Raw genomic sequence first — 72,089 nt, 5'->3', positions numbered from 1 at the left:
CTCTACGCAAGAAGCCATCGGAGGACCCCACCGACCTCAAAAACTACCGCCCCATCTCGCTGCTCCCATTTCCTGCAAAAGTCATCGAGAAGACCGTCAACAAGCAGCTGGCCGCCTTCCTCGAGACGAACGGATCCCTCGACCCCTCGCAGTCTGGCTTCCGGGCCAACCACAGCACCGAGACCGCCCTGATCGCAGTCACCGATGACATCCGAGCGCTGCTCGACAACGGAGAAACAGCGGCCCTCATCCTCCTCGACCTCTCCGCGGCCTTCGACACTGTCTGCCATCGTACCCTAGTACAACGCCTCAGAAACGTCGGAGTCCAGGAGAAGGCACTGGAGTGGATCATCTCCTTCCTTGCCGGAAGGACACAGAGAGTCCGCCTCCCTCCGTTCAGATCTGAAGCCACCGAAGTCATCTGCGGCGTCCCTCAAGGCTCCTCGCTCAGTCCAACCCTCTTCAACATCTACATGAGCCCCCTCGCAGACATCGCACGCCAGCACAACCTCAACATCATCTCCTACGCCGACGACACCCAGCTGATCCTCTCCCTTACCAACGACCCCGCCACCGCCAGAGCCAACCTTCACGATGGGATGAAATAGGTAGCCGAATGGATGAAGAACAGCCGCCTGAAATTGAACTCAGATAAGACGGAAGTCCTCATCCTGGGATCCTCACCCTCCACCTGGGACGACTCCTGGTGGCCCCCCGCCCTAGGCAGCGCACCCAAACCAACAGACCACGCACGCAACCTGGGCTTCATCCTGGACTCCTCCCTCTCCATGACCAGACAAGTCAACGCCGTCTCCTCGTCGTGCTTCAACATGCTGCGCATGCTACGTAAGATCTTACGGTGGATCCCCACCGAGACCAGGAAGACGGTCACCCAGGCCCTCGTCAACAGCCGTCTGGACTACGGCAACACCCTCTATGCCGGAACCACCGCCAAACTCCAGAAGAGACTCCAGCGGATCCAGAACGCCTCAGCACGACTCATCCTGGACATCCCCCGTCGCAGCCACACCTCCGGACACCTGAGAGATCTGCATTGGCTCCGGGTCAACAAAAGAATCACCTTCCGTCTCCTCACCCACGCACACAAAGCCCTACACGGCCAAGGCCCAGGATACCTCAACAGCCGCCTCAACTTCTACGCTTCCAAACGCCAGCTCCGATCGACCAGCCACGCCCTCGCCGCCGTCCCCCGCATCCGTAGAGCCACCACAGGGGGACGGTCCTTCTCCTACCTTGCCGCCCAGACATGGAACTCCCTCCCCACCCACCTCCGCCTGACCCAGGACCACCTCGCCTTCAGGAAGCAACTCAAGACCTGGCTGTTCGAGCAGTAGCATATCCCCCTCCCCCAGCGCCTTGAGACCCTCTGGGTAAGTAGTGCGCTATATAAATGCGATGATTGATTGATTGATTGATTAAATAGTTTTGTGGCAGAGTAGAAGTGGGAGTGAATTCCATAGTGAAGGAGCCAAGTAAGCAAAGGACCGTCTGCTCGTTTGATCCTGGGGACTTAAAACTTTACCCGATTAGAGGATCGTAGAAGACGCATAGGAAGGTACGGTTTTACAAATGCCTTGAGATAGTGTGGTGCTGTACCTGCTTTAATCCTATGCATGTAGCAAAGGGCTTTAAATTTGGAGTGATTTTCCATGGACTACTTGCAGATTCCGAAGCACCTCCTTTTTTTCACCTAAGTACATGACGTTGCCGTAGTCCAGTCTGGATACGATCTAGGACTGGACAACAGTTTTTTGTTTAGAAGGTGGCAGCATCCAGAGTATTTCTTTGAACATTTCAGAATTGTAAAACAGGTTGAGGTGACCTTAACCGCTTGCTGTCTCATAGATAGTTGATCATCTATGATTATACCAAGGTCGCAGACAGATTGTGACGGTTTGGGGAGATCACCCAATTGAGGTGGCCAATGTTGGGGGTCACAGAGAGCTTTATTATCACAGAGGATTAGGAGTTCAGTTTTTTCTCTGTTTAGTTTCAGCCTATTAGTAAGCATCCAGCCAGCTATCTTTTGTAGCCCTACCTGGAGAGAGGACACTTTGGAAGTCTCCTTGGTAGACAAGGAAAATATAAGCTGGGTGTCATCCGCATATGAATATATAGTTAGCCCAGCCTCTTCAGCTATATTAGCCTGGGGGCTAACATAGATGTTGAAAAGTAATGGGCTAAGTATAGAGTCCGGTGGCACTCCATATGGGGAATCAAGGGCATTAGAGCTTGCCTACGTAGAAAAGACCTGAAAAGTCCTGCTTGACAAAAAGCTCGACAGCCACTTGAGAGCTGATCAGACCATGCCCCTAGAATGTAAGACTTGTGAAAGGGTCGTGTGGGACACAGTGTCGAAAGCAGCACTCAAGTCAAGTAGTATGAGTGCCACAGTATCTCCCATATCAAGACGTTGGCGAATGGTTTCAGTGACTCCCAAGAGAGTGTATTCAGTAGAGAAGCACGCTCTAAATTCTGATTGAGATGAGTGTAGGATACTTTGGCAGTCAACAAACTGCGTCAGCTGAAGGTTGATATGTTTTTCCAAAATTTTGGAGAAAGCTGGGAGTAATGAGATCGGGCGAAAGTTAGATAGAACTTAGTATTTACTTTTTTTAGCAGGGGGAGGACCATGGCATGTTTCCAAGCTGCTGATACTGATGCTACACGTAGTGAAGCATTGAGGAGTTCCATAATGACATTAAGTATTGGTAATTTCAATTTTAGAAGAATGGGGATGGGAAGAGGATCCTTAGGGGATTCAGATTTGATGCTCGTTAGAATGCGGCAAAAGGAAGGAATGTCAAGAGGTAGCCAATTTTCAAGCGTATTGCCTGGTCTAGCATTTTCGTCCTGTATCAAGGGCAGGGGAGTACAATCTGATGATGAGGTGATGGTCTTAGGTAGCAAATCCCATTAATTGTCTTCATGTTGAATTCCAAATAGATTTTAGCGATTTTATCTATAAAGAACTCTGCCAGATCTTCGCATTGCACTTCATTTAACCCCGGTGGCTCTGGTTGGCAAGTTGCGTCTGACAGTGCTTTCACCACTTTAAACAGGATTTTAGGTCTGTTTTGTTACAGTAAAATGATGTTATTAGCATGCTCAGCGTGAGCGGAGTTACATTGAGGAACAACAGTTGCTCCAGATGAAAAAGGCAGGTTTCAGGGCTCACCACAGCACAGAGCTGGTAATGCTGGCAGTGATGGACGAACTCAGACTTACGGCCGATAGCAGGAAGCCATGCGCCCTGGTCCTACTAGACCTATCCATGGCATTCGATACTGTCAATCATGACCAACTACTGTTGCTGGTTTTAGAGCTGGGCATCCAGGGGCTGGCACATCAATGGATTTCGTCCTTCCTGTCAGGTCCCAAAGGATCCAGTTGGCTAATCGGGTGTCGAACATTGGCGCACTAACGTGCGGAGTCCCTCAGGGATCAGCACTGTCCCCCCCTCCTTTTCAACATCTACCTACAGCCTCTGGTGGCTGCTTTGGCCCGCATGGAGTGCCAAGTTTTCAATTATGCCGATGACACGCAAATTATCATCCGGATTGACAACTCCCCCTTGGCCCACGCACGTATGCAAAACCTACTTAGGTACACAGTTAATTTGATGGCAGCCAACTCACTCAAAATGAATCCCGACAAAACTGAGGTACTGACCATTAGCACTTGAAACAACCTATAGAGCAACCTTTTTTGGCCATGAGAGTTAGGTACCACCCCCACGCCAGCCCCGGTCATAAAAAAATCTCAGCAGAAAAATAGATACCAAGCTCTCCATGTCGAAAAACGTATCCACTGTGGCAGGGACATGTGTGGGATTACTGAGACAGCGGCAGAGACTTGCCCCCCTTCTCTAATTTACTGCACTACGGAAGGCCGTGTCGGCAATGATTATGTCAAGGTTGGATTATGGCAACACTCTGTACATTGGCCTCCCTGAGAAGTTGCTAACAAAACTCCAAGTGGCCATGAACGACGCTGCTAGACTAATCTTCAGGCTCCCTAGACGAGCACATGCCACCCCCCTACTGCAGCACCTGCACTGGCTCCCGATCAAACAGAGAGCCAGGTTTAAAGGTCTCTCCATAGCCCACAAAGCCATCCATGGCCGGGCCCCAGCCCCACATTAAGGAGCGCCTCACAAACTATGCTCCAGGTTTTACTCTTCGATCGCCCGAAGCAGGGTTCTTGGCCTGCCCCCGCTTCAATACATCCTCCAAAGTGGGCAGAGTCTTTTCTGTAGTGATCCCGCAACTCTGGAACAGACTGCCAGAAAGCCTTCGTAGGGAACCCACCCTCCTTCCATTTAAGCCAAAACTTAAGACGCTTTGTTTTACTGAAGCCTGGGGCACAACCTAGACCAAGTCCGGTACATGTACATGCTGACTTGGTGAGGTTTAGGCTCTCTCTCATAGCGCTAAGAGACCTGTCGGTGAATATGCACTCTATAGGTCCCAGTTAACATTAACATTAATATTAACTTACACTTCAATAGGCAGTGTCCTGTTCCCACACAAAGGGCAAATTACCCTCTACTAATAGTCGAGCCAGGATTGAGAAGAAAGGACCTATGTGCCCTTCAAAGACCCTTTTTCGAAGTTACCCCACTTCAAAGCCACATTTGGTTATAAGTACTGGGTCTCTGACCCTACCAAGTTGGTACACTTCTAGGCCTGTGACCACCCTGCCAGGAAGAAGAGGAAACGCTGTGCTGGTAATGAATTGCTACTCTACTGGATCTTCTGTTTGCTGAACTCTTGCTTTGCTGTGTTGTCCTTCCACTGCCGCTCACTCTCTGCCTGGGTGAGAAGGACTGGACCTGCATCACTTGAACCCAAGGGCAAGGGCTTCCTCGCTCGCCTCCTGTTGCCCAAGTCTCAGGGACACAAAAGGTTTAGGACTCTCCTTTTTCAACCCTTGAGTTCACCGGCTGTTGAGTTTCTCCTGCCAGGAGGTGCCAACTCAGTTCTAGACCCGTGGATGTGGCCCTAGGGGTCCGCTGCAGTGTTATCGATGTATTGTCTGATGTCACTGAAATCGGATCAGTGCATCGCACCAGAGCCGCCGCTTTGCTCTTGGACCCGCCACATTCCAGGACCGACTCTTATCTCATGGCCCTCATCGCATTGTTGCTTCTGAATTGGGGTTCACCGTAGCATCACTTATGCTAATGCATAAAATTAGGGTTCCTTGTTCCTTCCCTCTGCAATGGAAGTTTGTTGGTGCCTGAGAAATAAAAGGAGTTAGGATCCACAACAATTTTATAATTGCAATGAAACCCATTTGGCCACATAGTAAAACTCTGAGCCAGAAAATGAGATTAAGCATGGATTAATCACAAATTCATAGTCAAGCTCAGGAACAAAATGCTGGACAAAATTTATTCTCAATAACAGAAATCAAATGTGGAGTTTCGTAGCCGCAATACAGAGAATGATAAAAAAAAAGTCTGGCAATTAGATTGAAAGTTTCGATCCTCCTGCCTAAACATGAGGTTGTCTAAGAAATCTATTAAACTCTATTGTAAACTAACGATCAGTGAAGACCTATTTAAGTCAGGAAAGGAAGAAAGGTGTCAGCATAGCAGAACCTCTGTAGACGTTCTCTAAAAGGGAAAATATTGTACAGCATGAAGCCACACAACAAAGATATTGCAAAGAGGTCTATACCTCTTAAAGTGTAAAGGGATTCTGAATCTAGTTGAAGCATGTTAATCAATTATACCCACAAAAGAACCTTTGAGAATACCATGTCACATGTCTAATTATTTTCCATCTTCAAACAAAAAAATGTGGCTACTACACTCGATATTTCTTTCCTTCGGTCCACACATCAGAACGTTCTTGGATTCCTCCAGTCTCCCAACTCCAAACAAACAGTAGTCCTCCCTTCGTTTGTTCAAACTTCTCATCTTTGTCAAAAGTACTCCTCCCAATCCTCAATCCCCAACCTCTTTCACATTTTTAGGTGCTTTTTCTATTCATTAGAACACACGACTGCACCTGCAGAGGAGAGAAAAACATTGCATAAGCAAACGTTGACATTGAAGGTTAAACATTAAGAAATCAAAATGCTTAAGGCCTTTGGTCAACATAGTGAAACAAGCTTTTCAGTACACGTCTAAATACATGAATGCAGATACATAAGGGGTTACAGTTTAGAAGTAAGGTACTGTTCAACTGGGTACACTTTCAAATATAAAAATAAATGCAAAGTGTTATTCAAATGAGTACACAATCAAACCACACAAATGAAGATACATGTGAGAACGGCAAATTGTTGTTCCTGTAAAGAAATATGCTCACTCCTATAAATGTCCAGATAATACAGTGATTGCCCTTTCTGTACTGTTAGTGCACCACATCACATTAATAATGTTAAGTTACATGAATACATAAGGCCATATGTGCATGAGGCCCCACCCTCTTCAACATCTACATGAGCCCCCTCGCGACCATCGCACGCCAACACAACCTCAACATCATCTCCTACGCCGACGACACCCAGCTGATCCTCTCCCTCACCAACGACCCCGCCACTGCCAGAACCAACCTGCACGAAGGGATGAAAGACGTAGCCGAGTGGATGATCAAGAGCCGCCTGAAACTGAACTCAGACAAGACAGAAGTCCTCATCCTGGGATCATCACCCTCTGCCTGGAACGACTCCTGGTGGCCCCCTGCCCTGGGCAGCACACCCAAACCAACGGACCACACACGCAACCTGGGCTTCATCCTGGACTCCTCCGTCTCGATGACCAAACAAATTAACGCCGTCTCATTGTCATGTTTCAACATCCTACGCATGCTCCGAAAGATCTTCCGATGGATCCCCACCGAAACCAGGACGACGGTCACCCAGGCACTCGTCACCAGCCGACTGGACTACGGAAACACCCTCTACGCCGGAACCACAGCCAAACTACAGAAAAGACTCCAACGCATCAAGAACGCCTCCGCTCAACTCATCCTGGACATCCACCGACACAGCCACATCGCCGGACACCTGAGAGTCCTGCACTGGCTCCACGTCAGCAAGAGAATCACGTTCCGACTCCTCACCCACGCACACGAGGCCCTCCATGACCTGGGACCCAGATACCTCAACAACCGCCTGACCTTCTACACTCCCACCCGCCAGCTATGATCGACCAGCCACGCCCTCGCCGCCATTCCACGCATCCGAAGAGCCACCACGGGAGGAAGATCCTTCTCCCACCTGGCAGCCAAGACTTGGAACTCCCTCCCCATCCACCTCCGTCTTACCCAAGACCACCTCTCCTTCAGGAAGCAACTCAAGACCTGGCTGTTCGAGCAGCAGCGGACCCCCCCCAAGCGCCTTGAGACCCTCCGGGTGAGTAGCGCGCTATACAAATGTCTTGATTGATTGATTGATTGATAGGTAAACATATATGTGGCCTAATCAAAAAGGAAAGTGCGGAGCAAAAATTACGCTGCTCCTCTCTGCTGCACCCCACCTCTGTTGATGCAAACCGAGGATCAAGGAACTTTTGTTCAGCTGGCCTAAGTGAGTTCCTGTATCCGGCCCCCACTCTCTTGCAGTCAGCCTCAACTCTTGCCTTTGTCCAGGTCCACCCAACCAATTAACCCTTTAAGCGATATTTGCTTCAAAGCGCTACTGTGACATTTATCCCTTCAGAATTCATAGCTCAACTTCTACATATTAGATTTTCGTCACTTTTGTTTTGTTTTATTTATAAAGTCATACTTTAGTTTTCTAAACTGTTGTGGAGCCTTTTTGTGGTGTTTTCACTGTTTTACTTTTGAAGTGTTGCACAAATACTTTACACATTGGCTCTTCAGTTAAGCCTGATTGCACTGTGCCAAGCTACCAAAGGTGAGCACAGGATGATATAGGGTGAGTAGTGACTTACCCTGACTAGGGTTGTGGCTCCTGCTTGGACAGGGTTCATACTCTGCCAACCAGAAACCACATTTCTAACAATACATATAAATCACCCTTAGGTTGGGCCCTAAAAGCCTATATGGCAAAGTGCATTGTATTTAAAAAGTTGGACATGTATGTTTACGTTTTAAATGCCCTGATAGTGAAAAACTCCTAAATTAGTTTTTTACCACTGTGAGGACTACCTGTCTCGTAGAATAACATTAAGTTACCTTATTACATTTAATAAGTGATAACCTTTGATTGGGAGCAGGTTGGAAAGTCATGTTTGGTGTCTGATGAATTTTAATTTAAAACACTCTTTATTGGTATAGTTGGATTTGAATTCACAATTCTGAAAAATCCACTTTTAGCAGTTGGCCTTTGTCTATTTCTCCCAGACGACATCACAATATGGATACAGAATGGGGGGAGGGGTGGAGCGATCACCTACCACAGTTGGCCTTCAAAGTCACTGGCTCAGCTCCCAGGCAAAGGACTTCAAACAAGTCTGTTGTGCCCCAGACAGACTGGGACCAGGGCAGGAAGGCAGAAACCGCAACACATCTCAACGCTGACAACCAGCCCAGCTTGACACACCCCGGTTCAGCACCAGCATATCCCAACGCAAGTCCTTGCAGCACCATCGGTTTTATCAAACTTGGCGCAATGTATAACGGCGCCAAACTCCACATCTAAAGCTTCTGTCGACGGCTTCATCAACCTTGACAAAGAGTGACGCATCTTGATGCAGGACTTCGGATCGCAGCTCCCAATGACAGCTCTGCAGGCCAACACAAGGACTTCTCATCTCGACCCACCAAGACACATAGTACTTTTATTAGTGGGCTGAACTCAATCGTGTATTCGGCCTGCACTCCATCATGATCAGCCTGACTTTGGGACTGGGACCCAGTTCACCATGACCAATATTTGTCCTTTTGGTGTCAAATTATTTACTAAATCTATTTTTCTAAATTGTCGTGTGCTCTGTTTTTACTTTATAACTTTTTGGGTGCTGTATAAATACTTTACACATTGCCTCTAAGTTAAGCTTGACTGCTTTTGTGCCAATATACCAGAGGGTTAACACAGGTTAATTTAGTGACTTTTTGTAGTTCACCCTGACAAAGATTGTGGCTGGTGTTTCAGTAAGGTACCCCCGCCCCCCCCACACTCCCCCCCACCCCCGCTCTTCACCAACAGCCCAATTTCTCACAAGCATGCAGTGATTTCTCACTGCAGGAAGGTGGAATTGATCCTAACTACCCTGTATGGGTTCCTACTGCTAGGGTAAAAAATGAAGTAGGAGATTACTCCCTGGTTAGTTTACTTGTATTCAGCTCCACAATACACTGTTCAGAAAAGGGGGTGGTGATGAACAGAGTGTCTGAATTAAGCAGACCACTCTTACCCAGTCCAAAGATCAGGGCTTGATCCATCACCGTTATTTATCTCACTGCATCATCCCAGCTCAGAACCTGGCTATATGCAAATCAGTCTGTCCCTGGCCCAGTGCATCATGGGAACAGGGCAGACTAAACTACCAAGCCAATTCTTCACCAGAAAGGAGACAAGCTACCGGGGACCGGTTTCTGGCATTTCAGCCGTCTTCGGCCCGGCTTGCTTGAATCCTGATGATGCAGTGAGAAAGGGACTCATGTCTAAGTATACCCTGCCACACCTATAGTGGCCAAAAACGATTCAGAAAAGGGGGTGGTGATGAACAGAGTGTCTGAATTAAGCAGACCACTCTTACCCAGTCCAAAGATCAGGGCTTGATCCATCACCGTTATTTATCTCACTGCATCATCCCAGCTCAGAACCTGGCTATATGCAAATCAGTCTGTCCCTGGCCCAGTGCATCATGGGAACAGGGCAGACTAAACTACCAAGCCAATTCTTCACCAGAAAGGAGACAAGCTACCGGGGACCGGTTTCTGGCATTTCAGCCGTCTTCGGCCCGGCTTGCTTGAATCCTGATGATGCAGTGAGAAAGGGATTCATGTCTGAGTATACCCTGCCACACCTATAGTGGCCAAAAACAATTCAGAAAAGGGGGTGGTGATGAAAAGAGTGTCTGAATTAAGCAGACCACTCTTACCCAGTCCAAAGATCAGGGCTTGATCTATCACCGTTATTTATCTCACTGCATCATCCCAGCTCAGAACCTGGCTATATGCAAATCAGTCTGTCCCTGGCCCAGTGCATCATGGGAACAGGGCAGACTAAACTACCAAGCCAATTCACCACCCCTTGTTGTTAAATATTTTGTCCACCCTAAGAGTGGAAGGGTATACTCAGATGTGAGACCCTTGCTCATTGCACCATCAGGATTCAAGCAAGCCGGGCCGACGACGGCTGAAATGCCAGAAACCGGTCCCCGGAAGCTTGTTTCCTTCCCAGTGTAAGAATTGGCTTGGTAGTTTGGTTTGCCCTGTTCCCATCATGCACTGGGACAGGAACAGACTAATTTGCATATAGCCAGGTTCTGAGCTGGGATGGTGCAGTGAGCTAAAAAACGGTGTTGGATCTAGCCCTGATCTCTTGACTGGGTGAGAGTATTCTGCTTAATTCAGAAACTCTGTCCATCACCACCCCTTGTTGTTAAATATTTTGTCCACAATACACTGTATCGCCTTACTCTGCACCCGGGATGCAATCCATGGCAGTCACAGTGGGTTTTCCCCATGCAACACCAATGGAATCTGATGCTGCACCAGATTTACAAAAACATGTAAACCTTGGGAAGTATCAAATCTTAAGACGGAGGCAAGTAGGAATTTTTACTCACTCCCATCACACTGTAGGAGGTAATGGTAGCTATAGATAGTCTGACTGAACAAGTCCACCGGCTCAGATGGGTTTCACAATTAAATTCTTTAAGGAATTCGAAAACTGTCTAGCCCCACATCTGCCTAAACTGTATCAGGATGCTCTTGAAGAGTATAGGTTGCCATTATCTATGATGGAGGCCTTCATATCTGTTATTCTAAAGCCTGAAAAGGACCTGAAGGAAATGGCGTCATATAGACCCCTAGAACGACTATATCTAACAACCTGCAAATGCTACTTGCGCTGATTCACCTTATTAGACTGGAGATACATTTTATATTTTTAGACACGGGGAAAGAGTTTGACTCCTTTGAGTGGCTGTTCCTTTTTGCAGTCCTGAGGAGACTGGGTTTAGTTCATTACTTCCTGAATATGGCTAAACTGCTGTATGCAGACTGTTCAGCTAAGATCTGGGTAAATGGTTACATTCCAGTTCCCTTTCAGATACATTAGGAAGCACTCAAGGGCTGTTCATTGTCGCCATTATTATTTGTGCTTGCGTTGGAGCCTCTTGCCTCACTATTGTGAGACAAAAGGGGGTGGTGATGGACGGAGCATCTGAATCAATCAAACTACTCCCTCTGAGGCGGAAGCCGGAGGTTTGCTAATTGCTCACGCACTGTTTGTTTGTTTTAAAAAATTGTAACTTCTGATTTTAAATCACTTAACTTCTCGAGCTCACCTGTTGAAGCGCTGCCTCTAAGCGCCAGCCAGACCCACAGATCGACTTGAAAAACGCCCTCTCCGCCAGCGCGGCAAAGGTGTAGCCACGCCCACTGCGAGGCCACGCCCACCAAGGAACCAGTATATAAACGCTAGATAGCGCAACAAAATCACTTAACCTGAAACTCCCTCTGAGGCGGAAGCCGGAGGTTTGCTAATTGCTCACGCACTGTTTGTTTGTTTTAAAAAATTGTAACTTCTGATTTTAAATCACTTAACTTCTCGAGCTCACCTGTTGAAGCGCTGCCTCTAAGCGCCAGCCAGACCCCCAGATCGACTTGAAAAAACGCCCTCTCCGCCAGCGCGGCAAAGGTGTAGCAACGCCCACTGCGAGGCCACGCCCACCAAGGAACCAGTATATAAACGCTAGATAGCGCAACGAAATCACTTAACCTGAAACTCCCTCTGAGGCGGAAGCCGGAGGTTTGCTAATTGCTCACGCACTGTTTGTTTGTTTTAAAAAATTGTAACTTCTGATTTTAAATCACTTAACTTCTCGAGCTCCCCTGTTGAAGCGCTGCCTCTAAGCGCCAGCCAGACCCCCAGATCGACTTGAAAAACGCCCTCTCCGCCAGCGCGGCAAAGGTGTAGCCACGCCCACTGCGAGGCCACGCCCACCAAGGAACCAGTATATAAACGCTAGATAGCGCAACGAAATCACTTAACCTGAAACTCCCTCTGAGACGGAAGCCGGAGGTTTGCTAATTGCTCACGCACTGTTTGTTTGTTTTAAAAAATTGTAACTTCTGATTTTAAATCACTTAACTTCTCGAGCTTACCTGTTGAAGCGCTGCCTCTAAGCGCCAGCCAGACCCCCAGATCGACTTGAAAAACGCCCTCTCCGCCAGCGCGGCAAAGGTGTAGCCACGCCCACTGCGAGGCCACGCCCACCAAGGAACCAGTATATAAACGCTAGATAGCGCAACGAAATCACTTAACCTGAAACTCCCTCTGAGGCGGAAGCCGGAGGTTTGCTAATTGCTCACGCACTGTTTGTTTGTTTTAAAAAATTGTAACTTCTGATTTTAAATCACTTAACTTCTCGAGCTCACCTGTTGAAGCGCTGCCTCTAAGCGCCAGCCAGACCCCCAGATCGACTTGAAAAACGCCCTCTCCGCCAGCGCGGCAAAGGTGTAGCCACGCCCACTGCGAGGCCACGCCCACCAAGGAACCAGTATATAAACGCTAGATAGCGCAACGAAATCACTTAACCTGAAACTCCCTCTGAGGCGGAAGCCGGAGGTTTGCTAATTGCTCACGCACTGTTTGTTTGTTTTAAAAAATTGTAACTTCTGATTTTAAATCACTTAACTTCTCGAGCTCACCTGTTGAAGCGCTGCCTCTAAGCGCCAGCCAGACCCCCAGATCGACTTGAAAAACGCCCTCTCCGCCAGCGCGGCAAAGGTGTAGCCACGCCCACTGCGAGGCCACGCCCACCAAGGAACCAGTATATAAACGCTCGATAGCGCAACGAAATCACTTAACCTGAAACTCCCTCTGAGACGGAAGCCGGAGGTTTGCTAATTGCTCACGCACTGTTTGTTTGTTTTAAAAAATTGTAACTTCTGATTTTAAATCACTTAACTTCTCGAGCTCACCTGTTGAAGCGCTGCCTCTAAGCGCCAGCCAGACCCCCAGATCGACTTGAAAAACTCCCTCTCCGCCAGCGCGGCAAAGGTGTAGCCACGCCCACTGCGAGGCCACGCCCACCAAGGAACCAGTATATAAACGCTAGATAGCGCAACGAAATCACTTAACCTGAAACTCCCTTTGAGGCGGAAGCCGGAGGTTTGCTAATTGCTCACGCACTGTTTGTTTGTTTTAAAAAATTGTAACTTCTGATTTTAAATCACTTAACTTCTCGAGCTCACCTGTTGAAGCGCTGCCTCTAAGCGCCAGCCAGACCCCCAGATCGACTTGAAAAACGCCCTCTCCGCCAGCGCGGCAAAGGTGTAGCCACGCCCACTGCGAGTCCACGCCCTCTACAATTTACTACAAATGTGCCGCGCCCACCAGCGCAGCGGACGAGCGCAGCGGGAGCGCCTAAGGCAAGCCCATCTGCGCCCGTCCGCGCACGACCGGGCCTAGGGCCAGAACCCCTGCCTGAATCTTCTTACCCAAATATAAGTTATTCTCGTAGAGAACTACTAAGCCTCAGACCCCCCCCACCCTTCTGTGATTACACCCATGATCTCAATGGACCCTTCACTCGCTGCTCCTTATGCAAGCCAGTCCAGCTCACGCTCCCCACTAAACCTATCAAACCCGCCACCATTAACCTTGCCTCTCTAAACTGTCGCTCACTTCCAAAACATGCGACACAGATTACCCACATCATAGAAGATCATGAAATTGATATACTCTTCCTCACGGAAACGTGGCTCGGCCCTCACTCGCAATCAGACATGGTATTAGCAACACCACAGGGCTACTGTATTCAATCCCTACCCCGCCCTCTAGGTAGAGGAGGCGGTGTAGCTATCATCCATCGAGAACACCTCCACTGCAAAACCCACGACGCACAGATTACCGACGCAGAAAGTCTGCATTTTACCGTTACACTCAACCCAACCACTTCTCTAACAGGACTCCTTGTTTACCGCCCCCCTGGCCTCCCAGGCCCCTTCGCCTGCTCTCTTCTAGACCTAGTCACAACTCAGGCCCACTCCCTATCAAACTATATGATAGTTGGGGACCTGAACATCCACCTAGAAGATCCGGCCGACTCGGTAGCCAATGATCTGATTCAAGACCTAGCGGCTTTTGACATCCACCTATTAAACTCCGGAGCCACCCACATCAAGGGCCACCTATTAGACCCTGTGTTTACCAGCTCGCCCTCGATGCTAGCGAAGGAGGCCCTTCCCCTCCCTTGGACAGACCACTTCCTTGTCCCCTTCCAATTACCTGGAACCTTCAGGAAAAACCGAATACCCCCCACCTTCAGTAAGGACAGGACCTGGTCCAGACTCCCCACGGAAGAATGGGCTAAGACCCTTGAAAAAAACATCCCTGCTCACGCTGGAGATCCAACCACGGCAGACAGAAGATTCAGGGACTGGATTACCGCCTCCCTAGACTTAGTACTCCCACTCAGAAATAGGGAAGACAAAAACGGCAAACATGGTTTAGCACCATGGTATTCCGCAGATCTCAGAACACTTCGCAAAAACTGCAAAAAAGCCGAACGACTCTGGAGAAAAAATTGGCAACATGCCAACAAAGAAGCCTACCAGTCTACGGTCAAACTCTACAAAGAGGCCATTAAATCAGCCAAAGCTTCATACTATGATACGCGAATACAAGAAGCATCTAATTCAGCCCGAGAATCCTTTTTAATCGTTAAGGAGCTGATCAAGGTCCCCATCACTTCCCCCTCCAACACCCCTAAAGTTGACAGAAGTAATGAGCTAGCGAACTTCTTCAACGATAAAATCACCCGCATCCTGGCCTCCCTCCCACCCCCCAGCTCCCCCAGCCTCACGGAAAGCCTTACACCCCTCGACCAGACTGAAAGCATCCGTCGCCCCACGCTTCAGACATTCCGACCTGTCACCCCCCTAGAGGTCGAGCGAACCCTAACAAAAATGAAAAGTGGATCACCCTTGGACCCAGCACCAATCAGGTTCCTCAAGACCGTAGCCTCAGTAATCGTACCTACCATCACGGATCTCATCAACTGCTCGTTCGCTCACGGAACTGTTCCCGATAGCTGGAAGAGTGCTGTGGTTAAAGCACTCTTAAAAAAACCTCAGCTAGATCCATCGGACCTGTCCAACTACAGACCAATATCTCTACTCCCTGGCATCAGCAAAGTCACTGAGAAACAGGTAAACATCCAACTATCCCAGTTCCTTGAAACTAATAACCTGCTTCGACAATCCCAAACCGGATTTCGCCCGGGCCATGGAACGGACACCGCACTCCTCGCAGTCATTGAAGAGGCAAGGGGCTTACTGGATTCAGGAGGATCAGTGGCAGTGATCCTCCTGGATCTAAGTGCAGCCTTTGACACGGTCAACCACCGTGTCCTTCTGCATAGACTGGCGGATGCAGGACTTACTGGGACAGCAATCAATAATAATAATAATAATACAGAAGCTTATTAAGCGCGAACAGCTACCTCTGGGGAGGTGTCCCGGCGCTAGCGAGTCCTACAGCAAGAGTGAGTAGACAGGCGGGAGAAGGGTTATTGCATCAAATGGATCGAATCCTTTCTTACAGGACGCACTTTCCAAGTGTGGGACGATAATCATCACTCATCCACCCTCCCACTCACCAGCGGCGTCCCCCAGGGCTCTTCCCTGAGCCCGACGCTTTTTAATGTCTATATGGCCCCCCTCGAGGACGTGGTAACACCATTTAACATAAAAATGGTGAGTTACGCTGACGACACCCAACTAGTCGTCTCCTTGTCCCAGTTGATTGACCATCCTGAAAATCTGACTAACTGCCTCATAGGTATCCACAACTGGATGAATGACTCATCACTAAAATTGAATGGGACAAAGACAGAAGTGATGCTACTTGGCAAGCAATGGACGACTATCCCTCCTACACTATGGCCCGATGTGTTCGGAGAAATTCCCCCCCAAAACGCGAAATCAAGACACTCGGGGTGTGGCTTGAACCACAGCTCACAATGAAAACCCAAGCAACCAAAACCTCGGGCACATGCTTTGGGCTCATGCGCTCGACCCGTAAAATCCTGCCCTTACTTCCACCTATGTCCAGGGAGCTCCTCATCCAGGGACTAGTGCTGTCCCGCCTGGACTACAGCAACCTGGTCTACTTGGGAGCCCCCGAGTCTACTATCACGAAACTCCAGCGGACACAGAACGCGGCAGCACGCATGCTTACTAACACTCCCTCCAGAACGTCCGCCAAGCCAGCCCTCAAAGCCCTGCACTGGCTCCCCGTGCGCCAAAGGGTGCACTTTAAAGCAATGTGTACAACACACAAGCTTTACAACGGATCTGGTCCAGCGATTCTCAGTAAAATGATTACACCTTACACAGCAACCAGATCCCTACGATCTCAAAATGAGAACTTAGTCAGCACCCCCAGATTCAAAAGAACCCGCACAGGAGGTCGACAATTCTCAGTTCAAGCGGCTAAGGGCTGGAACGCACTCCCTCGCTCCCTCAGACTAGAATCCAACTACCTGGCTTTTCGCAAAAAACTTAAGACCCATTTGTTTCCTAAATAACACCCTTCTGTCGCTCTCCCCCCTCTCTCCCCCTCATCAGGATTTCAAGTTACATAGCGCGGGGATACCCTTGGGTCACCAGGCGCTTTAGAAATCGCTAAAATAAAAAAATAAAATAAACACTCACACCCAGTCAAAAGATCTGGGTTTAATCCATCACCGTTCTTTAGCCCACTCTGCCACCCCAGTTCAGACATAAGTGTGGCAGGGTATGCTCAGACGTGGGTCCCTTGCTCACTTTGCCACTGGATTCAAGCAAACCCGGCTGAAGACGGCTGGAATACCAGAAACCGGTCCTCGGAAGCTTGTTTCCGGTCCAGGGAAGGCATGGCTTGGCAGTTCGGGCGGACTGTTACCATGAGGCACAGGGTCAGACTGATTTGCATATAGCCCTGTCCGATCTGGGGTGGCAGAGTGGGCTAAAGAACGGCGATGAATCAAACCCAGATCTTTTGACTGGGTGTGAGTGTTTGATTGGTTCAGATGCTCCGTCCATCACCACCCCCTTTTGTACCGCTTTTGGCCGCCATAAGTGTGGCAGGGTATACTCAGACGTGAGTCCCTTGCTCACTTTGCCACTGGATTCAAGCAAGCCGGGCTGAAGACGGCTGGAATGCCAGAAACCGGTCCTCGGAAGCTTGTTTCCTGTCCAGGGAAGGCATGGCTTGGCAGTTCGGGCTGGAGTGTTCTCATGAGGCACAGGGTCAGACTGATTTGCATATAGACATGTCTGAACTGGGGTGGCAGAGTGGGCTAAAGAACGGTGATGGATCAAACAACAGATCTTTTGACTGGGTGTGAGTGTTTGATTGGTTGAGACGCTCCATCCATCACCACCCCCTTTTGTATCACTATTGTGAGAGGCACATTGAGCATGGTCTTTCATTTCGTTTATGCAGGTACCAGCTTTCTATGTATGTGGATGACATTCTACGTAAACTTAAACCCCGCCATGGTACGGTATCTGAGGATCGCAGTGATTAGAGATTTGGAGTCAGTGGTGTGAGATAATTATGGCTTAGTGCTGGCCACTCTTGACTCACAAATTGACAGATGGATCACTCTTCCGTTATCGCTGGTGGGTCGTATAGTTGTAATAAAAGCACTCATTCTTTTTCTAAACATTCCCTTGGTAAGCACTTTTTTGCAAGGGTGCAGGTAAGGGGACTTGCAAGGGAGAACTTGACGGCTAGGGGTTAGCTGGCCTTGGAGGCTCCAGCGGTGAGGGACGGAGATGCAGCATAGCGGTCACATTTTCGGGCAGCTGACGGCGCGATGGAAGGACGGAGGATGACAGAGATGCCGCAGTGTGGTGAAAACAAATAAAAAGGATTTTGTGGTTTTCCGCTGAGACACCTAAGACATTCCTGCGTCACCTCGCGCTGCCGGACTTCAGGCGATCTGACAGCGGGCAACCCAGAGCATCAATGAGAGCGACAAGCCGTAAGACATTCAGAAGATTTAAAATTCTCGAAGTACACCCACCCGACGCCCATACAGTGAGTTGTTTCTAGGGCTATTGGGGGCATAAGAAAAACTTTAGCTTTCCATATTTTTACGCCCCAGGGAAAGGCACTGGCGGTGGCGGGGCTGACTTTGCACAACGCGGAAATAGCACTAGAGGAGTCTGTACTGAGACAGAGGAGGGGGTCTCACAGTGGGCACAGGCTGCACTAGAAGTCAGAGGGGGGTGCAGAGCAGCTGCCAGACTCTCCCACACTGGAAGAGGCTGGGGGAAACGGGGCAGCTTAGGACTCAGTTTCCCAGAATCCCCTAGGATTGGCCCAGAAACAACAAGCAAAGGAGTCCCCACGTTAGACTCACCCCCCCAGCCCAAACAGTGCAAGTGTCATTGAGGAAGGCAGGATAGCTACAGCTGACGACACTTCAGGGAGGTATAGGGAAAAGAGCATAGGAGGTATCACAGTAGGGACCTCAGCACTTAGATATGCTCTCAGAGGTACTAACAGGAAGCACGATTTAAAAACGGCTGACATATTCAATGCTTCTGATAAGTCAACCAAAACCACAAAGGCAGCAATCTCTGCAAGGTGTCCCAAAACTGCCACAATAACAAAGACTAAGAAAAGGAGATACAACAAAAACCTTAAGCCGATGTCACCAAACCTTATTATACAAGCGACTCAGCTTAAGGCAAAACCTGCTCCGTCATTAAAAGAGTATTTTAGGTCAGTACCTAGTACCCTTTTACTAAAACCAATGAACGGTGTCCATATAGAAGGGCCTTATAGCTTCGCAGGAGGGGTCTTAAGCCCCAATAGGTACCAAGTACTGGGGGGCAGCTAGAAGCAGCTGAAGTGGAAGGCTCCAATATGGCTGACGCGAGAACAGCAGCGGAAGAAAGAGATTCCATTGCTGACATGAATGTTGATATTGTACCTACAAGTGGAAACGAACTAAAGGCGCACCAGAATCAAGATAAAGGAGGGGAGAGCACATGTTCCTCCAACAACAACAATGAGGACTCTCTTGCACATCAGCCCGTTCTGCCAATTCTTCAATCTATAAGTCAGAAGATGAAAAACTTTTTTTTGGTTTCAGAGAAGAATTAAGGTGAAATTAAGACTTTCTGTGAAAAGTTGGATGACAAGCTTGTTTCCCTGGCTGTAAAGACCACAGCTCTAGAGTCCACAGTCGCAGAATTGACAGTTCAAACCACGAAAAATTCTAAAGAAATTGATAGAATAAAAGAACATGAGCAGGGGCTCCAGGAGAAAATAGAATCCATTGAGAACTCCCAGAGGAGAAATAATTAACATCTGCTCAAAGTGCCGGAAGGGGTGGAAGGGAGCTATATCAAAGAATTTGTGGTTAAATTAATCAAACAAGCGACTCTAATTAAATCTACGGAACAAGATCTATTCAAGGACATACAGAGAGTCCATAGAGACCCATTTAGATTAAACCCAAACAAAACCAGACCAAGGAAGATTCTGGTACATTTCCTAACTTACAGCCTGAAGGACGAAATACTAAACAGGGCATTAAAAAAGAGCACTTTAATCGCAGATGGGATAACATTCCAGATACGTTCGGATGTCTCTTCGATAACTGCTTTCAGACAGTGGGAGTTAGGAAAGCTGCTTGACCCCTTTAGATGGTTAGGCAAAACAGCTCAGCTAAAATTCCCTGCAACTTTAAAAATAATGTACAATAACAAAATGCGGGTGTTTAAGAGAGTGGAAGAAGCAGAATCCTTTTTACAATCAATATCTGGGAAGGGAAGGGAGGTAGCAGTAGGTTACATTTTATTTAGACCTTCAGTTCTCCCTTTATCTTTTTGTTTTTGCTGTGTATGTCCTCGTTGTTTAAAATACATATATTTCCTGTTTTGTAGATCAACTGCCGTGTGGTCAAAAACTGTCCCAAAAACCAGGGAGGGATGCCTCAAGGCAAGAGTAGGGCCATAAGAGGAAGATTGGGGGTTCTCCAGGTGAGCACTAGGGGAGGAGAGGAGGGGTGGGGGCAGTCACTGGGTGGGGAGCATTGGGATAAAAAAAACAAAAAAAATAAGTCTGAAGCGCCAAAATAGGTTGTCTAAGAAAGACACTATTTGTATCGAGAGAAATGGCACAAGTTAGGTCTGATCAGGAAACATACCTGAATTTTTTATCGTGGAACATAAATGGGCTGAGGGTAAAATATAGAATGGAAAGAATTCTACAATACCTTAAAGACTCTCCTGAACAAATTCTTATTCTTCAAGACACTCACCTCACAGAAAAAGAGATAAGAGACATGTGTAAAACTAAAAAATGGATCCAGGAAGTAATATGTACCACACAGCAACTGACTATTTATTTATTTAAGCTTTTACCGCGCACAGCTACCCACAGTGGGTTTCCCGGCACCAGGGACAGACTATAGAAGAAAGGACAATGCAGCACCTGACTTGAGGCCACAACCAACTATTGACTGCGCTTGGTGAACAGAAGAGTCTTCAGAGCCCTACGGAAGCGGGTCACTATTCTCATCAAAACTAATGCAGCCCTTGCAGTGGAAGGGGCTAAAGTAGATAAAAGGGGCAGGTGGGTCATTGCCAAGACCAGATACCACATGCATAAATTTACAGTAGCAGGTTACTACAGTCCCAACCTGGATGACTGTTAGAATTGGGGGTCTCTGGTTGGAACAGGTATGCACTTGTGACAAGCAGGGACCCTCTCCTCTAGTCATGGCAAGAGACTAACTCCTAAAAATAACCCCTGCTCACCCTCTAGGTAGTGTGGCGCGAGCAGACAAGGCTAAACTTCAGGGCGTTAGTAGTTAAGCATTTATGACCACATACAGTAATATAGAAATGCACCACAAATGGACACCAGGCGTAGTCATGTATAAAAATAAGTACTTTATATAAACTCTTTAAGTAGACATGACAAGACCAAATAACGTTTTAAGAATGAGCCACAAGATTGTTCAGGCCAGTGTTCCGTAAATAACTATGTAGTTAGTTTGGGTGTGCGTGTTGCGCAATTCTTTCCGACCCTCCCTGTAGGTTACCGTTTCAACAAGGTAGTTATTAAAAAGCGTTGCGGGCTTTTGATGAGGAAGAGTCCAGTTCGCAGGCGGTGTGTTCACGTGCCGGCACCCCCAAGTCACTGGCGGCTCCTCCCGAGGTCAGGACTGGCTCTGGCGGTGTCTCAATACGCAGCGGAGAGCAGGCGGACCTCTCAGGGGGCGGGGCAAGCGATGCGGGATGCGGGCTGTGCTCACGGCGTATGCGCCGTACCGTCGGTGCAGGTGCTGTGTTAAAATGCGGGCAGGCACGGCACGAGACCACCAGTACGCGACGTACGGTAGGCTCTGGGTGTGCGGCGTGGCCCTCAGGATCCCAGGGGTGCAGAGCGGGGCGGCCTGGTACGCTTTGTACGGGCCGTCTGGGGCTTCAGTCGGCACTTGGATTGGATTCCGGCAAGAGGGGTGAGAGGCGCCCAGTGCGCGGCGAGGCGGGCGAGGTGACAAAGTGTGGGCAGCCCAGTGAGGTGTAGGATGAGCGGCTCGAACTCGAGCGGGGCTCACACAAGGTGGGGGCGGCCTGGCACAAGCGGCATGGCCCAAGGAGGGGGCGAGGCGCACTGGGGATCACGGCTCCAGCGGGGGAAAAGCAAAAGGGTCCACAGCAGACAGCGCAGGCAGCGGGAGAGCCCAATGGTCCTGGGGCTCAGTTCAGGGGGGCAAGCGCACAAGTAGTTTTTAAAAGTCTCTCCCAGTCTTTTTCTCCTCTCCTTCTTGCAGAAAGGCACCCACCACAGGCAATCTCCCAGGTTAGAGACAGTAGTCCTCCATGCAGCTTTCCCAGGTTCTTCTCTTCGGGCAGAGGTTCTTCTTGGCGCAAACAGGATCTGATTTATTAGGAGCAGGGCTCCTACTTTTATACACAAAATCCTTTGTTCTTGCAGGCCAGGGGGGCCTTTGCCTAATCCAGTCCAGGCCCTGAGCACTTTGTTTTGCAGACTCTGGCTTCTCCTTTTAGTGAGCAGGGCAGAGACATCAGACGCTCCGCAGGAGGTGGAGCCAACATTGTGGTGACAAGCACAGTCCAGGAGTACTCTGTTGATAGTCTTCCCCTCTCTCTTCACAAGGTGCAGGGCAAAGTCATCAGCCGCTCCCCAGGGGGCGGAGCCAGCATTGAGGTGGCAGAGCACAGCCCTTTTCAGAGTCAAGGGGCACTCCCCCCACCCATCCTGGTGTAATCTCTCTATTCACCACCTGTCAGCCCCAGCCTGTCTCCTGGAATTCCCCAGCCCTGTCACACACAGAAACCAGACAGCAGATACACATCAGAGCAGAGGTGGGCTGAAATGGTTAGGCAAGCAAATACTAACTTTCTAAACGTAGTATTTGCAAACACAGGATATTAAAATAAACTTTACTAAAAGAAGTATTTTATTATTCTGAGTTCAGGCATACTAAACTTGACTTTCTACCATACGCTCTGCGTCTGTTAGGATTATAGAGCTTAATAATTCCAGCAGCCCATTCTGGCCTATGGAGAGCAGGTAGCCTTACAATAGTGAAAAACGAAAATGGCTGCAATTCACTATTAAGACATGCCACACACATAAGGGCTTGTCCTACCTTATGCTTACAATGCACCCTGCCCTTGGGCCTCCCATAGGGGTGACTAATAAGAAGTTAAGGGAAGGTTTAGGGACTGGCAAGTAGGTGCACTTGGGCAGACAGCATGACAGTACCTGATAGCATGCAGGTCCCGCAATGACAGACCTTAGACACATTTTAAGGGGCTGCTTCTGTGGGTGGCACAACCAGTGCTGCAGGACCACTAGCAGCATTTGTATTTACAAGCCCTGGCACGCCATGAAAAGGTGTGGCGCCAGGGCCAGGGCGACTGACTCCGGAATCTGGGGATCATGGTTCGATCCCCGACACCGGCAGCAGATTAGCCCAGCACCATGTGACTCTGGGCAATAGCTTGCTTAATCTTTCCGACAGCCCCCAGCGCCTAGAGACCCTTACGGGTGATTGTGCGCTTTACAAATGTGGATTATTATTATTATTATTATTATTATTATTATTATTATTTACTGGGGTCTGACAGTAAACCAAATAAGCCAAACATGAAATCCAATCAATGTATACACTTTTCATAGGGAGCACTTGCACTGTGGCACTGATTGGCAGTGGCACAGTGCCCTGAGCAGCTAACACCAGCGAAACATATGAGGTACAACAACACAAAGTGGAAGGGAGACTCAAGCCAAGGTGCCAGGTCTAACAATGACCCAGCCCTGCTCCGAGAAATGCTGTCAGAGTTATTAGTTTTCAGGATCCACTAATCCTGGCTGGAGACTTTAATCTGGTGTTGGATCCCCTGATTGATAGAACTTACAAGAATAGATCACCACATAATTGCAAGATGAGATCTCTTCTAACAAATGCAATGCAGCAAATGGGATGGGTAGATGTGTGGAGAAAAAGAATGGGGAATAAAAGGGGGTACACATTCCATTACAAAAAATACGGTCATAAATCTAGGCAGATTTCTTTTTGATTAGTATGGAGTTGTAAGACTGAGTGACAGACTCTTAACACCTAGGGGTTCACTTGTCAGACCATTCGGCGGTCTTGCTACTATTAAAACTACCCACTATGCAAGGTGCTAAAAGATGGACCCTGGACCGAATCATTCTGTCAGAGGATGAAGTTGTACTAAAGTTGATAGAAGAGACAGAGAGCTATTTCGCGACCAACTTAGAAACCTCTCCAATTGAAATGGTGTGGGATGCATACAAGGCATTTCTGAGGGGCCTGATCACATCTATACAAATTGCTGCACAAAGGAAATTCAGGCCGAGATAGCAGGTATAGAGGCAAACATTTGCAAGTTAGAACAAGATCTATTAGCCCAGAGGCTCACGCTCCAGCCAGGTATTCAGGAGGAGTTGTCATCATATCAGTTAGAACTAGCGGGGGTGCTTGACACCAGGGTGAGGAAACGGTGGGAGGCCAGTACCCTGGCACACTTTGAATATGGAGAATCGAGTGGGAAGCTCCTAGCCTGGAAATATAAAAAGGATCTAAGCAAAAATAGGATAAAAGGAGTCTTATGTGAGACCTCTGGAAAAATATTGGAGAATCCCAAAGATATTAAAGACGTTTTTTATATAAGCATTTTGAACAGGTTTATAAGGAAGATCTAAATCCACGAGATAATCTGATTCACTCATGGCTTGATCATTATTCTCCAAATAAAATCGAGGAGGAAAAGTCTAACAATCTAAAAAAAAAGATAAATCTAAGTGAAATAATCAAGGCAATCGAGACGGGTTAAAAGGGAAAAGCGTCTGGACCTGATGGCCTGCCAGCCGAGCTGTAACAGGGTTTTAGCAGCAGTCCTTGCCCCTATCCTGCAAAAGTTATTTGCACATATTTTTGAGGATAGAGGGAAAGCGCCCCCATCATGGAATTAGGCAACGGTGGTCCTGATTCTAAAACCAGCAAAGCCATCAAGCCAATGTGATTCTTACAGGCCAATCTCTCTGCTTAATCTTGACTACAATATCTTTGCCAAGATTTTAGCAGAGAGATTAAATGGTGTAATAGGAAAGTTGCTTCATAATGATCAAAAGGGTTTTGTTATAGGGTGGAGCATTCAGGACTTGACGCATAATTTTTGTTGGCGCTATAGACATAGCAACTTTGCATAAATTGTCGTTGGCTATCATCAGATTTGACGCCACAAAGGCGTTCGACCGTGTCAATTGGGCCTATCTAGCACCAGTTCTCGACCGGTGCAATTTGGCTGAAAATTTTTGTTGAACAATCTTATCGTTTTATCAGAAACCCATAGCCAGAATACTGGTAAATGGTAATCTCTCAATCAAAAGAGGGACAAGGCAGGGGTGTCCCTTGTCACCTTTACTTTTTAACCTCTATTTCGAGCTGCTGGCGGAGAAGTTTATGCAGCAGGCCAGCAAAGTTCCCTTTAAGTTTCGAAGTTGGGAAAAAAAAGTATCTTTATATGCGGACGACATGATGATATATACATCTGACCTAGTAGAGGCAATCCCAACAATATATAACATAGCTTCCCAGTTTGGGCAGATTTCTGGTTATGAGATCAATCAGTCAAAAGTGTATGGCCTGGAACATAAATGTCCAACTTACTATGTTGAAAAGAGATATAAGGTATCTGGATATCAGAATCACACAAGATATCAATCACATCACCGACAAAAATCTAGCTCGGATAGGTAAAGAAATATCAGATTCCTTAAAAAGCTGGGTGTTTCTTCCTAATTACAGAAATAAGAAAATGATGCTCTTACCAAAACTTATATTCCTATTTCAGAATATCCCATTAGCATTTAAGGAGGAGAAGTTAAGGAAAATACAAGCTAGAATGAAATATTTTGTTTGGGCCTCCAAGGGCATAAGGATTTCATGGAAAAAGCTGAGAATGAAGAAAAATAAAGGGGGGCTGTGTGCACCGGACTTGAAGACTTGGACTTGGACTTTACCCCTGGGTATTTTTATTAGGGTATTTTTATTAAGGGCAGGAAAGATGCTCCTAAATCACCCTGATGACTCAGATACAGGAAGAATGTTTAAAGAAATGCTATGGCACATTAAAAGAGGCGACCAAGCCTTTATGTATAAGTTTGGCGATCCACGCTTCTTCAAAAAGGTCCGCTTAAAGCTGCTGAGAGACATAGTGACCATCTGGTACAAAATTAGGAAGGTTTTGAATATGGCTTATTACAGTGCTCGGGCTCCTATATGGGACTCACCAGAATCTCCAGAGTTGTCCAAAGATACATTCGCAATGCCATTGAAAGCTGCAGGGATAGAAAGCTGGGCTCAGTTAATGCCCAAGGGCTGTTTGATATCATGGGACGAGATAAACAACATCACAGAAAGAAAACTATCAAAATTTAAATATCTTCAAATTTGAAGCTGGAGCCAGGCATCTGGCTCAGTGGTGGGCGTCTCAAATGAGTTGGAGAGAGCATGACATGAGACAAAGCGGAACAAGAAAGAGACAGCGAATTTATACTGGACAATGCTGGATATGGCTGATGGAGACTTCACCTCACCAACTGAGCTCTGGGTATTTTACGACTTACTAAACTCTACAGTATCTGCTGCCAATTTAAAAAGAAACCATATTTTTTCTCTCCACAGAGTTTACTGGTCCCCATTTAGGCTGTCAAAATTTTTCGAAGGGTCTTATCCCCTGCTGTCCAAAGTGTCCGCAGGAAAAAGCTGATGATATTCACATGTTTTTAAGGTGCCCAATGATATACACATTTTGGGGTATGAAAGCAATGTTCAGTTTTGAAATCCAGGTGAGCATTATTTTTGGTTTTTTTGGTATTTTCTCGAATTACGATCTACTACCTCGAGGTGTCAGTAAATTGTCTTTTTATTTAATTTTACTTGCTCGCTGAGAAATTTGTAAATGTTGGATTAAAAGTACTGCACCGTCCTACCTTGACTGGGTAAATGTGATTAAAGATACATTAAATCTAGATAGGCTTAATTGGAAAAGGAAAAAAGATTTTTGGCTGCCCTGTATAGAGTGGCTAGATAAGTTGTGACAACAGAGACCTATTTGTCCAATGATTATGCCTTTTCGCAGAAGAACATATCCCTCGAATTAGTTATACAGGCCATCAAGTTGGGAGAACTAAACTGACTAACTGCGAGGGGTATCTGTGGAAAGTGCATCCATTAAGATCAGATAAGAGTCTATACACTGCTGGTGCCAATCATCCGAATGGGGGGGGGGCGCAGAACGAGTATAGTAGATTCTGGGCACAACATTTGGCGTATGAGGACAAAAAATGTTAATGTTCTTCAGATCAGTTTTGGGTTAGTGGGTAAAACGTCATGTGCTGGGAGGGATAGATTGATGCTCTCATATAAACAGGGAGGATTCATGGTGTCAGATCCAGAATAATATTTTCTGGCAGCCCTGACACACTTTATCATATATTGGGTGAATGCACACTGCAGCTTGCCCCACCTCTCGATTGAAGATTGTGGAAGCTAATTTTAGATAACAGAGATGGCATCCATTTTGTATAATTTGACATTGCGTTAATTCAATGATGATGGGAACTATATACAAATATAATAATTGCTTGATATCATGTGACAGTTTTAAATAAGAGTTAGAACTTTGATTTTAGTAAGCTGCCTGTAACACAACACATTGCAAGGCTTGCAGGTAGATTACATTTCCATTATTACATTTCTGCCTGCTTGCAACAACCCCCGTAGGCCTCAAACGTGTATTCAGCCACAACAGCTAATGTAGACCATTGTGATTGCATTTGGGCGTAAATGTAGTAGTTAACTATCTGGCTTTAGATACACAGGACTTTACATGTGCACATAGGGTGATTTCCATAGGATTTTGTGTAACAATGCACTGTAAGTTTCCGAGCACAAAATGTTTCTTCACCACCTCCCGGGACATGAGGGCCTAGACATAACCTGTTATGCAGACAAATTATAATGAAATGTAATGTTGTGGTCTGTGTCTATAAATGCTTGTGTTTGACTTCTGCTATTCGAGCACTCGGCACCCATCTGAGGCTCCTGTGCATGTTAAATAAATTCTCCTTATTTTACTCAGGTGGTTGTGACGGAGTTATGATTTTGGGTTCTACAGATCTTTTCAGTTTATACAACATGATCAGGAAAAACTTTGTGTGTTAAACAGCAACCCTTGCCACTCCACTTCCATGACCATGTGCTTATGTTAAAATGGTTCCCTATTGACCTTAGTATAAGACTGAAGAGGTGCCCCCGGCTATTGACGGAGGTCTTAAATAGAGATGGGAGAAAGGGTGTAGCTCTTCGGCTATGAATAGGGAGATACTGTTGTGAGCCAACTGGACTCGTTTCTATAAGTCAGAGGTACAGGTTCATACATTTCAACATGCTCAATGGAATATATTACACTGCTAAACAGTTTTACCTTATGCACAATACTCCTGGCTCAAGGTGCTCATGCTGCCTTGGTTACCCAAAGGATTTCATGCACCTTGCGTGGTACTACCCACTGATCAGTCCCGGTTTCAGGATTTGGGATCTGGGAGGGCCCTTAAGAAGCATGGGGGTGGGCTATAAAGATTAATGTGGTCCCGAGACTCCCAGATTTCTGAGATCTGGGTCTAGGCATGTTGGATGGTCTTGTACAGGTATGAGCTGCATATGCTACCTACTACTGGGTTCTGACTTTAGACTGTATAAACCTATGGGCTTGGTCCTTTCTGTTTTCTCCACTCAGCCTTCTTTTTCTGTCCAACCTCCCTCTCTCCCAACTTCACCCTCCTTTCTCGCCACTTCACCGTGCTGCTGTGCTCACCTTTCCCTGTACTTCCTTCCACCTCACTCTTATTGTAGAGTAGTGTGGCTCACTGGTTAGAGGCGGCAGACCCGGAAGCAGAGAACGGCCCGGGACCAGGGTTCAATACCCGACGCGGCAGTGTCATGGACCAGTGTCAACGGACTCAATAATTCTCACCTCGGTGCCTACTCTAACCAGGGATCACACTCGGCAACTATGGGCATTAAGCTTGCCTCATCTCTACAACGGCCCCCCACAGACGCTGGGGATGCCTGGTTTCACCTTGCAGATACCCAGAAGGGACCATCTCATAGGGAAATCCAGGATGGGTTCCCCAGCGGTCTTCAGCGCCAGGACACCTCGAGATGGGGTAACAGTGCGCTTTACAAGTATCATCATTACATCATTATCCCATCATCCTGCTCGTTCTCCACCTTATCCACCTGTTTCTGTGCTGTACCCTTCTCTTTCTCTGCTTCACCCTCCTATTTCGCTCAGCTCATCCTCCTCTCTTTTCACCTTATCCTACTTTCTCTCCTGACCTCGCCATCCTCTCACTCATCTTATTCCAGCTCCATTTCCACCGCATCTTTCTCTCTCCACCTCGCCCTTCTCTCTCTTCTTTGCCCTTCTCTCTATTCTGCCCCCTCTTCTCTGTCCCTCCCTGTCCTTTCACCCCTGCCCATCCTCCTGTCTTTCCGACTAGCCCTCCTTCTTGCCCACTCACCATTCTCATTTTTCTTAATATCCTTCCTCCTGCCTCAACCTCCTCCCTATTACCTTTCCATCCCTGTGCTTCGCCTTCCCCTCTCTCCCCCTCGCTCTTCTTTCTCTTATCAGTCTAGTAAAAGCAGCACTCTAATCAGGGCCACTCGAACTGTTCAACATGCAAGGGCCAAATTATGCAGCAGGGGTTGACTACATTTTCAGTGTAATGGCAGGTAGTATTACTTTATTATTTTGTAATTTTAACACTTTAACAGTGTCTGAAAAAAAGGTTTGAACTCATTAGTGCCAGGTTAAAATGCAAGTACAGCAGTAAGCTGCTCAAAGTTGACGAGTAACCTTTGCAAAGGGCCTCACACTGTACAACACGTGACAGTGTTTTAGTAACTTTCGATCAGTGTTAAAAGCTGCAAATTATGCAGCAGATGATGGAGTTTTTGACAAGTGTGACAAATCCATATTTACCTGTAAAACGCTGCGATTTGCAGAATCTCATAATTCCAGTGGCCCTGACTATAATCCATTTCTGATTCAGAAAAGGGGTGGTGATGAACAGAGCGTCTGAATTAAGCAGACCACTCTTACCCAGTCCAAAGATCAGGGCTTGATCCCTCACCGTTATTTAGCTCACTGCACCATCCCAGCTCAGAACCTGGCTATATGCAAATCAGTCTGTCCCTGGCCCAGTGCATCATGGGAACAGGGCAGACTAAACTACCAAGCCAATTCATCACCAGAAAGGAGACAAGCTTCCGGGGACCGGTTTCTAGCATTTCAGCCGTCGTCGGCCCGGCTTGCTTGAATCCTGATGGTGCAGTGAGCAAGGGACTCATGTCTGAGTATACCCTGCCACACCTGTAGTGGACAGGAACAGACTAATTTGCTTACAGCCAGGTTCTGAGCTGGGATGGTGCAGTGAGCTAAAAAACGGTGTTGGATCTTTCCCTGATCTCTTGACTGGATGAGAGTATTCTGCTTAATTCAGAAACTCTGTCCATCACCACCCCTTGTTGTTAAATATTTTGTCCACCCTAAGCGTGGAAGGGTATACTCAGATGTGAGTCCCTTGCTCATTGCACCATCAGGATTCAAGCAAGCCGGGCCGACGACGGCTGAAATGCCAGAAACCGGTCCCCGGAAGCTTGTTTCCTTCCCAGTGTAAGAATTGGCTTGGTAGTTTGGTTTGCCCTGTTCCCATCATGCACTGGGACAGGAACAGACTAATTTGCATATAGCCAGGTTCTGAGCTGGGATGGTGCAGTGAGCTAAAAAACGGTGTTGGATCTTTCCCTGATCTCTTGACTGGATGAGAGTATTCTGCTTAATTCAGAAACTCTGTCCATCACCACCCCTTGTTGTTAAATATAATCCATTTCTGTCTGTTCATGGGAGAATATGAGAGAAGTTGCTGGGAGAGAACAAATGCACAGTCACCAGTGCCCCAAAATGGGTGTCATCAAGGTTAGGAGTTTTACAATTACCTGACTTCATTCTTTGTTAAGGGTAGCTACCTCCAAACTTTCTTTTTTCAAGAATATATGCAAGGTTGTTTCCTTAAACTGTAACAAACATTCATCAGAATTATATAGTTCACATTAATACTACATTATTACTTTAGTGGTGTATCCATATCATATTTCAATAGATGTCATTAGAAAAGTTTTAAAGAGATTAGAGTCCATCCAATTCCTCACGTCGATTAGCAATGAAATGTGCAAAAGAAAATGCAAGCTTATACTGCTTGGTTGTTAAATGTTATCGCTCAACCAGTACTTTATCAAGCGAAGTTTGTTTCCACAATACAATTGGACTCCTAAGAATGCTTCTCTGTATTCAGCTTGGACTTCAAAAACATACTTCCAAAACATAAACAATCACCATGGTTTTGCGCAAGTTCAGGGAACAATGTTCTTGCCTGCAGCAACAATGTATGCTGATTGCCTAGCAAGGATGCTGTAGACCATGAGGAACTCACATACTTGATAGCATCAAAATGGCCACCACCATTTGCAAACATCATGAAAGTGACTTCATGGGAAATAGGGTTTCCTGATTAGACTCAGTCACCTTGTGTAGTGCATCCTTCAAAGACGCAAAACTTCCATTTAAGGGGTGATAATTCTCAGTGTGCACCACCAGCCCATGACCTGCAAGTTTAGTGTACTGCACTAGTGTGCATGACACGGATCATCGCAGAAATGAATACACATAGAGTAAATGTTATTGTAGCCATCCTCACTTCTGTTTTTTTGTTTGTATTAAAAGGTGAGGAAAGGCTTGAGATTTATTGCTCACATCTGAGCACGGCACTCTGGCTGATACGTTTAAATAATACACGCTATATATTTTATTGAGATACAGTTTTGTTATATAGAGTATCATATAAGAAGAAGATAAAAAGGATACAGGTCACAAAATATTCAACGTCTAATTTGAAAGAAAAACATTTGATTTTATTACCATGATTAATCATTTATTTTCAGGGTATTTCCCAAGCTTGATCTGATATATGGTACAATTTGATGCTTGATTAGAGACCAAAGGCCACATGTTATTTCATGCGCAATAGTTTTGTACTACCTGTTTCAGCTCTTTGTAGCGGCCTTCAGCACTACATCATATAATTTATAAAGCGGAACTGCAAAATCATGCCAAATACTCACTGATATATCAATATGTCAATATTGAGAACTTTACTCAGAAAGGATAGATTGGAGCCTCATAATTATTGACTTTCCCTTTGGTAGAATTTAGAGTAACTATGCGAATGAGCAAAGCACAATATAAAAACGTGGGAGTAACAGTCAGTATGAGTCAGTGCTTAATCTAATCAAATAAATAAATATTTGCATGTGCCCAGAGTTTTTCTTAGGAGTTTGCCATATGTGAGACATTTTGAGAGGGTTGATGCATACTAATGCTTTCTAGATTTTAATCTACCTCTTCCTTTATTTTTTCCACTAATCTTCACTTCCCGTCTCTGCATTTCACTCTTGCAGGTTCTTTTTCGTAACTTCTTTCTCCCTTTGTCAGACTTTTTCTTTTTCTCATCTTTCCTCCCTTTTGTGTCTTTCTATCTTTTTATTTTGGTCACAGTCTGATGGTAAAAAATAAGTTGTGGTAGCCAAAATGAGTGCTGGTGACCACCACCTGCAACCACAGGCACAATTAAGGAGTGGTAAGAATTGAAAGTGTGAAAAACAACAGGAGAGAGAAAGGGATTTCCACTATGTGGGGGGGAATACTCCTAATCCCCTTAACGGTCAAATAAACAAACAATTGGAGGAGTACCACCACAAGACCTGTCAAGGTCTCAGAAAAGTGCGGAGGAAAAGGAGATGCACAAAAAAAGAAAGATTGTCCTTTTTTAAGAAGACCCCTCACTCACCAACATAGTTGGTGACATGCTTTATCATCGGGGTCCCACCCGAACTGCCAAGTGCCGTGCGGGTGTGCTGCGACACCTGACTACAGTGGAGCGGGTTGTTTTTTGTGAGAGTGTAAGTAAAAACAGTGGGTTAAAAATTGTCCAGATATGACTCGTTCGAAAAAAAATTATTCTGGAGCTATTGGACAATGTTAAAAAGGTTCATCAGATATTAGTATAGGTTTTATTGACCCATTGGTATCTGTAAAATGTGAAAAAAAGTTGGGTTTAAACCTGTATCAGGGATTGATTTACCAGGTTTTCGTCAGAACCAAGGTGTGCGTGACCTGGGCGGTGTACACACGCCAAGGTGTACCCAACCCTCGAACATGAAACCAACTGTATACTCACAGTTGGCACCCTTTCATCCAGTATGAGAAAGAGAAAAAACCTGCAATGATAAAAAATACAATAAAGGAAACAAATTACATGCCTGTAAAGCAGTGTCAGGATGATCAAGTGCTCCATGTTCTCCCATTGTTAAGTAATGCAAGTACACAAGTCACTGTGTCTGGCTCCATCAGAGGGAGACAGTACCGATTTGCAATATGTGCCTATTATTTCAGTGACCAAATGAGTCACTTAGGTGAAAATATAACATCCACTCGTATCTTGTTTGTGGTGGGTAATTGTGCACAACAGGCAAGTCTAGCTGTGAACTGCAGTTAATATAAGTTACTCACAAGATGTCAAATCAAATCTGTGAGTTTATTTTATCACACCACTTTCATGCATTTAAAAGTGGGTGACTACACTCTCATTATGTAGGTGAGGGCGAGCTTAATCATGCTAGCATGCCAGTCAACAGAACGTAACATAGGGGGTATCAAAGAAAACAGAGGGGGAAAAAGGAATGCTTACTCAAATTTCCAGTTTAGTGTGCCTCATGTGAGTCGCGATCGTGATGCTAACTCTATTGACACGATCTAAACATTAGAGAGTGGAGTAAGACGTGGAATTACAAACTGGGGTGGGAAACGGAGATAATGAGGAGTCCACGGTAGAAAACAGAGCCCACCAGCATCAAGTGGCTCTGTGAGTGGGGTCCACCCACGTAGGTTCAGAGCGCTGAGCCCTTACGCGACAGCCACTGTGTCGCTCTCTCGAGAGGCGTGGTGTCTAAAGTGCAAGCTTAGCCCACCCGCGTCAAGAATACGAGCAGAGCCCGTCCGCATACACCTAGAGTACTCACTATGCCTGAAGTAGACATCCGCCATTCTGCCTAGTAAGCGATCGCTGCTCTCCGTGGTGACTAACACCGGAGTGATTCTGCTGCTAAAAAGCGAATCAGATCTCTTCCAGGTGAGTGCGGCCACCCGGTCACGTGCCTCGCGTCTTTGTGGTTGCCAAGATAGTGTGAGTAAACTGAAGACATGCATAAAGGGGAATGCGTGTGAGAATACAAACGCGTGTAGTAAATGCTCAATCCCTCGTGTCTCAATAAAGATTGCGAGGTGAAAAAAGGGAGCCAATAAAGGAAAAGGAGTTTAAAAACAAGTTTTTGAAAAAGATTTAGGACAGTTCGTGATAGTTTGTTAGTAACAAAACACAAGATAGGATTTAATTCTATGTCCCTTAATGTTGATCAAAGGACCTTTCTGTATAATAACGAAGGTGAAAGAAGGTAAAGGAAAGGAGGGCAAAAGTAATAGGGCTAAGTTAAGTTTCATTTGATGATTACTGGGTGACCCTAGGCACTTCGCTCCATAAGGCTAATAGGGTATTCTTGTCAAAGGTGTTACCAGTGGGCTCATGGTGTGGGTAAAATGTCAGTAGCCCACTAAGATGCGCGCTAAGCATGGGCGGAAAATCCGTTCCGCTCGCGGATTTTGCGGGTTTTCGGTAAATTCGCAATCCGCGAACTCTCGCGAATTTAGCGAAAATCCGCAAATTCGCACGCAGCAGATTTTTTTGCTTGGTGATACAATATTGCGGCGTGCGGCGTTCACTTACCGTCATTCAGCGTTTGCCGAGTTGTTTTTCTCAATATTTTGCGAGTGCTGGGCCATTTTGGATCTTGCTGCGGGATCCCGTGGGAGTTTGGCGACGCATCGCGAGAGTTCGTAATTGCAAACATGTAGATGCGGCGGGCAGCAACAATCTCGCACTCGCGAAATTACAAAATTTGCAATTCTGCACAAGAAATCCACCAGCAAGCAGCATAAACCTTCTGAAAATGATGATTTTTATCAGAATAACTCCTCAGGTTGACATTTGCCTGCACTTTTTTTTGCAAGGAGTCCATTTGGGGGGGGGGGGGGACTTCAGGAAGGAAGTGCCCCACAGAAAAACAAGTTTTGCAAAACTGAAAGCACTCAGCAGGTGCAAAAATTCAAACTCATCATTAGTAACAATTCCCTGTAGTGCTTCCTGAGGGGCCCCTCCAGAGTTCAGTTGCCTACTTGCAACTATTCTATGACCCTGCTCTGACCCTCAAGCAGGCTCATAGAATAGCTACAAGTAGGCCACAAAGGTCCTGGGGAAAAAAATTGCACTGCAACAGAAAGCAAATTACAGATAAGGAAGTCAGTGCCAGACAGGAAGTTTAAATTCAGTGATACATTAATCAACCCCAAATTAATTCATGTCAGTTAAAGCAGGGCAGGTGTGCTTGCTTTTCCCTCCCATAATCTACAGTGATGAACCAGAAATTAATTCATGTCAGTTGAAGCAGGGCAGGTGTGCTTGCTTTCCCCCCCCCATAATCTACAGTGATGAATCAGAGGGTAGCAGTGATGTACCAGAGGGTGGCATGGGTGAACCAGAGGATGGCAGTGGGAAACAGAGGGTGCTGTGAACCTGTGATGATGAACCAGACGTAGAAACAACAAAGTCGCGACCGTTGTGAGCCGACAAGTAAGTTCACAATTGCGAACTGGTACAAAACCCTCGCGAACTGCCAGAAACCTTTGCGAACACAGAGAAAAAAAATCCGCAAATTCGCGAGAGTTCGCGGATTTTGCGGATTGCGAATTCACAAATACGCAAATTCGCGAACGCCAGATTCGCAAAATTCGCCCATGCTTAATGCGCGCTCGATTCACACTGAAACCCGCTGGTTTCTTAGTAATCTCTAACTGATTAGTTCAACATAAATCAAAAATCTCTCCAATTAGATTCCATCCATTTATTGTTCAAATATTCGATGCATTCATAATAATGCTCTTATGATACAAATCATCATTGTATTGCGGTCCTTCCAAGCACCCAATGCATTTCGGGTCTGTCGAGTGAGACCCTTCGTCAGGGGTCTGTAAAATAAGTCATACAGGACCAAATTAGATACTCCATCATCAAATGTGCGACAATATGCAGTTAGTTCATTGAATTTAGGCGTGAACAAGTGAAATGCGCAAAGATAGTGCTTGTATCGGGAATACGGTCAGGTGCACATAAAACGGAGTGGTCAACTGAAGTGATTAGAAAAAGCGAAAGACGAAAGTGAAAGGCTCCCAAAAGCTCTCAAAGTGCAATACGTGCTAAGGGTGAACAACAGCTTAAAATCGTAAGTTCCAGTGAAGAAATATCGACGCTGCGGGTGTGAACCAAATGTGCTTTGAAACCAAACTCCAGACCTTAAACGTAAAGGAAAGAAAGAAGAAAAGAGTGTCGTCTAGCGTGTCAACATGCAGAATATGAATCGAGGAAGACTTACAAAAAGACTGTACAAGCCGCGTCTTGGCGTCCACGATAGTGATCATGCATACGGAAGTGAAACAAGCATTAACAAATGAAATTTGACTCTGATGCGTGAGCCCCGGGTCACGTGATATGGGGATCTTGGCTTCAAGGAAGAGTAGCCATGTGAATCTGGTGCTAATAAATAAAGTATTTTTTTAAAAAAGGGAAGCGAAAACGAGAGGGGACATAATACAAAAACCCCAAAAGCCACGTATTCAAGAACCAAAGTATATGAAAATACAGTGGGATATATCATGTGCAAATCAAGTGTGCGGATCGCCTAAACATATAAACATCACTGACTTTCGAAAATATGTTCAGCAACATTAAAACAGGTAACAAAAGAGAAAAACAGTGAAATACCATTGTTATGAGGATCAAGAATATATCATCAGCCAATGTCAGGAATGTACACAAATTTACAAAAAGCAAACATATTCAATGCGATCATTCATCCCCATCGGTTGTAGGGAATTTAATTTTTTAATCCAAAAGTATTCCGCTCTCAGTCTGTGTTTCATTGGGGCCATATCACGGCGCTGGGGAAGCACTTCCAGAATCCTGAATCTCAATTGGGATATTTGATGACGAGCTTCCTGCCAATGGCTGGCGATGGTAGATTTCATATTCGATAGCCGTATATTGCTTTTATGTTCAGTGATCCGAACTTTAATTTTGCATTCAGTTTGGCCCACATATATTTTGCCACATGGGCATTTAATGGCATATATACAGTTGGTTGTGTCGCAGGTGCTCATGTGTTTCAGTTCTATTGTAGTTCCTTTAGTCGGGTTTGCAAATATGTTACCAACCATTACGTTGCTGCAATGTTTACAGTTCTGGCATTTCAACATGCCTTTGTGAGTAGTTTTGCCTTTGTTGGGAGTATTCAAAATTTCTTTCAAATTTTTAGATCTTTGGAATGCAAACGTAATTCTGTCGTTGTACAGATCCTTGAGGTCTAGTTCCATTTGGATCAAAGACCAATGTCTATTAAGAATGTGTTTAATGTGAGATGAATCAATCGAGTACTTGAGGACACATACTGTTTTTTTATCCAAAGTTTTAGTTTTTTCTTTGAGTAATTCTTCTCTGGGTATTTCGGTGATTTTTTTGAGAGATTCATCCAAAATGTCTTGCGGATATCCTCGTTGACGATATTTATTGGTTTACTCCTTGAATGATTCTAGTAGATCTTCGTTGTTCATAGTGATCCTTTTTAATCTAATGTACTGAGAAGTTGGTAAATGTTTTTTTAATTGCTCCGGAAGGAAACTTTGGAACAAAAGGCTTTGATTTCTGTCTGTCTTTTTGGTATACACTTTTGTGCTGAGTGTGTTGTTGTGCAACGTCACCCTCACTTCCAGAAAGACTATGGATTCTTTATCTATAGCATAGGTGAATTTGATATGGTCATTTTGTGTTTGATAACCGCTATGTTCTATTCCAGTTGTGCTTTCGCTCCTTTCCATATCACAAATATATCGTCAATATAACGTTTGAAGGCCACAAGGCCCTCGGTCCATGCAGGATTGTTCAGGATGTAGTCGATCTCAAATTTCGACATATAAATGTTGGCATATGAGGGGGCCCACCCAAAACCCATTGATGTACCATTACATTGGTTGAAATACTTACCCTGCCATTCAAAGTAGCTATACTATAGTGCAAATTGCATAAGTTCCATTATAAATATCTTTTTAGTCTCTTCCAAGTCACTGTTGAGGAGGCTGCATTCAAGGGCTTCAATACCTTCATTGTGGGGAATGGAGGTGTAAAGTGCGGTTACATCGGTCGTACATAACCAATATGTTTCACCAACTTCTAGCTTGATAGTATCCAACAAGTTCAAAAAGGCAGTGGTGTCTTTAATAAGCTTTGTACTTCTCTGTACAATTGGTTGAAGAAACCTATCAACAAATTTTCCAATCGGTTCGGAGATGGAACCGCAGGCCGATACTATGGGTCTAAACGGAGGGTTGATGGGATCCTTATGGATTTTGGACAAGTAGAAATATTAAACAGAGGATTTGTGAACACCGGAGCACGATCAGGTGTAAAAAAGCCACAACGAAACTCACTGAACATTTCATTGTCCAAAATCACACAACCAATGATATCAAATGGACTGTAATCGAACAGATAAAAGCAGGAACAAAAATACACCATCGCCTGTTTGAAAAAGAACAACGATGGATTTACAGACTATCTACCCATAAAGTGGGATTAAATGATAATATTCCTTGGAACTCTGTCCTTCCAAAATAATACCTCTCACAGACTAGCATTGTGCCCAAACGACATTTTACCCAGACCATGAGCCCACTGGTACCACCTTTGACAAGAATACCCTATTAGCACTATGAAGCGAAGTGCATAGTGTTACCCAGTAATCATCAAAGGAAACTTAACTTAGCCCTATTACTTTTGCCCCTCCTTTCCTTTACCTTCTTTTACCTTCGTTATTATACAGAAAGGTCATCTGATCAACATTAAGGGACATAGAATTAAATCCTATCGTGTGTTTTGTTACTGACAAAGTATCACGAACTGTCCTCAATCTTTTTCAAAAACTTGCTTTTAAACTCCTTTTCCTTATTTGGCTCCCTTTTTTCACCTCGCAATCTTTATTGAGACACAAGGGATTGAGCATTCACTACACACGTTTGTATTCTCACACGCGTTCCCCTTTATGCACGTCTTCAGTTTACTAATGCTGTCCTGGCAACCACAAAGACGCGAGGCACGTGACCGCGTGGCCGCACCCACCCAGAAGCGACCTGATCTGCTTTTTAGCAGCAGAATCACTCCGATGTTAGTCACCACGGGGAGCGGCGATCGCTAACTAGGCGGAATGGCGGATGTCTAATTCAGGCACAGTGAGTACTCTGGGTGTATGCGGACGGGCTCTGCTCGTATTCTTGACGCGGGTGGGCTCTGCTTGCAATTTAGACAGCACGCCTCTCAAGAGAGCGACACGGTGGATGTCGAGTTAGGGCTCAGCGCTCTGAATCTATGCCGGTGGGCCCCACTCGCAGTCTTGATGCGGGTGGGCTCCATTTTCTACAGTGTACTTCTCATTATCTCCAGTTTCCCACCCTAGTTTGTAATACCACGTCTTACCGCACTCTCTAATGTTTAGATCGTGTCAATAGAGTTAGCATCACGATCCAGACTCCCATGAGGCACACTAAACTGGAAATTCGAGTAAGCATTCCTTTTTTCCCCTCTCTTTTGTTTGATACTCCCAATGTTACGTTCTGGTAATGGCATGCTAGCATGATTAAGCATGCCCTCACCTACGTAATGAGAGCGTAGTCACCCACTTTTAAATGTATGAAAGTGGTGTGATAAAAATAAACTCACAGATTTGATTTGACATCGTGTGAGTAACTTATATTAACTGCAGTTCACGGCTAGACTTGCCTGTTGTGCACAATTACCCACCACAAACAAGTTTCGAGTGGATGTTATATTTTCACCTAAGTGACTCATTTGGTCACTGAAATAATACGCACATATTGCAAATCGGTACTGTCTCCCTCTGAAGGAGCCAGACACGTGACTTGTGTACTTGCATTACTTAACAATGGGAGAACATGGAGCACTTGATCATCCTGACACTGCGTTACCGGCATGTAATTTGTTTGCTTGTTATTGTATTTTTTATCATTGCAGGTTTTTTCTCTTTCTCATACTGGATAAAAGGGCGCCAACTGTGAGTATAAGGTTGGTTTCATGTGATTGAGGGTTGGGTACACCTTAGCATATGTACACCGCCCAGGTCACGCACACCTTGGCCCTGACTAAAACCTGGTAAATCCCTGATACAGGTTGAAACATGTAGACTGTTTCTTTGCACAACCTATTTTCACATTTTACAGATACCAATAGGTCAATAAAACCTATACTAATGTCTGTTGAACCTTTATAACATTGTCCAATAGCTCCAGAATAAAACTTTTTCGAACGAGTCATATCTGGACAATTTTTAACCCACTGTTTTCACGTACACTCTCACAAAAAACAACCCGCTCCGTTGTAGTCAGGTCTCATAGCACACTCGAACGGCACTCCTTTGTTCTGGTGGGACCCCGATGATGAAGCATGTCACCAACTAGGTTGGTGAGTGAGGGGGCTTCTTAAAAAAGGACACTATTCCTTTTTTTGTGCATCTCCTTTTTCTCCCCACTTTTCTGAGACCTTGACAGGTCTTGTGGTGGTACTCCTCCAATTGTTTGTTTATTTGACCATTAAGATCTCTGACAATAAAACCAGGGCTATCCCGGAATTGGGGGAAGGTCAATATTACAGAACTCAACAAATTACTGATTAAAACTCTTCCGTCCATTGATGCACCGGTCACTGTCCTTGATAATGCTACGAAACGTTGGCTTACTAGCGCGGTAGAACGGGCGTTACCAATGACATCTAAGCCTAAAGCCACACACCATTCTCCTGCCCCATGGTACTCGGAACAACTCAAGAGTCTTCGCTCTCAATGTAAGATCTTGGAGCGTAAATGGAGAAAAGGCTACTCTCCTTCTCGAAAAATCATATACAAAGAAGCCTTAAAAAAGTACCATAACAGCTGTAAAACGGCTAAAGCAAATCACACCACTAAAACAGTGACCGAGGCCCAAAACTGTCCTAAAGTATTATTTTCTGTTGTGAAAAAACTGACAGGTGCAAATTCTATTCCCCCCCCCCCGGCTCTTGATGCTGTCCAATGCCAATCTTTGGCAGATTATTTCATAAAGAAAGTGGATCTCATCTATGACCACTTTTCCCCAAGTCCAGAGACCATCAATATTTCTTCTAGTGTGGCCACTGAACCAGTGAATACAATCTCCAATGATATCATTACTACCTGGCAGCCGCTAGATGCCAGCTCTTTTGTGTCCTGTCTAAATAGCGTGAGATCTGGATCCCCACAGGACGCGCTCCCGGCAAAAATCCTAAAACAATTGGATCCCCTTACCCATCCCACTTTCATTAAACTACTTAACACCTCACTGAGCGAGGCCCTGGTCCCTCAACCTTGGAAACACGCCATGGTGGTCCCTTTATTAAAAAAATCAGGTGCTGATTCTTCCAACCCCGCCAACTTTCGCCCGATATCCTTGCTGCCGATCTTTTCGAAGATATTGGAGAGACACATTAACTCGCAGCTTTCAAAACTGGTCGAAAACATCGCCTTTCTCCATCCTTCGCAGTCGGGTTTCCGGCCTAGGCACTCAACTGAGACAGCACTCCTGGGGGTTACGGAGAGTCTGAGGCACGGTGTCGACCAAGGTAACACCATGGCGCTCATCCTGTTGGATTTGAGCGCAGCGTTCGACACCGTGTCACATTCCATCCTTATCGACTCTCTGAAATCTCTAGGAGTGGGCGGCCAGGCCTTGGCCTGGTTGGTGTCTTTTCTTAACGACCGTAGTTTCCAAGTGTTCTCCCCTAAAGCAGCTTCCACCATTTGCCAATCCACCCGCGGTGTTCCTCAAGGCTCAATCCTTAGTCCTTTATTATTTAATATTTATGTTAAACCATTAGCATCCATTGTAGAACAGGCTGGACTTACCCTGTACTCGTACGCGGACGACACCCAGATTGTCTTCTCCCTATCAGGGAGAGACGAGAACAACATCTCCGCACTCAAATCAGGCCTCACTCTTGTGGCCGATTGGATGCGGAGAAATTGTCTCAAACTGAATGGGGAGAAGACCGAGGTGGTCATCTTGGGCCGGAATAAACATCTCTGGGGCCCCTGCCATTGGCCCATTGAACTGGGTACTGCGCCAACACCTTCCACCGCTGTCCGCAACCTGGGTGTTATCATAGATGATAGATTATCTATGCGACAACAGGCCACCAAGGTCGCAGCCATCTGCTTCTCTACGTTACGATGGCTCCACAAGATTCTGTGGATGCTTCCTCTCTCTTCCCGCCGAACCGTAGTCCAGGCGCTTGTAACATCCCGCCTGGACTATGGCAACATCCTTTATCTGGGCGCAGACAAAGCCACCTTACAGGTGTTACAGGTGGTACAAAATGCAGCCGCACGCCTTCTAAAAAACATTCCCAGACGTTCCTCAGCCAAGGCCGCCTTACATGATCTTCACTGGCTGAGTATCCCTGAACGCATCAAATTCAAAGCACTCTGCTATATGTTTAAGATTAAGCAAGGTTGTGCCCCAACCTACCTCCAAAAACTGATAACACCGTATAAACCCCTACGGCCACTAAGGTCATCTGACATGGGAAATTTTACCATGCCAAGATGGAAGTTGACAAAAATGGGAGGTCGTTCCTTTTCCACCCTGGGACCCAAATATTGGAACTCACTCCCACTGGCTCTAAAATTAGAGACCAACCTGTTCCACTTCCGCAAGGCCTTAAAGACACTACTTTTTACACAACGTGTCAAATAGTCTGCTATGACTCAATTCAGGTGAAGCTGCCTCCTTTTCTTCTCTAGTCTATCCCTTGCGCCGGGAAACCCACTGTGGGTAGCTGTGCGCGATACAAGCTTAAATAAATAAATAAATAAATAAGGGGATTAGGAGTATTCCCCTCCTCATAGTGGAAATCCCTTTCTCTCCCCAGTTGTTTTACATACCTTGGCAGCACACAGCTGCAAGAGTTCTGCTTCAGTGCACAGCTGCGAGAATTCTTCTCCAGCATGGAACGTATCCTCAGTTATCTTTATATCATGGGGGAAAATCAAGGACTATCCTATTCTAGTGAGGAAGTGGATGCTATCATGGGCGAGCTAACCCTAGTTGCTGACGCCAGCATTGCACAAACAATTTCCCAGACTACTGATTGGGAAAAACTTTCGGAAATAAAAAGAAACCGGATAAGGACAATCCTACATGGAACCATCCTGAAGGAATATTTGAAAAACAACATGGCACCTAAGGTCCTACTAGTTACTAATGTCCCACGCGTCTTTCTGGATGACCCGGTCTTTAGGAAAGATTGGGCCCAGATTCCGTGGCACTGCACGCATGATTGGATCGTGCTGATCATGAAAACTGCCCTACGCCTGTCAGAGACAATATTGGTAGAAATCCAACAGACAGAAGGTCACATAAAAACAACTATTACAGGCTACAAAAAAGACTTGATGAACTAAAGAAGGAAATTAATGAATATAGGGACAACCTCACCCAACAAAAGGTACAAAAATTTCAAAAAGATGTCAAACGGTTCTCCTTTGTGAAGACATACCCATATTCTGATCCAGAATATATACCACCATTGAGATCTGAAAACGATTCAGATGCTTCTAGCAACACCTCAACTGGGAGCAGAGGCTCCAGTACAGAAAGCAGCCGGCAGAGACAAAGAGGAAGGAATAGAACACACAACAACTGGCTGGCCCATGTACAACACACACCTACCACCAGGATATCAAGGCTCTTACAAACCACAACAGACCTACCCGATGTATGGATGGTAGTCAACTTTCCCGCAACCTCTATTCCCTCCCAACACCTTCAGACCGCCTTTTTTAGGCAGGTGCAGGAGGGTGAGAGGAAGAAGAAAGGGCGCAAATTAAGTGCATTGGGAGGAAGGGGACACAGTAGGCAGCGACACTCGGAGCAATATAGGGTTTAAAATCCCGGCAAGGGATTTTATTCGTCAGGATGATTTCCAGATTCAGACTTGTATTTTAGTTTTTCACAATAATCTGATCAATCAAATCTATATCTGATATGACTATAATCGAAAACCAATTAAACAAAGAGACTGTTCAAATGATATAGCTTACAAATGTACAAGGAGTTTAACAGTTCTTCCTATAATTCATTTGAAAAAAGTCCAATCCAAAGATAAAAACAGTAAGTGACATCTATTTTTCTTAAATTAAAGGTCACTTATATAATTAATAACACATGAAGAAATGGATTATGTAGTCGACGTTTCAGTCTTCAATTGTATTATTCCTTCAGACCTTCTTCAGGACAACACAGTATGCATGTAGCAGTGACCCTTTGTAATTGATACCAGTGCTGACCTCAGGAATATGGAAGACGGTCAAAAGACTCTGATTGATAGTCCTAGTTATTATCTGATTTTCATTGTCTCCAGGACTAACTTTAAAAAAAATATATTTATTAAGGACCATTCGTCTTCTTTTCCTTTTCGCAATTTTTTGGTTCCAATTTGTGAAGGCATACTTTCGGCATGAAACGCGGAAGTCTCTCGGAATGAAACGCGGAAGTCTCTCGGAATGAAACGCGGAAGTCTCTCGGAGTCACGTGAGTGCTGACATCGACACTCAGAGCAAGGCAAAGGCAGGAACAAGCAACAGCAGAACCTAGTAACAAACCTGGCAACCAGACCTCTGTCAAGCATGGAAGAAAAGGTTATAAACAAAGGCCTAGGATTTGTCCCTACAGCGCGCCTAGACAAATTCCAACTCCACTGCGAACTGGCAGGTTTCTTTAGGAAACTAAGACTGAAGGCATTTTTTGAAAAACAATGAGAACCCCGATCCACCGAAGATCCCAATGCGACTGGACTATGAATGAAATCTACTTTCATTCCTCCACCACACAGTATTCCAGTGGAAATAGCAACATTTGAGCAAGCAGTCTTCAATGACATTGAAAACCTGACACCAAACACTCCATTCCAGAATATGAGCAGAGAAGACAACATGGCTCTGGAAAGTCTCAAATCCTGTGACTCTATCATCATAAAACCAGCGGATAAGGGGGGTGGGGCGGTGGTCCTAGATAAAACCGCCTACCCTGCTGAATGCCAAAGACTCCTATGAGACATCAGGAACTATAGCCCGCTATTGACTGACCCCACCAATGAACTTAAATAAGAGATCAGAACCCTGCTTGACAACGCTGAGACTTTGGGACACATCTCTAAACAAGAAGCGGACTTTCTGTGTAACAGTGAGGGGAAGATCTTCTACTTCTACACATTGCCGAAGATGTACAAGAACAAAATCCCCCCCTCCCGGCAGACCTATTGTATCCAACATTGATTCCCTTCTCGAGCCCCTGTCACGCTTTTGTGACTTCTTCTTGAAGACACTTGTACAAAATACTACTACCTATCTACAAGACACCAAATGTCTCCTGAAACTACTTAAGGACATTACAGCGGACGACAACACCATCCTGGTTAGCTTTGACTACGAAAGCTTGTACAGCAGCATCCCACAAGATGACACCTTGGAAGTACTCAAAAAAGCCCTACATGAGACCACCTGGAAACACAGAACACCGATACTGGATGAAAGGGCGCCAACTGTGAGTATACAGTTGTGATCGAGGGTTGGGTACTCCTTAGCGTGTGTACACCGCCCAGGTCACGCACACCTTGGTCTTGACGAAAACCTGGTAAATCCCTGATACAGGTTAAAACATGTAGACCGTTTCTATGCATCACTTTTTACACATTTTACAGATACCAATGGGTGAATAAAACCTATACTAATGTCTGATGAACCTTTTTAACATTGTCTAATAGCTCCAGAATAAAACTTTTTCGAACGAGTCATATCTGGACAATTTTTAACCCCCTGTTGACAGGTCTTGTGGTGGTACTCCTCCAATTTTAAGAATTGAAAGTGATCATTACCTTCACTTTTCTATTTTGTTGATGCTCCAGCATCTAAGCTTGCAAAGTAATAATAATAATAACCCACATTTGTAAAGTAAAGTGCGAACAATCACCCATAAGGGTCTCCAGGTGCTGGGGGCAGTCGGGAAGATTAAGCAAGCTATTGCCCAGAGTCACATGGTTCTGGGCTAACCTGCCGCCGGGGATCGAACCGTGATCCCCAGATTCCTGCGTCAGTCGCCTTGGCCGCGGCGCCACACCTCTCTCTAAGTGAGGTACATAGATACCTTCACTTGCTCATGCTTTGAATCATTGATTTAATCACTACCTAAATATTTTTTTTCTCATATTTACATTACTTAGACGAAAAATGCCCTTGCTTTAGTACATCAGTCACCTAAAAAGGTTTCCAGAGCATTATCAGGGCTCTTTATGGTCGCATCGCCTGGAGGTCACAAAAGTGCAGATGTTACTACAAAATTACCCTGAGCAACATCCCAAACAAAGCATCTAACAGATTAGAAAAGCTTCTTCCTTCACAGGAGATGTGGTTCTTGGTGAAGATTCATATGCTCTTTATAGATTCATCTGCTATGTGCTAAATCCCTCAGTGTTTGTTGGTGTTTCCATTTTAGTCTGGCAAGGTCTTGTGTTTTTTGTAATTGAATATGGGTATTGTGGGTGAATCACAGCCACAGGTGCATTTATATCCTCTGCCTGTTTGTGATGTCAAGGGTTTGTACACGATGTCCCCAAAAATACAGTGCCAACTGGTGAATTGTACAGCACAAGCTACATAGAAATTAAATAAATACAGAGGATCTGAAGAGGCGAAATTAAATATCCTTTGTGGTGTGCTACGCATGCCTTACTACTGTAGGGCACAGTACAGCGGGCTAAATATTTATGGCATTCAAATAATCCCTATGTGTGTGACCCTTTACACTGAAAAATCTTTCCCAAACAGTGCAGTAGAGATATCCACAATGCACCAAACAATTCAGCAGGAATTACTACCTAACACCAATTGTGCTCAAGCGGCTGATCAATATCAAGAGGTCTGCAGATACCTGTGCAGGTTTCAAGAAAGAAGTGTTGGGCAGTTGACTGAGTAGTACAACCCAGCAAGACTTTACTGTAGATGTCTGTGAGTAGACTGAAAGGATACCACAGGCAGCCATACAATGCATCAGCTTTGGGGATTGGAACATCAGGGGTTCAGCCTCCACTCTGTCACTTTCTTTAGACACCTGGTGGACGCCAAACACCTTTAGCAGCTTCCGGGTCACTGTGACGAGACCTCAGGAAATTTGATTGCAGGCTTATCCTTGGCACTCCCTTAGACCTTCTCCGCGGGATGTGCTGCCTTCTACTGGGCTCCTTCCTGGGACTTCTGGGCAACCTTCGGCTCCACCACCCAACGTCCTTGCCACTCTTTGAACCTCTTCACCGGTCCTGGCACCACCCCTGGCCAAGAAATGAGGATGCAGAAGGACATCACCTGCCCAGGCCTGCTTTCTCTTTTCTTCAGGAAGTGAAGTAACTCACATGCAACGTTGGACAGATGATTGGTAGACAGGTGGCAGTGCGCAGGTGCAAGGGCGAACAGTGTGCACCACATCTGGGCCAGGGCTGGCTTAGAGGGACAGGTCAGGCACCTAAAAGTCAATGATCAGGAGTGCTGCCCAAAGAATTCAACATGCATTGGCAAAGCCAAAAGATCTGCTTTTAGGACTTAATGGCTTTGTAAAAGCTAAGTAAGAAATGGAGCTATAAGACCAAGGATTTGTCGTTTTGTAGGTGTACACACAACGCTTCCATGTGTCACAATAATTAAATAATTATTTATTGATGTGTACAGTTACATTAAAAAAATATAGCGTGAAAGCATTTTTTCCAGGCCTGAGTGTGGGGAAAAGGAACATGGAGGGCAAAGTGGGAGGATGCAATACGAAGGGCTGAGGTAGCAGGAAGCCACCTGGAGGCAGTCAGTAGGGGTAGGAATGTGGGGGTTGCTGAAGCAATATGCAGAGTAGGGTGAGGCAGAGAAGCAATGTGTGGGGCAAACAACACAAAGGGTGGTAGCAAGGAGGAGAACCAGCGGGTGAGAGAGGAGGGTGCTGGTGGGGCCAGCAACAAGGAGTTTGGAGGGGTGAAGCAACAGGTTTGAAAAAAGAAGGGCGCAGGTGGGGGCAAGCAACACATGGTGGGAGTGGGGAGGAGAAGCAACAGGCAAGAGAGCAATATGGAATATGCAGGTGAGAAGCAATGGTAGGTACATGGATGCAAGTGCAACAGGGAGGGCCATGCAGCAGCAACCCAGAGTGCCCTCCTATAAAGTGCTTAAGCCAAAAGAAAAAGGTAGTGCTTGAAAAGTAAGAAATGGAAGCATAGATCTATTCAATCAAACTAAATGGTAATGCTATGCTCGATGGATGTATCAAATGCAATATTGACAAGCTGGGATATGAATAACCAGCAGGCAAATGAGAGTGACAGGAATGTCAACCAATGGTAAGCAATAGGCAGGCTCCAAACCCCTGTATGTTTATAGTAAATACACGAAAGGTCCTGCACATTCGCTATCTAGTAGGTTTGACCTAAAGAGTCCATGTCATTTTGAGTTGGTTCTTCAGAATAGTTTTATCCTATTGGCGTACACCCCAATTATCAATCTTCTCAGTGTTATTTTTGGTCTCAGACTCACGCTCTAGGTTATCTTTGGATTTGAGACATCTTCTCACTGTGCCCCTTCTTTTGAGTTGGTGAGTGGTATTCCTTTTCTCCTCTCCAGTGTCATCTTTATTCATCCTTCTGCCACTTCCATTACTTCTTGTGTGCCCCACTTATAATAGGGGTCCCAGTGAGGGAGAGCAAATTATTTAGAAAAACATTCGAGTAAATCTCATAAACAAAAATACCTCTATAATGTTTTATTCACACTATAGGAAAAACGAGCATTATTGAGCATTCATGAAATATACACAATTGTGATGGTACAGGTGCCCCTGGGGATGGAGGGGAAGTGATATAGTGATGCCCCAATGTCCATCATGAAAACGAATGGTGGGTTGAACGGGGCTGTCGAGGGGACGTGTGTCGACGTTTCGACCCTAATAAGCAGGATGAGTAAGATTCCTTGCAAGTGGGTCTTCTTCAGGACGGGCGATATGGTAGGGGCAGCCAACCTGAGTACATCGGTATGGGGATGAAATTAATCCCAGTGAAGGTCGGTGACACAAGTTCAATTACTAATGAAGTAAAGTCCGGAATTCCCGGGGTGGATCCAATTGCTGGACGGGGGACCACTCGAACAATCTATCGGGTGGGTTAGAAGTCCGCTCGATTATTGAAGAAACGCTGAATAAATCAGGTGTGGTTTCAGTCGGCAAGCAGCTCGGCGTCTTAATCCGGGATCCTCGAGGCGCCCGTCCTGAAGAAGACCCACTTGCAAGGAATCTTACTCATCCTGCTTATTAGGGTCGAAACGTCGACACACGTCCCCTCGACAGCCCCGTTCAACCCACCATTCGTTTTCATGATGGACATTGGGGCATGTTTCTTGAAACTCTGTCATTGAGTAATCATTTGCTTTATATATTGTTTAACATTGGTATCCTAATATTACTGGATAAATATCGTGTTTTTTATTGTCACAAAGAACCCCCCCCACCTTACCTTCACTATATCACTTCCCCTCCATCCCCAGGGGCACCTGTACCATCACAATTGTGTATATTTCATGAATGCTCAATAATGCTCGTTTTTTTGAGGAGCTTCGCGGGCGACCAAGATGGCCGCGTGAGCTCGGAGCTCCGAAGACCCTCCGATCCTCCGCAATAATCCTGCGACCTATCCTGTCCCACGAATGTGGGAATCGATTGCTAAGCCGGTCCTGATGCGGCGCCCGCTTTCGGAATGAAAATCTGACATTCCTGGACTCAGTTAGCTCGACGGACCCCGGAGGCTCCGCCCGCGTCACTGGCGACCGTAGAAGGGTACAGCCGTGTCTCCACACGGTACCTCCCTGCCTACGCTTCGTCTTCCCGATGGGTGCTTTTGATCCTTGAGCGCCTTGCTGTGCGGTCTCCACACAGGACTTTGGAGTTACCGTCGTGTGCATTGTGCATACTGTACTAGACTCTTTCACCCCTGGAGTCCCCCCCCGTCCCGAGAGTGCCAACATGGCGGGCAAGGGTGGTCCGGACATAGGAAAGTCCCAGCGGATCAGCAGGAAACCATCCCAGTCCCAGTCCACTATTCCGGAGCGATTCTCCCAGTCTAAGGGATCACCGGTGCTGGCGGGTCGTACTAAAGACTCGAGAAGGGATGAATCACCGGACGACTCCGAGATAACACTTCGAGACGTCATGGGGGCGATAACGGGGGTGCAGACGGGGATGCACACTCTCCGCGAGGAACTGTCCAGCAAGGTTGACTCCCTGAAGATTGAGTTAAACCTCATCAGGACTGACCTCGGGAAAACCAATGACCGGGTGAAATCGCTGGATCTCAAGACTTCCAGCCTGGTCACTGATGTGTCCGATGTACAGACGGAGGTGCGCGACCTGAAAATGGCTAATGGATTGCTAGCGCGTCGACTGGACGAGTTCGAGGGTCGCGCGCGGCGCCAAAACGTACGCATCACCGGAGTACCGGAAAAGGCCGAGGAGGACTCGACTGAGCTTTTTGTGGAAGAACTGGTGGTTAAGAACTTGGCACCGGGGGGCCTGAGTAAGTTCTTTTCGGTGGAACGGGCCCACAGGATCCCGGGTGGGCCGCCGAAATCGGGCGCCTCCCCTCGCCCCATCATCGCGAGGCTGTTCAACTACAGGGACAGAGACGCTATCCTGCAGGCATCGAGGACCGCGGGCCCTCTCCGCTTCCAGAACTCTGATGTGAACTTCTTCCCGGATTTCACCCAGGCTGTCCAGAAAAAGCGCCAGAGCTTTACGGGGGTGAAACGGAGACTGAGGGAAATGGGCCTGCGTTACTCCATGCTTTATCCTGCCAAGCTCCGCATCGAGCGTGACCACCGGACCTTCTTCTTTGACTTCCCAGATGAGGTGGGGCACTGGCTTGATACCCTGCCCCAGGATCGACGTGAACCAGCCGACCAGACGGAGGAGACCACCGAGGGCGCGGAAGCACAGGAATAATTGTTTGGTGACTTGACTTTCCGAGAGCTGGGCCGCCGTACGGGGCTTCAGCTATTGACATTGCTGCTGTAGGTTTGACTCGTTTTGTACTTTATATGGGGGATGACGGGGGGGGATAGGATGCCTCCTTTCTCCTCTGTGGGCTTCTTGTAGATTAGTTAAGGGGCGACAGGCACACTGCTAGTTGGGGTGGATTATAGTCTAATGCAGGGGTGCAGGGTGGTGGGTAGTTGGGGTGTGTTTTTTCAACTTCTTTCCTTGTTTTACTCTCTGTTCTGGCTGAGGAACCACTGGACTGATATGTTAACGCTGTGGGCGCCATCGTGGGTGGGGGTGGGGGTGCGGCATGTCCTTGATGATGGGGGGTAAATCTCTTAATTTGTTCAGCTGGAATGTGAACGGGTTGGGGGACCGTATTAAGAGGGGTGTCGTGTTGCAAATGCTCAAGCGCTGCTCGCCTGATGTGGTTTTTCTACAAGAGACCCACTTGGTGGGTCATGCCTGTAATGCATTGAATAGACGTGGATACAAAATGGTGGCACACTCGGGGTTCTCCTCGGGTTCCAGAGGGGTGGGCATCATGGTGCGCACGTCCCTCCCGTTGGAGGTGGAGTCTGTACTAGCTGATAAAAGAGGCAGATACGTGGCTGTGGTGGGCAAATGGGAGGGCCGCACGCTAGTTTTGGTTTCGGTTTATGTTCCCCCGGGGCTGCAGGAGACTACTTACAGGGACCTGGGTGGCGCCATTTTAGGTCTCCCCGAGGGATTATTGCTGGTGGGAGGCGATTTCAACTCTGTAGTCTCGGGGGACTTGGATCGTTTTCCTTCCAGGGATCTCCGCCCTTCCCAGTCCTGGCTGCCTGATTTTCTGAGTTCCATGGGGATGATTGATTGCTGGCGATTGTTGTACCCCACCCAGTGGCAGTACACTTTCCTTTCGGGCGCCCACGGTAGCCTTTCTAGAATAGACTATGTCCTCACCCGGCGGCCCAGGCACAGTCTGTGTCCACCGCGCGTCTCTTAGCTAGGGGCATTTCGGATCACTCCCCGGTTTGGGTCTCCTTTGACTTCCAGATTCCCGTGTCTTCGCGAGTGGCTCCCATCAACCCGTGGTACTTCCGCGATCCGAAGACCAGGGCACTCCTGACTAAAGCTATGGACCGGTACTTCGCCGAGAATACTGGCTCTGTTGACTCCGCCGTCTCCCTTTGGGAGGCCTTTAAAACTGTGCTCCGGGGTGAGGCCTTCTCCCTGATTGCGGAAGCCCGCCGTCGCCGGGATGAGGAAGTGGTGCGGCTGGAGTCTGATCTCGCTGACCTGGGTTCCCAACTGGAACTGGGCCCGTCTCCCGACCTACTTCACGCTCTCTCCCTCAAACAGTCCGAACTGCGGGCGACTGCCACTGACGCGGCAAAAGCCTTGAGCAGGGAACAGCAGGGCAGAATATACGACTCGGGTGACAAGGCGGGCAAACTCTTGGCGTGGCTGGATAGACGGGAGCTGGCGTCCCGGGTGGTCCCAGAACTGGTGGGTGAAGATGGCTTGTCCCTGACGGACCCGGCGGCCATAGTTGGGTCCTTCGCTGAATACTTCGAGGGGGTCTATACCTCCGCGAATCCTCTCCCGGAGTCTGCTTCGGCCTCCTTTCTGGAGGACGTCGACCTTCCCTGCCTCTCGGATCTCGAACGAGACGACATGGACCGGGACCTGTCTGTGGACGAGGTAGCCCTGGCGATCCGTTCGCTGCGCTCTGGCAAAGCACCGGGACCCAACGGTATCCCGGTCGAGCTTTATAAACTCAAGGCCGACGCGCTTGCTGCGCCATTGTTGAATATGTTCCTTGAAGCCCGCGAGACGGGAGAACTCCCCCTCGACCAACGACTCGCCACCATTGTGGTGATCCACAAGGAGGGTAAACCGCGTGACTTGTGCAGGTCCTATAGACCCATCTCACTCCTGAATGCCGAACCTAAGATCCTGGCCAAACTGTTAGCCAACCGGCTAGTGGGAGTGATCTCGGACCTGGTTCACCCGGACCAATCCGGCTTCATACCGCACCGGAACACGGCACTCAACTTGAGGCGGCTTCACGCGGTCATGGCACGTGCTCACTTGCTTCGTGAGCCCGCAGTTCTCGCCTCTCTTGACGCCACTGTGGCTTTCGACTCGCTGGAGTGGAACTACTTGTGGGCAGTCCTAGCCAAACTGGGGTTTGGGCCTGCTTACATCGGCTGGGTCCGACTGCTGTATTCCGCACCGCTGGCTAATGTGGCCGTCAATGGTCGGCTGTCGGCCTCCTTTGCGCTGCACAGGGGCACCAGACAGGGTTGTCCGCTCTCGCCGCTCCTGTTTGCCCTGGCACTGGAACCCCTGGCGGCTTGGATCAGGACACACCCTGATGTCTCCGGGATAACGTGGTCCCCTGGCTTTGAGGACCGAGTGTCGCTTTATGCGGACGACATCCTCTTGTATCTCACCTCTCCCTGCCGCTCGCTCATTGTGGTTTTTGACCTGCTAGGGACCTTCGGGGCCCATTCTGGCTTGGTGATTAACTGGTCTAAATCCTCTCTGTACACGTTGTGTGGAGACACTCCGCGCCTCCCCCGAGGGTGCTCAATACAGATAGCCCAGCAGGGCTTTCGATACCTGGGCATTTATGTGTCGCGAGATCCCGAGCCCGTTACTCACACAACCTACTACCACCACTGGCGCGGTTACGCAGGGACGTCGAGGGATGGAAGAAGTTACCGATCTCCCTAATGGGCAGGGCCGCGTTGTTCAAAATGATGGCGCTGCCTCGCTTCCTCTACGCTTTGCAGAACACCCAGGATCCGGTCCCGGCCAAATACTTTGGAGAGATCGAATCCTTGCAGCGAGCGCTGTTGTGGGATGGAAGACCACGAATCTCGTTGCTCAAGTTGACCATACCGTGCTACGATGGGGGTATTGCCCTGCCGGATATGCGACGCTACTACTGGGCTTCCCAGCTCGCGGCCATCAATCACGGCCTCTACGGCCCGACGGCCAGTCCGGGCTACGCCATGGATCGGTGGCTCGTGCAAGACGGTAACTACTATAGAGCATTATACTCCAGGTCCTTGGACCGGAAACTGACGGGCCCCACCAAAACGATGGTGCGTATATGGCGCTTGGTTACTGACACTCTGGGCTGGAAAAACAAGGTTACCATGGCCACCCCTTTGTATGACTCAGACATACTGGGAAAGCTGTGGAACACTAAGGGCTTCGACAGATGGGACACCATTGGAATTTCTAAGGTTGGGGATATGATGGTAAGGGGGAGGATTAAGTCGTTTGACGTGCTACAGTCTGAATTCCAGCTGGCGGCGACGGAATATTTCCGACACGCCCAGCTTAGCCATGCCCTCTCCCCTTACATATCGGGGGAGGACGCGATCCCTGAGTCATCGCCCCTGGAGGATCGGGTGCTGGACGGTCACATGCCAGACAGCGCTATCTCCTTGACGTACAAAAAGCTTATTAATGTGAGAGTGGATTTGCTTGAGCGGTTGAGACTGCACTGGGTGAATGATGGTATTGAGATGGACGACGAGGAGTGGCAATCAGCGGTCTCCTCCCCCAGGGAGGTGGCCATATCGGCGCGACTCCGCCTTGTTCAGTTGAAGATACTACACAGGGTGTATGTAACCGGCCCCAGACTCCTACATATGGGACTTTCAACGGATGGCCTGTGTCGGAGAGGTTGTGGTATGCTTGCTACCTTCCTGCACATCATATGGGAATGTCCTGGAGTTGCCCGGTATTGGACACGAGTGCACGAGGTGATGGAAGAAGTGACTGGGGTGGCCCTACCGGCTGAGGCCCGGCGATGCCTTCTCAATGTTTGGTGTCCGAATGACTACAGTGTAGCCCAGACCCGTTGGGTCACCTTGGGCAACATGGTGGCCAAGAGGGACATCGCCCAGAAATGGGGTGCGCCTGCTCCCCCCTCGCTCAGTTTATGGGAAACTAGTATGGACTGGTGCATGCTGCGTGAGAAGACGGTGTATGTGGCCAGGGGCAAGCCTAAAATGTGGAGGTCTGTGTGGGGAGCCTGGAACTCCTATAGAGGTGATATTTGCGACCCCCCAGTAGAGATTGACCCTGATGTCCAGCTTTCCCCATAGGACCCCTTACCCGCAGTTCCAGATAGGTTATCCTGGTGTGCTACCCCCCACGTGCCTCACTGTTGTCACTGTTATTGTGTGCTGTCTTGGGTGTACGGCCCTCGACCCCCTCCCGCTACACAAGTCCACTGCTTCTGTACCGTCCTCAGCCTTCCTTTCTCCTCTTTGACTCTCTTTCGTGCCTAGTGCACACCTCTTTCTCCTAGCCTTTTTGAGGCTTTCTTATTCTTGGTTTATTTATTATTAAGTTCAATGCTATTGAAAATTAAACCTGATTGCTTCTGCGAACAGTATTGTACACGATTTTACTTGCTACCATGATGCTGCCTGGCCTCCGGGATGTATGGCTGAATAGCAGTGTACTTTTTCTACAAATAAAGGTTTTCCAAAAAAAAAAAATAAAAAAAAAAATAATGCTCGTTTTTCCTATAGTGTGAATAAAACATTATAGAGGTATTTTTGTTTATGAGATTTACTCGAATGTTTTTCTAAATAATTTGCTCTCCCTCACTGGGACCCCTCTATTCATAACGATAGCTACCCAGGTCCCAGCGACTTATTTTGGGTTAACCCTTGTCACATATAACCCACTTATAATAGGTGCCTATATTTTTTATTCTTTTGAGTTAATGTAAGTCCAGGGTTCCCCATTGCGGTAAGCAGTTTTATTTTACTGGCTGCAGGTATTCTTTCCTAGCCTTCACTTGACTCTTGATTTTTGGTTTGCTTCTCTGAAGCCTTGAAAGCAGTTTCTTCATGTATCTCATGATCTATATCACCTTATTCCCCTTCGCCTAAATTTTAAAAGTCAGTTAAGATTTGCTTTTTACACATCCTGTTTATCACTGGGTGCACTGCCTTGTGATCTGTTACCTCCATCTCTACTCCTGCATTCACCTGTGAGTGGATTTCTCTCTGTGTTATTGATATGCAGGACATATCTCACCCTGTAAGCTAATCCAATGTTGTATTGTACTATTGATGCCCTTAAAATGTCTGTTAATGTCTCTTATATAATGTTCAAGATATTGTTGCCTTTCATGTTTTTCTGAGGCTGGGGCATTTTACTCATTCTTGTCTTCTGTTTTAGAGCTGCTCCTAGATGTTGCTCTATTTCTTTATAAGGTTCGCAGTTCAATTTCTCATGTCTTTTCCCTCTCGCCGTTGGTTCCCTATTTTACAATTTGGCTTTTTTCTGGGCATGTCCAAAACTTTCAGACCTTTCTCTCTTTCTTTTGTTTTAATAGGAGGTTGAATGTAATCTGTTCCATATAGAGCATGTCTCAGATAAGGTACACATGATAATTTTAGTTGACCAGTTCTAGTTATATATATTTCCATATATTCTCCTTGAATATATTCCTACCAAAGCTGATGTCTAAACCTTTTGGAGGCACAGTACGTCTCTGGGTGTTGGAAGACTGAGAACTGCTGTTCCTGAAAAGCAGGGTGCGGATCCTCAAATAAGCCAGCATCTCTGGTGGACCATTTTCTAGTTTAACCTCACATCATGTAAGAGAGAAACCAGCTGACGAATCCAAGAAGGAATCAGCTGTTTCATCCAAGTACTATGCCTGAAAAATAGAAGGTGCTACAAGTTCTCACTATCCCCTCAGGATATATATTTCTCTGTTTCATCATCACTATCTATGGAAGTTGGAGCTGCTCTGGCAAATAAAATGCCCTCAAAATGTTGATACAGTCTATGCGGTTAACCACATCAGCCTATTGGTGGCCGTCCCGCTGACAGTGAAATGAGGCTGTAAATTGCTAATCATTGTTTCTTGTATTCCCAAGTATCTCTTGCAAGGCTAAGCGTTGAGGTCTCACATCCCATGATCACTCCAAGGGCGAGCTATAAGGTTTATTTAATAACCAACTCATCAGAGGTGTGTAATCATGAAGATTTAGGAAGACTTTCATCCTATATTCCTACTAAATATTGCAATATACACACACACAAGAAATATTGTGAATGCCACAGCACCTAAGGCTACAGCTGAACAGCTATGCTTGTGGCTTGGGTTAAATGTGTCTCGTTTAGAGCTCACACTTCCTCAAAGCATTCCTTGGTGCTTTAACAAAGAGCAGTCACTGGGGCAGAATCATGTGCCGCAGAACAGTAGCAAAGCAGCAAAGCTTTCTATATTCTTCTAAATGAAGGAGGCTTGTAGTCAGGTGAAACTGGACTGAAGGACAATTCCACAATGAGGGAACCAACATAGAAGATGCAAGGCCTTCATGCACTGTCACATGCAGCAGAAATGATTAGCAACCAAGAGGAATAGTACGGGGCATATTTACAAGGGGTTATTGCCAAGAGAGCGTCACTTTTGTGACGTTCTGGTGGCGATTACCCCATCACCTTATTTACAATGTGGCGTTAAGCCACTTAACGTGGCAGCACTTAGCGTGAAAGTTGCGGGCAATGGGTATTGCAGTGGGCGTGCCGCTACAAAACCCCTTGCTTTTTGACACTGTCCCCTATTTACAAGGCTGGCGTAAATATGGGGCCCTGCCAAAAATAAGACCAGGGAAAACCTGGTCTTAAACTGGTGGAATTATTAATTTCTCCTTGTTTTTGCTGTTTCAGAATGCAGCACACATAGAAGTTACAAATAGCCTTCCTGCACATGAACAATCATTCCCTGCACCTCAGGCACCCTTGCACTATGGTGCAAGGGTGCCTGCATTGGCACTAGGCAGCTAAATTCAGAGTCAGTGCTAGGGGAAAATGCAGGCGTGCACCTTATTACTGTAAATATGGCGTATCCCTGAGTTCACTGAATGTCGGAACTCGGCGTTACCAATTGTGGAGTAACACAATGCTCCGGCATTCTGTTGTGAATATGCCCCTATGTCTGGATAGACAGTAACCAGTGAGGGTTATCTATGAGAAACTGTTGGGCCTTCCATTAGGTGGACAAATGTACCAAAAAGTGATGCTTAAATATTGCAAAAATGGGGGCAGCCAGCAAATGGAGAGATTTTAAAAGAAATGTAAGCGATTCAGATGTTTTCTGGGGCACTTGAGGACATTTCATAAGAACCAAATTAGCAGAACATTGACCAGATAGCAATGAGTGATGACACATAATGAACATGCAATAAGGATTTTGGCATTCATCCCTATCAGCTATCATAAACAACTGATCACTGCCTTGCTGAAGTCACATGGAGATTATGCCAGTTCCTGTTCCAGGGCCCTACCGCTCAAGTCTGTCAAAAGGTTCCAGTGGATTCAAATAGTTGCAGCCCAGTCCTTGCTAAACCTTCCATTAGCGATCACCTGTTCTAAAAGATCTACACTGGCTTCCAGTGAAGTGCAGGTCTATTGTCATCATGCACATCATGCACAGGATTGTGCACCGCACACTTCTCATGTACTTGCTAGAAAGTTTCTGCAAAATAAACCTTCTTAACATCCTTGTTCCACAGGCACGTTTTTGCTCTTCGCCCCTCATATGAGGACAGTTACCTTTGACAACCTTGCTTTTTTTCATTGCCGCTGCAAAAGATTGGAATAAACTCCCATTTGACCTAAGGGGCATATTCACTAGAGAAGTGGCGGAGCGTGGCGTTAGCCCCCTTCTGCTGGGGTATACCTGACCTGCTGCTAAATTCATGCGGGTTAGTTCCCCAGAGCTCCCTCAGGGGACAGCATCCTGTAAAACAGTCGTAAAAAGCCTGGGGCAGAAAATTGAATCTGAACTATCTATGTCTTGTCAGGTTATCACTGTAGTGGGAATCTGCACTGGTTTACTCAGGCAACTACGAAAACTCGCTCCTCTCCTCTCAACATCTTCACTACAGTCAATTGTCTCCGCCACCGACATCTCCAGGCTGGATTACGGGAATGCCCTCTACATTGGCCTCCCTCAGAAGCTCACCAGGAGATTGCAGGTGGTACAGAACGATGCAGCTAGGCTTATCTTTAGACTCCCTAGAAAGACACAAGCTACCCCTCTGTTACATAAACTACATTGGCTTCCCATGAAACAGAGAGCGCAGTTCAAGGGTCTATGTATCGCCCATAAGGCAATTTACGGTCAGGCACCCAAGTATATAAAAGATCGCTTGGAGAAATATGTTCCTGGCCGGGCTCTGCGATCATCAGAGGCCTGTTAGCACCCCCCAGGTAATCTCTAAATCCAAAGGGAGTAGAGTGTTTTCTTTTTTCCTTCCGCAGATCTGGAACGATCTGCTAAAATATCTGCATAAGGAACCAGCTCTGCTCACCTTTAGGAAGCTGTTAAAAACTTTTTTATTTAGGGAGGCGTTAACAACTGCGTAACTCCTGCTACCGCTGCTGCTATGATATATCTGCCTCAGTGACTTGCTCACTCTTCTCTAAAAGCGCTTAGAGACCTGATGGTGATTTGCGCTATATAAAAGTCATATAACATAACATAACCTTCACACCTTCGCATACAGGCTACTGCCCCTTGGATGAAACGCAGGAGTCATCTTTCTGGTGTGCGCTGTCTTGGTTTTTGTATGACTTCGCCTGTGTTTTCTCAAAGGGGGCAATACAAATGCATAAAAGAAAAGAGGGGACTGCTCTCTCTGTTTGTCCTGCTCAATGGATGAGGTGAGCGTCACTCCCGTCAGCTCACTGGAATCCAGAGCATGCCCCTAAGGCCTCCACCTACTCTATGATGACAGTGGAGCTGTATACCAAGTTTGTTGAGACATATTTATAGAAGTATAACTTTATGGAACAAAATGAGTGAAGAGTCCAATTTTGTACTCAAGAGTTTCTAATGTGCACTGATCAAACAAGCTTGCTAGAAGCTGACAGAGGTTTTAAGGTGATGTTGAGAGGCCTGCTGTTTGCCTACTCTTTGCTTTTTTATTTGAAGCCCCCTTTCTGAGTTATTATTTAGCTGTGGTGTTGGGTGGGGGTTATAGAGGGCGGTTGAACTGTGGGGAGGCTTCAGCACCACTAGGGGGAGCATTGGTAGCGTTCCCCGTAGTACTGGAGGAGGCTGGCGAGGCTGGGCTGTGTCTTTGCCCAGAGCCGCTACCCGTCTCTACACCGTTTTGTTTCTGGGTGCAAATCCAGACCTGGCAAAATCCAAGGGAAACCTCTCCAAGCAACTCAGAAAAGGGCATAGGATTGTCATTTTTGCTGGACTGCTCCCATGTTTATAGTATGGTTGTTAGTGCTTCTCAATCCTAGATAACTGAAACTATGTCAGAGGTGCGGTGCTCAAAGACCCTCAACCAGCACTATATGATGCAGGCTCAAAATGGCTGCATCACATAGTACTGCAAGCACTTCAGTGCAACTGTATTGCATACATTATGAGTTGGATTTATGTTTTTTGCAAATATGTTGCAGGAGTTTCCAGATATCTTGATGATGACTTCCTAGCAAGCCCTCTCCAGGGAGTCTCAAGTTTAGGCAGTGTGTGATGCAGGCCAGTGGGCCCACAATCCTCCTCTAACACACAATAAGCAATTAGGATAGTCTATTTCAGAGATACATATGTTTACACTCATGAGGACTGGGATCAAGTGGTTTGTCAATCATGGGTCAATCTTGTAGGTAACAAGGACCCCCTGATGTGGATACGACTCCTGGGTCAGGGACAACAATTTTTATGTAATGGCATATACCCAGGCAGACTTGAAACACAAAAGCTGGCTAAATGGTAAAAATAAAAACATAAATGTGTACCAGATAAAAAGTAATGCAATGGACTGAAATGATATCAAAAATAGTTAAATTTTAATAGAAATACACTTATCACATAAAATACATAAAACACGTTCATGTGGCTATTATTTGAATATATATTAGAAGCACATCATGATACATAAAAAAAGGATCTTTTGTTTTCCTTTTTATGAAGAATAGGGCTGTGTGTCAACGCGTTTCGACAAAGTCTTTTGTCTTCATCAGGACTAGTAGATAGTCAGCCACTCTTTCTAAATAGAATAAAAACGTGTTTAAGTGACTTTAAAATCACAGTTCATTGCTTTTCTTTGCAGACAACAGGGTGCTCTCAGATTGATAAAAAACTTTCTATTAGCCAGACTTATATTGTTGTATAGGATGCATGGGTGCCTCTATGCACCAGGACGTTCCCAGAATACACAGGGTGCCCAATAAATGAAGATTCAGCTGCCTTGTAAATGGGAGACGCACACTGGTGCAGAGGCCTTCGTCCTTAAATCCATAGGCTGTGTGGTGTGACATCCTAGGTACTACGGTCTAGTAAGAGGTTACTCTGTTTAGTGTTCATGATTGGTAGACTCTTACTACAGCGGGGGAAACGTCGTGCGCTATGTGTGGCTCAGAGGTGTGTCCCAACCATGATGCTTTGACCTTGTGATTGTGCTAAAGTGTGAAATAAAGCCTGAGAGAAGAAAGAGAGAAGAAATCACATTTTTATATACTTGCCATCTTAAAGTAAGAGGAAACTCTGTTTTTTGTTCATGATATGTAGTGCCGGTGTTTATAGAGTGGCCTACACAGGAAGAGTTTGGGGTGTCATTCAATGAGGACTGGGAGCATCTTGAATGAGCTTCAATGCTACCAAATGCACCTTAAGAGCTTTATGCTAATCACCAATCTATCGTCGTCCGGCTTGTACCTCCTTTGGTAAAACTGTGTATTTGTTGCACAACATAAATGTCAGAATTGTGACAGGCTGATTCCGCGACCACTCTCATAATATGTTGGCCTATAGTCCTGCTAGCTCACAGTGCACCATCTGTACCCCTAACCTTATAGGGTAACAAATGTATGTGACACCTTAGAACATGATAACCCTCATCCCCCAAGGAAATTGTGGTAACAGATCTAGAACCCTTGTTGGAGTAAAAATGTTTTAGCTGTGCTGTTTACGTATTGTACATCTTAAGTTAGCATTAGCAGCACCACTTTATGTTTAGCCGTCATTTTGAGCCATGATTGAAACTAATTTGTCTCTCTGCCTCTGCTGAAAGCAGCTGTGATACTTTTCGTTTTTCCAAAGTTTAGTCGTGCTGTACTAATGAATACACTTATTAGCTCATACCTTTCCAACTAGATAGAGGCCTGCTCCCATCTTCACGAGGGTGGGTACAGGCAGAGCGACCTTGCCATTACGATAGCATGTGCCCAGTCTCAAGATCGAAACTTATCCCTCTGTACCTTCTTTGTCTAGCTGCTTCCAACTGGAAATTTCCAGTCAGGGTGTATCTTCATTGGTTCTGAATTGTACATAATGTATCACCATGTTTGCTGAAGTCAGTCACTCTGCAGCAATCTCAGGAGGCTGGTCAGACTGGACTCCGCTCAAGTGTGCCTGAATAAATATACTTGGTTTGTATTCTCTACTGTCTGACTGACTCTTCATTTGTATGGAAGGCTGAGAGGTGGTTGCGAGTGACCCGGGTGGCCCTAATCGGGTCACTTCCTTCACCCTTTTGTTTGAACTCTCATGCATACCAAAAGACGTACACAAGAAGTAACCAGCAAGGCTTTTCAATGTTTCATGAACCATTGTGATTCTTGTATAACATATGTGCACTGCGATAATTAGAAGAATGAAACAGATCAGCGTGATTACCATTACAAGAACAGTAAAAAAGGTGAACATTTCTACCATTGTGCTAAGACAGTGAATTTATGCGGACATATAAGTACTGCGTGTAGTGTACCCCTACCTAGCACTCCCTACCCTAGTTCTGCCTAGGGTGGGTGATCTGCCAAATCCCTACCAGGGTGGACTAACTCCCTGTTACCTGTGGGTAAGTATCATCAGGCTGTCTGTCTTGGTGTAGAGCTGGAATTCCAGCATGTAGTGATCCTGCAATGTCAGCTTAGTGCTCCACTCCCTAAACAAAGAAGTTCTTCTGCATATCTAATACCAGCACCCATGTGACTAGGTCGCAACCCCTGTCAGGTTGCAGTTGTTTATTCTAGTTGGATAGCATTGTCCCCTTATGAGCAATAACAATAATGACATTTTGTGCAGTAAACTTTACCCTTTGTGCTAGATGTTCAAGGTGTCGTGATAATGTACCCACGAAGTAGAAATGTAAGCAATGCCAATTGTTGTTGTACTGCATTGTCATGCACGCAAATGTCAAAAGTCATTGTGTGTAAAAGCGAAGACAACTTAAGATATGTGAGCATGTTAATAGCTGTGTTTCTTATTCTGCCTATCTCGACCACATGACACCCAATCCTAGACTTGAGTAGAGAAAAGATATCCCTAGACAAATGCTAAAATTATAGGGTCTATCGGTAGAAAGGAAACTCTACTAAAATCTAAAAAGCATCACACTTCTTTAATAGCAAAGAATATACTGAAAACTATTAAAAGCAATTATAAAAGCAAAATGAAAACAATTTAAAAAGCAATTTTGCATTAAAAGGAACAGAAGGGAGGGGCGTGGCTACGATGGCGGCCTGAACGGACGTGCTTTGTGAGGCTCCCCGGCCCAATGCCCCATAGCACGGTGTAAACTGCAGAAATCCCCCCAGAACCCAGCTTAAACTTGCATCGCTGGGTGGCACCCCACCGCAACACCCCCCTGGCGAAAATCCGGACCGGCGTAGGACACCGTCGCCCCACTGCGCCCGCTGCTGCTGAGACCGAGGTGACTGGCGCAATGGCGGCGCGGAGCTGAAGCTGCCCGGCTGGACCGGAGAAGGGAGAGCGGTCTTCAGTCCTACGGCGCTACCCCACCAGAGACGGTGAGAGACACTCGGATTCCAGCGGCGGCTGCGCGACCAGCGCCTGGCGCCCTTTGCACTCGGGGACCGCGCGAGGATCCGGCGGGTCCCCGCAAATCTAGCCCCCGGTCCGGGCCTACACCGTGACCGGACGGGACCCCTCCCTGGGGAGTCCGGTCCAACCAAAGCTGCCGCGCCTCACCTGCCGACCACACACAGCCAGCACCTAGCTCCGACCCCCCCCGCCTGGAGCTCTGTGTCGAGGGAGAGCCTCGCCCCGGGGCTGGAACACCACTCCGCCGCTACTGGCTCCCCCGCGGGGACAGCGCCATACCAGAGGCCCCGGCGCGGGGCCTGTCTTTGCTGCGACCTCGCTCTGAAACACCGGGGCCCTCCTGCGTCGCGGCCCCGGCCTGCTACCTCTGGCCCCCTGTGGACTGGGAGCCACGTGGGACCACTACAGGGATTCAATCACACGGGACCCTGCTTTGCCACTAAGGTCCCCCAGCTCCAGCGTGAGGACACTCCTGCGTTGCTCTGCCAGACCACGCTGCACACGTTCAGGAAGCAAACATCTCTGAGGCCTCTAGAGAGACAGACGGCATCCCTGGCACCGGAGCACGGCGGGCGGACGGCCTGCTGCCCTGCTCCCCGGCTTGGGGCCTGCTCACGCCTGAGGGATCGGCGCTCCTAGCGCTCACAGCAGCTCTTGCACACCGACCGCCCCCACCAGCAGGGTTCCCCTGACTCCGAGGGGTCATCGGTGCCCCACCTCCAGGGCACTGACCTTACCTGATTTGATCCCCACACTACCGGCGGGAGCCTGACCTTACTGCCCGTGGTTGAGTGCTCGTTTCTCCCGGCGCGCCCACCCTGGGTACCCTGTGGGTCTCTCCCACGGAACCGCATCCGGCCTCTATCTCTCGACTACAACGCGCTAGGCGCCAGACTGCCGGAGCGCTACATCCCGCTCCAGAAGCCATCTGCGCGACCCCGCCGGAGTGACCGCCAGGCCTTGCGGACTCTGCATCTCACACCAAAGGAGCGCTACCTGAGTCCCTCTTACCCCCCCAGTCCGGTTCTACGAGTTCCTAACTTTGACATCATGACGCACTCCAGCCGCAAAGGTACTCGGAACATCGTGGACCTCTTGAGCAAAAATGCACCGAAAGTGGAGAAGTCACAAACAGCGGCCTCCCCGAAGCCCCAAGCAAGCCCCCGGGGACAGGAAGAGGACAATGCCCCCATCACTAAAGCCTTCCTGGCCTCCCTCTTCAATACCCTGAGGGAGGATTTTCAAACCCTGAAACAAGAACTGACGGGGGAGCAACGGGAACTGCGCCGAGACCTGGACGGCCTGGGCGAGCGGATAGCCTCGGTGGAGGAGTCGGACCAGTCACGCAGCATGGAGGTGGAGAGGCTGCAGCAAGAGATCCTTCGACTCCAGGACCAACAAGTAGACTTGCAATCGCACTCAGAGGACCTTGAGAACCGCTCCCGGCGGAACAACATACGGGTCCGTGGAGTCCCGTTGAAAGCAGTGAAGAATGATCTGGTTGCCTATTTGCAAGCACTGTTCCGGGAGGTTTTGGGCGAACCTCAGGACTTTGAGATACGAATCGACAGGGCGCACAGGGTTGGCCTGGCGCGCCGGGAGTCAGCCCCTCCACCGGATATTCTGGCTTTCCTACCGGATTTTCCCCTCAAGGAACGCATTCTACGGGAGGCCCGCAGGGCACAGCCTATCCGGTTCCGCGACGAACCCGTGGCTCTTTTCCAGGACCTTTCTCCCATCACTCTACAGAAGCGTAAGTCCTTCCGGATAGCAACAAACTTCTTGAGAGACAATGGGGTACCCTACTCCTGGGGCCATCCGTTCCGCCTGATCTTTAAGTGGAATGGCTCACTCCATCAGCTCAGATCGCTCCGCGACACTTGTGCCTTACTGAACATTGAAATGCCAGAGGGGTCCGAATCCAGAGACGCATCCCCACGTAGACCACAGGATGACTCGTCACGGCGGCCGAGGGACAGCTGGCAAACAGTGCGACGAAGACGCTCCCCGAGACGCGTCCCGAAACCGGACCCTGCCACGGTCGCTCAAGAACGGGAGGCGGCTGTGCAAGAAGTGGCGGACAACACTGCAACAGATCTGTAAGACTAAGTATGCTTGGGGGTTTTCTTTCACGCTGTAATAACCTGGGGCGACAGGTCGGGGGGCCGCTAATTCGGCCGCAACCATGGTACCCCTTCTATTGACTTTCTACGGACCTGTGTCATACACAATTAGGCTCGAGACTCTGACTAGTTCCAGTTTTGGGGTTTGTTCTGGGGAGGTGGGAGGGGCGGAAGGGGGGGGGGAGGTGGGCTCTGTTGATCCTGCGGGGGCACATCTTGTTGGGGTTAGGGAGGTTCTCTCGGGACGGGGGAGAGAGGGGCTGGGGGGGGGTACGATGTTGCGGGCAGGGCAGGGTGGGGGACGAGGGCGAATGGCCAGTATGCCAGGGGACTCCTACAGGTTTCAGATGTTGACTACGGCATGTCGAGCACGACTGCGCTACACGATGCTAAGCTTAGGTCTCTTCGAACTCTCCCAATATGACTGATACACTCAAGGTACTATCTCTCAATGTAAAGGGACTCAACAATCCAATTAAACGTAGAGCTGTTATCTCATACCTCGAACACTCGGAGGCTGACGTCTGCTTATTGCAGGAAACCCACCTCCTGATTAAAGATCTGCACAGGATGCGCTCCCGGGCTTTTCCTCAACAGTACTTTTCCTCTCTCCCGTCTAAGAAAGCTGGGGTGGCCATCCTAGTATCCCGACGTTTCAGAGGCCGGGTGGGAACCAAGGTAGGGGAGATTAAGGGACGCCTCCTGGCCTACTCCTTCCACATAGGGAATAGTGCGCTAATAATAGGCACCATCTATGCTCCCAACACGGGTCAGGAACTATTCCTGAAAACTGCACTCTCCGAGGCACTACAGTCACCTCCCTCTCAGCTACTCATTGGGGGGGACCTCAATCTGGTCATGGACACGAATAAAGACAGGTCTGGGCACCGCTATGGAGATACTGGCGCACTCTCGGAGGCGGGTAGGTCCTGGCTGCTGGAGAGGGGCATTCTTGATCTCTGGAGGGCGGCACACCCCAACACAGAGCGCTTCACCTTCTATTCCCATGTACACCATACATACGCACGTCTAGATCACTTCTTAGGCTCTTCGGAACTGCACCCTCATATCACCGACGTTTCCATTGTCCCGGCAGCCCTTTCAGACCACGACGCGGTGGAGCTGACACTCCGTTTACCCAAGGTGCCACGCACTCCTGGCTATTGGCGACTCAATGAACCCATATTGCAGAGGCCGGCCGTTGTTCGACAAATCCATAAATGCATCTCGGACTATCTCGCCACCAATGACACCCCAGCTGTCTCAGTGTCGACTCTCTGGGGGGCCTTGAAGGCAGTAGTCAGGGGGGAGCTGATCGCCATCGCAGCTGCTGACGCCAAGATCCGCAAAGAAAAGAGAGCTGACCTCTCAGCACAAGTAGCTGAACTTGAAAGAATTCATAGCCGCACCTGCGCCCCGAGGATCTGGCGTCAGCTGAAGGCTGCAAGGGCTCAACTGGCCGGCATCGATACAGACAGAGCGGAATTTGCCGCTCTTCGCCTCCGCCATACGTACTACGTAGGAGGTAACCGCACCGGACGCCTTCTTGCCAGTGCCTTAAAAGCCAAAACTCACCGCTCAAAAATCACCACTCTCCTGGACGACTCCGGTACCACACTCACCGAAGACGCACAAGTGGCTAACGCCTTCCGCTCCTTTTACGCCTCCCTGTATAGCGAGGACAGTGTCTCGCCGACCGACATTGACGCATACTTGCAATCGGCGGACATTACACCGTTATGCCCAGCGACAACGGAAGCCTTAGATGCTCCCATTCGCCCTGATGAGGTCCTGGCCGCCATCTTGCGCCTCCGTCCGCTCAAATCACCAGGCCCTGATGGTTTTTCCTCAGGCTTTTACAAGCTCTTTGGCCACGTACTAGCTCCGGTACTCACGAGATTGTTTAATTCTTTTGAGGGCCCGAGCTCCATTCCGCCGGACATGCTGGCAGCTGACATAGTGGTGTTGCCCAAACCGGGCAAACCCCCGACGCACTGCTCTGCGTTCTGTCCAATCTCCTTACTTAACTTAGATTTAAAGCTCTTCACAGGGGTGCTGGCGGCCCGCTTGGGCCCCTGTCTACCGGGTATCCTCGAGCCGGATCAGTCGGGCTTTGTCCCGAACCGACAATGCAGTGATAACACTAAACGATTGATGCACCTCGTGGATAAATCTCACTTTCAGGTCTCGGACTCGGTGCTTCTAGCCGTCGATGCGGAAAAGGCATTCGACCGTGTCGACTGGACCTACTTACAAAAAGTCCTGCAGCGGTACCAACTGGGCGACCGGTTTCAGGCCTGGATCGCGAGCTGCTACCACCACCCTATGGCCCGGGTCCGGCTGGGCGGCCTAAAGTCGGACCCCTTCGAAATACAACGAGGCACGCGACAGGGGTGCCCCCTTTCGCCCCTTTTATTCGCCCTGTACGTGGAACCCCTGGCGCAGAAAATTCGAGACAATCCTCGCATTAGTGGTATCTCATTCGGCCATGAACCCCACGTGGTGGGGCTATACGCCGATGACATCATCGCTGCTCTGGACCGACCGTCCAGCTCTATACCTACCTTCCTGGAGGAATTGGAGAGCTTCGGAGCGGTGTCGGGCTTCAAAATCAACAGGGGGAAATCCTTGATCTTGCCCCTGGGCAAGAACGCCCTTCCTAACACCCCACCACCTGATTTTGGCTGCGACTTACAAACCTCCGCGCAGCTTCCATACCTAGGGATCACTCTTACTGCTTCCACGGACTCAACGGTGACCCTTAATTATAAATCACTTATCTCCCAAATTCGAGCCGACCTCGCGCGATGGTCAAAACAACCCCTCTCCTTGATGGGCCGCATAGCGGCAATAAAAATGTCAGCCTTGCCCAAGATCTTGTACATTTTCCAGACCCTCCCAGTAATGCCGCCGCCAGGTGCGATTGCTGAATTGCAAAATGCCTTCCACCAGTTCATCTGGGAAAGGAAACGCGCACGCCTGCATAAACAGGTGGCGCACAGACGTATTGATGAGGGAGGCCTCGGGATCCCTGATCTCAGGCAATATTTTCAGGCCTCGCAGCTCCGCTACTTGGTGGAATGGTACAGGCCTGAGTCAGAAAAGAGGTGGCTCTTTCAAGACAGAGCGATGGCTCAGACATCGCTGTGGAAGATCCCATTTCTTGCCCGCCAGCATAGACCGCGATACCTCCTTAAATCTCCGGTTACTCGCACCATCATGAAGACCTGGGACACGGTAGCGGTCAAACGGGGCCTGACAACTTTCCCATCCCCGCTCACTCCGCTCTTTGATAACCCGGAATTTCTGCCGGGCGCCGATCCCCGTGCCTTTCTACAATGGCGGAGCACGGACTGCCGCTCGGCCGGCCATCTCTTTGACTTAGAGGGCTTCCTCCCCCTTGCCGAGAACACACACGGCTACGGAGTGAATAAACCTCACATGTTCCAATACTTCCAGCTTCGTCACTGGCTTCTACACCCGGATCGCGCTCCCCTAGTCGCTCGACCGATGACGCAGTTTGAGAAATGGCTGATTACGAAGGACTCGGATAGGCACCTTATATCGGACCTTTACAAAATGTTATCCCCCGCGGCCGGCCCGGTTAAAACAGCGGGGCAGAGGCGCTGGGAATCGGAGCTCGGAAGGACACTTTCGCCCAAGGAATGGGGGTTCGTATACTATAGAGCGGCACACACCACTCGTAATACTAGCGCCAGGGAGTCGGCGGTGAAACTGGCCATCTACTGGCACCTTACCCCGACAAGACTCAATCAGGGCAATCCTCTTCGAAGCGCTCTGTGTTGGAGGGGCTGCGGTGAAAGGGGCACTCTGACCCATCTCCTATGGGAATGCAACGCTCTGCAAGGGTACTGGAAAGCGGTATTAGACGATATTGACTCCACCTTTGAAACTGAAATCCCGCGCTTTCCTGCATACACTATACTGGGGCTACCCAACGCACTCACATTTCCCTTAAGGTCACTACGTGGCAAACAGATGGGCATTGCCATGCAGGCAGCGTCACAACACGTTCTGTCACTGTGGGGCTCCACCACATTACCCACCCACACTGGCTGGTTACACAAATTGTGGTTCACACTGGGCATGGAGCGCATCCAAGCCACACTCACACATTCGACTGACTCCTTCCAGAAGACCTGGCAACCGCTCCTGTCCCTCTTATCCAGGGAATTTCACGAAATCACATGCCCAAAATATCTTCGCATTCTACGGCTCACGACACCACCGCAGAACCCGCCACAAACTTAAACACCTTGCTACACACTAACCCGAGAGTGAACTCAGGGAGACTCCGAACTATTGGCATACTGGCCGGGGTGGGGGGAGGAGGGGGGCTGTTGGGTGAAGGGTGGGGGGTTGAGTTTTTCCTTCTGTTTTGTTTGGTTGTAATTCCCACATGGCATCTTCACCTAAATGTCGGCATTGCAATATTGTGTAGGCGTGATTTATATGCTTCTTGGTTGCCTCTCAGAGAAGACGTGCCTGTCTGTCTCGCTCGCTACATAAACCTACTGCATGCTATTCGCCTTACTATGCCTGTTTTTCTTGCTCTTAAACTCAATAAAAAAAAAAATTTGAAATTAAAAGGAACAGAAGCTGTTTTTCAAAAAATTGTCCCACAACTTGAAACTGCCAGATTGTTTATGTGTTCCAAGAGGTAGACAAAACATTGCTGTTCCCAGCAACTCAGGTTGATGTTCCCAGAGGCACTCATTGAATTAGATCCATGGAGCAAACATTTCCATCCAGGCTCCTGAGCAGCCGCCGAATGAGAAACAGCCAATGCAGGATCCGCAGAAGCTGAGCAGAGATCCAGATCACTAGGAGCAGATGTATCCCTGGAGGACTTGTAAAATGCATTCAGAAGTAATGGGAACCGAAAGGGACAACAGTACAAGTGGGCCATTAACAAGCTCACCAGTTGATCAATGTCCAAAGACCAAACCAGTTGCGTTCCTAAGCATATGTCCAAGGCACACTTGAAAGTGCACAGAAGGCAGCTGAATACGGGCTGGACGCAGCGTAGCCACACAGGTTAAAGGACCAGATCCAGTGTTCATTTAGTCCCTAGTGCAAGGGTGCGCCAAAACACTGTATTGTGAGTTCACAACACAGGAGCACATATGGAAGTGCTAGTTCCATTGGGCCTCTTAATAGGACATCAATTGCGACCATAAAAAATAAAAGCACAGTCACTATAATCAGGAATAGGCCCAGCGGAAGACCTTCAAAAATACTTCCCAGTACGGGGTGTATGAATGATGGAATGACTTCAAAGACTGGCTGGAAGATACTAACCAAGCAAGAGACAAAAAAAGTGAGTCACTCCACCTGTACTAGACATTTAAAAAATACGGTGCACAAGTTCCCCAAAATGTAGTAGGAAATAAGTGCGAAATAGAGACTGTTTCTCAGAAGAGGACCTTGTAACTTGAAGATCAAACGTCACTTTTGCAGATGTTAAGTCCTCATCCTTCTGGAACATTAAGGCTTTCAATCTGTTCAAAGCATCAATGTGCACATTCAGAAGCTTTATTGAAGGACATAGCGTTGCCTTGCTAACTGTATGGGCAGGTGGAAACAGTACTTGTATTGAACAAGTGATGACTGCAGAAACTGTAACCAGATAGGCAATGCCCAGTTTCATACTGCAGCAACTCTGATTGTTCAACATCATATAACTTCCATTCAAGAGTAATCTGAAAGCCAGTCATAATCCAGCAGCTGGAGAACTCTTCAGATAGTAGAACAAATTTGCTGTTGACGCATTACATGCGCCATGAAGCAAAACCTCCCTACACACCAAGGAATGTCCTAAAGTATTCTTGCAGCCTGACCCGCTAGAACAGACTTCGGTCTCGCCATTCCAACGGCGATATCTAAATGGTAAGATTCATGACTTGTGCATATATCCTTCTCCTAGCGCTTCATATC

The sequence above is a fragment of the Lissotriton vulgaris genome, chromosome 3_2 (genome assembly GCF_964263255.1).
Source record: "Lissotriton vulgaris chromosome 3_2, aLisVul1.2, whole genome shotgun sequence".
NCBI lineage: Eukaryota > Metazoa > Chordata > Amphibia > Caudata > Salamandridae > Lissotriton > Lissotriton vulgaris.
Note: the sequence above shows the minus strand (reverse complement) of the source record.